This window comes from Lampris incognitus, chromosome 8 (genome assembly GCF_029633865.1).
Source record: "Lampris incognitus isolate fLamInc1 chromosome 8, fLamInc1.hap2, whole genome shotgun sequence".
In the NCBI taxonomy this organism is placed as follows: domain Eukaryota; kingdom Metazoa; phylum Chordata; class Actinopteri; order Lampriformes; family Lampridae; genus Lampris; species Lampris incognitus.
In genome coordinates this window covers 60,430,350-60,502,438 of record NC_079218.1, presented here as the reverse complement: position 1 = coordinate 60,502,438, position 72,089 = coordinate 60,430,350, and the positions used below count along the sequence as shown (strand labels likewise).

The 72,089-nt window shown below is 48.3% G+C and overlaps 2 protein-coding genes across 4 annotated transcripts; one reads left to right on the top strand and one right to left on the bottom strand.

Annotated features, from left to right (window-relative positions):
- Nucleotides 1-30,342: 30,342 nt before the first annotated feature.
- zgc:110540 (deoxynucleoside kinase) lies at nt 30,343-47,338 on the bottom strand. Its single transcript, XM_056284371.1, has 8 exons — nt 47,209-47,338; nt 46,190-46,308; nt 39,944-40,027; nt 39,292-39,401; nt 33,799-33,946; nt 32,464-32,579; nt 30,867-30,966; nt 30,343-30,369 (listed from the first exon to the last, which is right to left on the bottom strand). The coding sequence occupies exons 1-8, from the start codon at nt 47,336-47,338 to the stop codon at nt 30,343-30,345; spliced, it is 834 nt and encodes a 277-aa protein (XP_056140346.1).
- Nucleotides 47,339-51,295: 3,957 nt separating this feature from the next.
- On the top strand, nt 51,296-68,409 carry hnrnph1l (heterogeneous nuclear ribonucleoprotein H1, like). 3 transcript variants are annotated; one of them, XM_056284682.1, is made up of 11 exons: nt 51,296-51,368; nt 52,790-52,876; nt 57,164-57,319; nt 58,374-58,517; nt 59,341-59,479; nt 62,890-63,074; nt 63,274-63,383; nt 63,548-63,683; nt 67,657-67,731; nt 68,044-68,127; nt 68,313-68,409. In XM_056284682.1, exons 2-11 carry the CDS (start codon nt 52,795-52,797, stop codon nt 68,399-68,401), a joined length of 1,200 nt encoding a protein of 399 aa, XP_056140657.1. In that variant the 5' UTR covers nt 51,296-51,368; nt 52,790-52,794; the 3' UTR covers nt 68,402-68,409. The 3 variants fall into 3 exon arrangements, with proteins under 3 accessions (XP_056140657.1, XP_056140655.1, XP_056140656.1); XM_056284680.1 differs by lacking the exon at nt 68,313-68,409 and having other exon boundaries at nt 68,044-68,263; XM_056284681.1 differs by lacking the exon at nt 68,313-68,409 and having other exon boundaries at nt 51,303-51,368; nt 52,787-52,876; nt 68,044-68,263.
- The last annotated feature ends 3,680 nt before the right edge of the window (nt 68,410-72,089 follow it).

Genomic DNA, 72,089 nt, shown 5'->3' with positions numbered 1-72,089 from the left:
CTGCCAATACTACTGCCATTTCCACTGCCACTGCCATTACCACAGCCAATGCCACTATCACTGCCACTGCCACTACCACTGCAACTGCCACTGCCACAGCCACAGTCACTGCCACTGCCACTGCCACAGCCACAGTCACTGCCACTGCCTCTATCACTGCCACTACAACTAACACTGCCACTGCCACTGCCACTGCAACTACCACTGCCACTGCCACTTCCACTGCCACAGTCACTACCACTACCACTGCCACTGCCACTGCCACTGCCACAGCCACAGCCACAGCCACAGTCACTGCCACTGCCACTGCCACAGCCACAGTCACTGCCACTGCCTCTATCACTGCCACTACAACTAACACTGCCACTGCCACTGCCACTGCAACTACCACTGCCACTGCCACTTCCACTGCCACAGTCACTACCACTACCACTGCCACTGCCACTGCCACAGCCACCGTCACCACCACTGCCACCACCATTGCCACTGTCACTGCCACTACCACTGCCACTGCCATTACCACTGCCACTGCCACTGCCACTATCACTGCCAATGCCAATGCCACTGTCACTACCACGGCCACTACAACTGCCACTGCCACTGCCACTACCGCTGCCACAGCCACAGACACTACCACTGCTACTACCACCACCACCACCATCACCACTACCAATGCGACAGCCACTACCACCACCATTACCATCACCACTACCACTGCCATTACCACAGCCACTGCCACTACCACTACCACTGCCACTACAACTGCCAGTGCCACTGCCAATCCCACTGCCACTACCACTGCCAATGCCACTGCCACTACCACTGCCATTGCCACTACCACGGCCACTACCACAGCCACCGCCACCGCCAACACCACTGCCACCACCATTGCCACTGCCACTACCACTGCCACTACCACTACCACTGCCAATGCCACTTCCACTGCCATTACCACTACCACTGCCACTGCCACTACCACTACAACTACCCCTTCCACTGCCACTACCACTACCACTGCCACTACTACTGCCACTTCCACTTCCACTGCCATTACCACAGCCACTGCCACTACCACTACAACTGCCACTGCCACTGCCAATCCCACTGCCACTACCAATGCCAATGCCACTGCCAATGCCACTGCCACTACCACGGCCACTACCACAGCCACCGCCAACACCACTGCCACCACCATTGCCACTGCCACTACCACTGCCACTGCCACTACCACTGTCACTATCACGGCCACTACCACTGCCACTTCCACTGCCACTGCCACTGCCACTACAACTACCCCTTCCACTGCCACTACCACTACCACTGCCACTACTACTGCCACTTCCACTGCCACTACCACTACCACTGCCACTACTACTGCCACTTCCACTTCCACTGCCATTACCACAGCCACTGCCACTACCACTACAACTGCCACTGCCACTGCCACTGCCAATCCCACTGCCACTACCACTGCCAATGCCACTGCCAATGCCACTGCCACTACCACGGCCACTACCACAGCCACCGCCACCGCCAACACCACTGCCACCACCGTTGCCACTGCCACTACCACTGCCAATGCCACTGCCAATGCCACTGCCACTACCACGGCCACTACCACAGCCACCGCCACCGCCAACACCACTGCCACCACCATTGCCACTGCCACTGCCACTACCACTGCCACTGCCACTACCACTGTCACTATCACGGCCACTACCACTACCACTGCCACTTCCACTGCCACTGCCACTGCCACTACAACTACCCCTTCCACTGCCACTGCCACTACCACTACAACTGCCACTGCCACTACAACTGCCACTGCCAATCCCACTGCCACTACCACTGCCAATCCCACTACCACTACCACTGCCACTGCAACTGCCACTACCACTATCACTGCCACCGCCAATTTTAGCACTCAGATCTGACCAATCAGAAAGCTTCCTGCTTTGCTGGATCATCCAGTGAATAGCAGTCAGTGAATGCTGTTTCAGTTATCTGACTACACGACTAATAAAAATAAAACAGTTCTATGTCCTTGCTTCTTGTTTACCAGATGATGATGGTAGGTCAGATGGTGTGAGTGCCAGCGGGTTTCAGGTGAGTTACCCTCTTCAACGTGAAGCGCTTTGGGTGTCTAAAAAAGCACTATATAAATGTAATGATGATGGTGATGATTTCACATATGCCAGATAGTGAGCAGCCCCTTCTCTTTCCCTCAGTGTACAGCCCGTCCACTGCACAGAGGAACAGAAGTCTACTTTCTGCTAGCTAGCTGCTTTAATGTAGTTTATGATAAAAGTCATGGCTCAACAAAGCAGCTTGCTTAAGTTTGTCACAGAAAGACGTGAGGAGCAGGAGGAAGACAATTCAGCTCACGTTCAAGCATCCTTCTCCACACAGAAATCTGCTTCCACTCCAGGTTCTCTTCCAGTGCCAGGTAGGAGCGACACTGTGTGGCTGCTGACTCAGCCTCTCCGCCAGCAGCTGTACTGCTGTACTGCTGTACTACTGTACTGCTCTGCTGTTGTACTGCTGTACTGTTGTACTTCTCTACTGCTTTACTGTCCTACTGCTATACTGCTGTATTGCTCTACTGCTGTATTGCTCTACTGCTGTACTGCTTTACTGCTGTACTTCTATAGTGCTGTACTGCTGTGCTGTAGTGCTGTTGTACTGCCCTCCTGCTGTACTGCTATACTGCCCTGCTGCTCTACTGCTTTAGTGCTGTAGTGCTGTAATGCTATACTGTTGTATTGCTGTAGTGCTGTAGTGCTGTACTGCTGTACTGCTGTACTGCTCTACTGCTCTACTGCTCTACTGCTCTTCTGTTGTACTGCTGTGCTGCTGTACTGCTGTTCTGCTGTACTGCTCTACTCTACTGCTGTACTGCTGTATTGTTCTACTCTTGTACCGCTGTACTGCTGTACTGCTGTATTGCTCTACTCTTGTACTGCTGTACTGCTGTACTACTGTACTGCTCTGCTGTTGTACTGCTTACTGCTGTACTGCTCTGCTGTTGTACTGCTGTACTTCTGTACTACTTTATTGTCCTACTGCTCTCCTGCTGTACTGCTATACTGCCCTACTGCTGTACTGGTTTAGTGCTCTAGTGCTGTAATGCTGTACTGCTGTATTGCTGTAGTGCTGTAGTGCTGTACTGATCTACTGATCTACTGCTCTACTGCTCTTCTGTTGTACTGCTGTACTGCTCTACTGCTGTTCTGCTGTACTGCTCTACTCTTGTATTGCTGTAGTGCTGTATTGCTGTACTCTTGTACTGCTGTACTGCTGTACTACTCTACTCTTGTACTGCTGTACTACTGTACTACGGTCAGGTGGGTGATAGCTGGCTTGAGGGCATCAGTGAAGAAACACAAACTGAACTGTTAGTCCTGCTCTCCTGCAGAAGAGAAGTGACTCGCTGGACGATGATGAAATAATGTCAGTGTTCAACACCAAGCCCGTCTTCGCCTGCTGCAATCATCTAAAACAAGATCATTTACAATGTTGAACTATAGTAGTCTCCTCCGAGAATCGTCACCTTAATGTGGTGGAGGGGTTTGTGTGTCCCAGTGATCCTGGGAGCTGTGTTGTCGGGGGCAATATCCCCTGGTAGGGTCTCCCAAGGCAAATTGGTCCCAGGGGAGGGGCCAGAGTAAGAGTGATTCCCAAAAAACCCAATGAATTTACACCAGTAGAGTTACAGCACCTTGCCCGGAAAAGGGAAACTGGGGCCCCCTCCTGGAGCCAGAGCTGGGAGGGGAGCTCGCCAGCGAGCATCTGGTGGCTGGGCCTTGATCCAAGGGGCCCGGTCGGGCCCAGCCTGAAAAAACAACATGAAGCCACCACCCCGTGGACCCACCACACGCGGGGATTAGCATTGGGGTAGGGTGCAATGCAGGCCAGGCAGCAGGCAAAGGTGAGGACCGGGGTGTGCCAACTTCCGGCATTGCAGATTGGTCCTTGGGATGTGGACGCCATCCGCATCGATGGACGCCTTCGGGAGCCGCAAGTGAGCCCTGCTTGGATCCACGCCCCTTCCCCAGTCATCCAGCACTCCTGACAGGACCACTACTCCTGCTCGCCCCACTTTCCCTGTGGCCGTTTCCTCCTCCGTGCCCCAGACCACGGCGGGGTAGGAACCTATGCGGCTGGGGCGCACGCGCCTTAGTCTGGCCGAACGGGAGGCCCAGTTCAAGGCGGGTCGATGCCTCTACTGCGGCCAGAAGGGACATCTGATCAGCAGTTGCCTCAATTGGCGAAGAAGACTAGGCTCACTGGGACCCCGGGAGATCCTAGTGAGCCGCCTTTCCTGTTCCCGCCGCCCTGCCCCACAGAACCATCTGGTTAGCGTTACTCTGGCCTGGCCTGGGCTGACCAGCGGCTCACAGTGGGTGCACTCCTCGTCTCGGGAGCTGATGAGTGTTTCCTGGACTTGGAGTTTGCTGCCCAGGCTAACATCCCGATAGAGACACTGGAGAAGCCCATGGAGGCCTTCACGCTGGACGAGCGCTGCCTGGACAGCATCACCCAACGCACCCACCCCGTCTCTCTCACCATAGCAGGGAACCATGTTGAGAAGCTTCGGTTCTTCATCATCTAGTCCCTGTGATCCTAGGATCCCCCCGACGTGCACCTAGTGCCCCTCCTCCCGACCTCTCCTCTGTTCCACCTGAGTACCATGATCTAGGTGAAGTTTTCAGCAAGACCCGGGCCCAATCCCTTCCTCCTCATCGGCCTTATGACTGTGCTATCGACCTCCACTCTGGGGCACCCCTTCCCAGCAGTCGTCTGTACAGTCTGACCATCCCCGAGAAGGCTGCGATGGACGAGTACATCTCTGAGTCCTTGGCAGCGGGGCTCATTCGGCCCTCGTCCTCCCAGGTGGCAGCTGGATTCTTTTTCGTGAACAAGAAGGACGGGGGCCTCCGACCCTGCATTGACTATCGCCACCTCAATGAGATAACCATCAGGAACAAGTATCCCCTTCCCCTCATGAGTTCCACCCTTGAGCCCCTCACCCAGGCTACTGTCTTCACTAAGCTTGACCTCCAGTGTGCCTATCATCTGGTCCGGATCCGGAAAGGGGACGAGTGGAAGACTGCCTTTAAGACGCCCCGGGGTCATTATGAGTACCTGGTCATGCCGTTCGGCCTCACCAACGCCCCGGCGGTATTCCAGGCTCTCATGAACGACATTCTCCGTGACATGCTCAACGAGTTTGTGGTGGTCTACCTCGATGACATCCTCATCTTCTCCAGGACCCTTGAGGAACATGTCCAGCATGTCCGCCGGGTACTCGAACGTCTCCTATGGAACCGGCTCTTTGTCAAGGCAGAGAAGTGCCGTTTCCATTCCCCTTCCGTTGACTACCTGGGCTTCATCATTGAGAAGGGACAGACCCGAGCCGACCCCCGCAAGATCCAGGCTGTGGTGGACTGGCCCGATCCCACATCCCGGAAGGAATTGCAGAGCTTCCTCGGGTTTGCGAACTTCTACAGGAGGTTCATCAGGAGCTACAGCCGAGCAGCAGAACCTCACACCAGGCTGACCTCCCCCTCCCAGCCGTTCATCTGGTCCCCGGCTGGCCGCTCTGCGTTCCAGTCCCTCAAGGAGAGGTTCACCAGCGCCCCGGTCCTGCTCCATCCCCACCCCAAGAGGCAGTTCATCATGGAGGTGGACGCTTCAGACACCGGGTTGGGGGCTGTCCTCTCCCAGCGGTCAGCGTCTGAACAGAAGGTCCACCCATGCGCCTTCTTCTCTCGCCGGTTCCTCCCGCCGAGGAGAACTACGATATCGGGAACCGGGAGCTGCTGGCAGTGGTGGCTGCTCTGGAGGAGTGGCGCCATTGGCTGGAGGGGGCGGAACAGCCGTTCACCATCTGGACTGATCATAAGAACTTGACTTTCGTCCGAGCAACCAAGCGCCTCAATGGTCGGCAGGCACGGTGGGCCAGCTTCCTCAGTCGGTTTGACTTCACGCTGACTTATCGCCCCAGGTCTCGCAACACGAAGGCAGACTCCCTGTCCCGACAACACCTGAGAAGGGAGCCAGCTACAGAGGAGCCAGCTCCCATCCTTCTTGAGGCCAGGGTGGTTGGCGTGGTTACCTGGGGCATCGAGACCGTGGTCAGGCAGGCGTTGCACTCCCATCCTGCCCCAAGTCACGTGCCTCCACATCGTATGTTCGTCCCAGACTCAGTCCGGTCCGGGGTTCTTCAGTGGGGCCATGCCATTCAATTTGCTTGCCACCCGGGTGTCCACCGCACCTTCACCTTCCTGGCTCGGCGTTTCTAGGGGCCCACCATGAAGGACAACGTCAGGGACTTCGTAAAGGCCTGCTCCGTCTGTGCTCGCAGCAAGGCCTCTCACCAAGCACCCGCTGGTCTGCTGCAGCCCCTCCCAACTCCAAGCCGGCCCTGGTCCCATGTGGCGTTGGATTTCGTCTCCGGACTGCCTCCCTCCCAGGGTAACACTGTGATCCTGACAGTGGTGGACCGCTTCAGTAAGGGAGTGCACCTGGTGGCCCTCCCCAAACTCCCATCGGCTTCTGAGACGGCGGACCTGCTGATGAGAAACGTGTTCCGTCTCCACGGCCTTCCCCTGGACGTCGCCTCGGACCGAGGGCCCCAGTTCGTCTCTCAGGTATAGCGGGCCTTTTGTAAGGGGTTGGGTGCCTCTGTTAGTCTCTCCTCTAGATATCACCCACAGACTAACGGGCAGACGGAGAGGATGAACCAGAGCGTGGAGTCTGCTCTCCGGTGCGTTGCCGCCAAGAAGCCCAGCTCCTGGAGCCGGTTCCTTCCCTGGGTCGAGTATGCCATCAACTCCCTGGTCAACTCTGACACCGGCCTCTCACCTTTTGAGGTGTCCCTGGGCTACCAGCCACCTCTCTTTGCTGCGCAGGAGTCGGAAGTGGCAGTTCCCTCCGTGCAGGCCCATCTGAACCGGTGTCGTCGCGTCTGGGAGGTGACCAGAGCTGCTCTGCTCTGGGCAGCTGAGCGCGCCAGTCAGGGAGCCAACCGACGCTGGTCCCCAGCGCCTACTTACCACCCAGGCCAAAGGGTGTGGCTGTCCTCGAAGGAACTCCCGCTTCAGTCCACCGTGAAGAAGCTGAACCCCCGGTTCGTCGGGCCCTTTGAGATCAGGAAGGTGCTCAGTCCCGTGGCGGTGAGTCTGAAGCTTCTGGTTTCATGAAGATCCATCGGGTTTTTCATGTGTCTCGGGTTAAGCCTGTCTCCCACTGTCCTCTGATGCCTCCGGCCCCAGCTCCGCCTCCCCTTGAGATCGTGGATGGGCACCCCCAGTGGAAGGTCCGCCGGCTGATGGACGTCCGGCGCCGAGGACGGGGGTTCCAGTATTTGGTGGACTGGGAAGGCTACGGTCCTGAAGAACGTAGCTGGGTCTCCCGCCAGCTCATCCTGGACCCTGGGCTGCTCACCAAGTTTTATCGCTCCCATCCCAACAAGCCTGGCAAGTCGCCTGGTGGCTCCCGTGGAGGGGGGTACTGCTACGGCCCGCCCAGCCGTGCCCCCTTCCCAACGTGATCTCGCTGGTACGCCCGGGACCTCTGAGCGCGCGGCCAGGGAGCTGCGCGCTTGGCAACGGGAACGAGCCAGGCGCGCTCCATCTCACACCTGAAGCTTGTCGGCTCATCCCGCACCTGCAACTATCAGCTCGTCAACGCTGGGCTTAAGTTTGCTGGTCTCCCAGAGCTCGTTGCAAGTTCGTGCCGTAACCTCCTCTTTGAAGTGGTTACTCTTCCCTCCCTGTGCATCCTCTCCGAGTTTATCTCAGCCCTTGGATTTACTAATTCTCTTGAGTTTTTTCCTGTGCTATTATTCTGCCGCATTCCCAATTTGGATTACCAGTGAGTTTTCTTGGACTTCCTGTTTTCTAAGTTGCTCCTTGTCCTCCTGTGTTGACCTTCGTTCTGAACTATTTATAAACTACACCGGGTTTCGGCTAACTCGTTCTCTGCCTGGTGTCGTGCGCTTGGGGTCTTCCACAAACCCTAACAGAACCCTTTGAGGAGCTTCTGAACCCGACTAACACGTCCTCAGTGGAGGAGGTAGAGTCTGAAGACTCAGGGGAAGCCCCACCCATATCCCTGGCAGAGGTCTCTGAGGTAGTTAAAAAGCTCCTCAGTGGCAAGTGTAACGGGGGCAGTCCTATGCTGGTCAGCCTGCTGCACGCCCGTCACTCTCATCATTAGCTCTGCGTTGTGTTCTATTTTCGGTGGGGTCCCAGGTGTTGTGGGGGGCCCTCAGTCTCTCATCATCATCATCATCATCATCATCATGATCAAGGAAGGAGGGGGGGACACACAGGACTCTATTTGGCCCACCTTGCCATTTATTTTGGTTTCAAACCCTTCGACAAACGTCCAGTCCTCCAGCGGGAGCGGTGTTTCTTACGGACGTGGGGGTCAAAGTTCAACCACTGCCCGGACTTCACTCGTGTGCGTTAGAAGGAGAAACCGTCCACGGGACTCCGATGTAAGAAAGGATAAACAAGTATTTTATCCCACAGCTTGCAGTATCTTCTTACAGGGATACTCAAGGTTACGTTCTCCTCAACCAGCAAAACTGTCCTACGGTAAGAAACACGTGTGGCTCGGCTCGATTGCTGCTTGAGACTCCTCCCACAAAACAAAAATGGCCTCTCCCGCGTTCCCTCTTCCGTGTACCCACAAGACCTCTCTCTTAAAGCGACAGTACACGTATATGACGGTCGTTGTAAAACATACATAAAAGTGAATAATGACATAAAATAAAATGTAGTAAACACAAATAACAGCACACAGACAAGATTTGGTGATATTTCATACTCAAACAAAATAAAATAAAAACATTAATTTTAACCTGGTTACACAAGGCGCCAGGTGTGGACGAGATTCGCCCTGAGACGCTGAAGGCTCTCGACATTGTTGGGCTGTCTTTGTTGACACGTCTCTTCAGTGTTGCGTGGAGGTCGGGGACAGTACCTGTGGAGTGGCAGACTGGGGTGGTGGTTCCCATATTCAAAAAAGGGGACCGAAGGGTGTACTCCAATTATCGGGGTATCACATTGCTCAGCCTACCTGATAAAGTCTACTCTAAGGTGCTCGCAAAGGGGCTCCGGCCAATTGCCGAACCTCAGATCCTGGAGGAACAATGCGGATTCCGTCCTGGCCGTGGAACAACGGACCAACTCTTTACACTTGTGGAAGTGCTGAGGGGGGCATGGGACTTTGACCAGCCAGTCTACATGTGTTTTGTGGACTTGGAGAAGACTTACGACTGTGTACCCCGGGGTACTCTGTGGGGGTACTGCGGGAGTATAGGGTACCGGGGCAGTTGCTACAAGCCATCTGGTCCTTGTATAACCAAAGTGAGAGCTGTGTCCATATTCTCGGCACAAAGTCAAACACGTTTTCGGTGGGTGTCGGACTCCGCCAAGGTTGTCCCTTGTCTCCGATCCTGTTTGTGATATTCATGGACAGGATCTCAAGGCGCAGCCAAGGTGAGGAGTGTGTCTGTTTTGGGAACCTCAGGATTGCATCTCTGCGCTTAGCAGATGGTGTGGTTTTGTTGACTTCATCAGAATGTGACCTCCGGCACGCACTGGGGTGGTTTGCAGCTGAGTGTGAAATAGCTGGGATGAGAGTCAGCACCTCCAAGTCTGAGGCCATGGTTCTCTACCGGAATATGGTGGATTGCTTCCTCCGGGTTGGGCATCAGTTGTTGCTTCAAGTGAAGGAGTTCAGGTATCTCGGGGTCTTGTTCACGAGTGAGGGTAGGATGGAGCGGGAGATTGACAGACTGGTTGGTGCAGCATCAGAAGTAATGCGGACGTTGTCCCGGACCGTTGTGGTGAAGAAGGAGCTGAGCCGGAAGGCAAAGCTCTCAATTTACCAGTCAATCTTCGTTCCAACCCTCACCTATGGTCACGAGCTTTGGGTGGTGAAGTAATACTTGGGGTAGTATTGGTCGAGGATCAATGACCACACCGGGTTATAGAACTCAGGTTTAATCGTGGCTCTGTAGGCAGACGTAATAACCATACATGGTAGTGGTGTAACCATAATAACAGTCCGGGTATAACATAACACCTAGTGTAGTTCCAGTGGATATACATGACGTTATATCACTACATCCCCCCTGTTTAGTTTTCATTTTTTTCATTACACAGAGGTTGCCTTCTCTTTTTTTTTTTTTTTAGACAACACACTCAGGGGTGTCAGAGGTGTGCTTGGATCATAGTACTTCAGGCAGTCATGTTCGGTGATAACTGATTTCAGGTCCTCAAAGCTCTTCTGGTGGTCAGTGTCCCATGTCCAAGGCACGTCACTTTTCAGCAGCGCCCTCAGTGTGTGTGCTTTGTCTGCGAACTTTGGGATGTAGGGTGACAGGTAGGTCAGCATCCCCAAGAATCTGCTCAGTTCATCTTTGTTCTGGGGTGTCGGCATTTTCTGGATGTCCCTGATTTTGGCTGGGTCAGGTTTGATACCTTTGTCTATGTACAGGTTGCCAAAGAATGAGATGCTTGTCTGTTTGATTGTGCACTTGTCACTGTTGAACACAATACCTGTCTTGGCTGCTCTCTCCATCAGGTTGGTCAGGTTCCTGTCATGCTCCTCTTCACTTGCTCCATAGACTGCGATATCATCGGCTATGCTGACGACACCGTCGAGCCCCTCCAGGATTTGGTCCATCTTTGCCTGGAAGAGATCTTGAGAGACACTGAGACCAAATGGCAAACGTTTCCAGCAGTATCTACCAAATGGAATTCGGAATGTGGTTAGCAGTTGTGACTCTTCCTCTAGGTGTATTCACCAATATCCAGCTTTTGCGTCAAGTTTGCTGAATATTTTTGCATTTGCAAACTTCGGGTTCAGTTCCTCCACAGTAGGAATCTTGTGTGGGCATCTCCTAAGGCTGGCATTAAGCTTTTGGGGGTCTAAGCATATGCGAAGGGAACCGTCTTTCTTTGTGCTGTATGCCAGACTCGAGCACCAGTCTGTGTGCTGTTCTACTTTTCTTAACACATCTTGTTCGACTAGGTTATTCAGTTCATCTTTCAGTTTGTCTTTGATGTGAATGCTGCACTTACGTGGTGGGTCTATGAATGGTTCAGCATCCTTTTTCAGGAAGAGCTTGGCCTTTCCACTGAAGTTGCCAATTTTGTCAAACTGGTCTGGGTATGCTTTCTTTAGGTCTGCACTGTTAGATATGGTCATTTTGGGTTTTGTCTGTCTTGTGTTGACTTTTTTCTGGTTTGCATGTCCTTTCTCGGTCACTGCATCTACATTGACAGTCACTAGGTTTAACAGTTCACATGTTGGCAGCCCAACTATGGCTGGCCCTGGTACGTCTACAACATAGAACCTTGTATTGATCCATTTGGATTCTTTGTACTGGCATGGAATGTCAATGGTGCCTAGGCAGGGGATGGCGTGACCACTGTATGCAGATAGCCTCCTGTTGGTTTTTTTCAGTCGTTTCTGGGTGCATGCATTTTCACCGTACATCTGCTTGAAGGTACGCAATGGGAGTGTGTTGCCTGACGCACCTGTGTCTATCTTCAGACGTAGTGTGTATCCACGACCAGGTAGGTCAGGTGGTGTCACCTTCAGGACTGTGTACGCCTCCTCTCTGGCCGGCTTGCTGTCTATGCTATGCATGCACTTTTCACTGATAGTTATGGAGTGGAACTGTTTCTGGTAAGTACTTTCGTTCTCACTGTCTGTTTCACTGCTACTCTCTACAGCATGTATGCGAGTCCTGCTCTGTTGCTTTTTGTCTTTATAGGTTTTGCGCTTGTGCTGTTTGTCTTGTGGTGTGTGGGACTTACTTCCCCCGCTCCTGCTCTGGCTGGAGTGTTCCTGGGACTCTCGTTTGGCCTTCCTGCAGCACCGCTCCCAGTGACCTTTTGCACCACACGCATTGCATTCATCATCATATGCAGGACATCGATGTGGTTTGTGGCTCCTCCCACAGTTACAACATATGCGGTCCCTGTCCACAGCATGGACTCTCTCATTGTGTGACAGGCTAAGTTTGTCTAACTGTTCATTGCCTGCTGTCAGGGCTTCATATTTTCGTCCCTCGGCCAGAACCTCTGCTAAGGAATATCCTTTTGGTTTGCTGTATAGATCATTCCTCAGGGCATCATGGGGAGTGCTCGCAATAATAAGCTCAATCATACGCTCGTTAAGCTCTTCATCTGAAAACTGACATTTCTGTGCTAGTGTTCTGGCTCTGGTCACAAAATCATCAATATTCTCATCTGGTTTCTGTCTGTGTTGCATCAGTTGCAGTCTATGGATTCTGAAATTTACGTTCAACTTTAGCTGTTTTTCAAAGAAGTCCCATAGTTTGGCAGGCTTTTTCTTTCCATCATCGGTGAGACCACTGGCGTTCAGTCTTTTTAATCCCTCATCTCCGATTCCACGACATATTTTCCTAGCTTGTTTAGCTGCGCCATTTATTTCTTCATCTTCTAAATACAGAGTCATTTTCTGTTCCTACAGTGAAATTGCCTCACTCAGGTCCGGGTCGGACCAATTCATCGTCGGTAGATGCGATGCCATGACGTCTCCTGTTGCAAGCTAGCTAGTTAGCTTTGCGGCTAGCTCAGCTCCGGCGCACTCTTGCTTGAATGGTGACAGAAATTATCCACGGACAATTTTATCAGTCTATCTTCATTCTTCATAGAGAGTACTTTACCGCTGCCACCATGAAGTAATACTTGGGGTAGTATTGGTCGAGGATCAATGACCACACCGGGTTATAGAACTCAGGTTTAATCGTGGCTCAGTAGGCAGACGTAATAACCATACGTGGTAGTGGTGTAACCATAATAACAGTCCGGGTAGTACATAACACCTAGTGTAGTTCCAGTGGATATACATGGCGTTATATCACTACAGGTGGTGACCGAAAGGGTGAGGTCGTGGATACAAGTGGGTGAAACGAGTTTCCTCCGTAGGGTGTCTGGGCTCAGCCTTAGAGATAGGGTGAGGAGCTCGGACATCCGGAGGGAGCTCGGAGTAGAGCCGCTGCTCCTTCGCGTCAAAAGGAGCCAGTTGAGGTGGTTGGGGCATCTGATTAGGATGCCTCCTGGGCGCCTTCCTTTGGAGGTTTACCGGGCATGGCCAACTGGGAGGAGACCCCGGGGTAGGGGTGTTACACACACACACACACACACACACACACACACACACACACACACACACACACACACACACACACACACACATATATATATATTTAGCTTTTTTGACAGCTGATGATTGCTTATGGCATGAAACAGGCTTGTACTGTCTCATGAAGAATTTACTTGACTCGCTGGATTATTTTGCTCCTTAGCTGTTGAGCACTTTCCCTACCGTTGAGTGGTTCTTTTAACAACGTTATATATGTGTACATAGTTTTCCTTTCCTTTTTGTAGTGTGTAGTATCTGAAGTAACTTAAGAGTAGGTGAGAAGGGGTAGGTGAAATAAGCGTGTACTTCTTCCTGCTACTCTCCAGCATGGAGCACATCATCTGATGGGCATGAGATGTGTTCACTGATGTGTGGGTCTGTTGATCACTTCACAGTACTGACAATCTGTATGTTATATCCTGCTTATTTACATGTTCCAAATAAATCACCATCATCATCATCATCATCATCATCATCATCACCACCAATGATTATTTACATGTTCCAAATAAATCACCATCACCATCATCATCATCATCATCACCACCAATGATTATTTACATGTTCCAAATAAATCACCATCATCATCATCATCACCACCAATGATTATTTCCATGTTCCAAATAAATCACCATCATCATCATCATCATCATCACCACCAATGATTATTTACATGTTCCAAATAAATCACCATCATCATCATCATTATCATCATCACCACCAATGATTATTTACATGTTCCAAATAAATCACCATCACCATCATCATCATCATCATCACCACCAATGATTATTTACATGTTCCAAATAAATCACCATCATCATCACCATCATCATCATCATCATCACCACCAATGATTATTTACATGTTCCAAATAAATCACCATCATCATCATCATCATCATCACCACCACCAATGATTATTTACATGTTCCAAATAAATCACCATCATCATCATCATCATCATCATCACCACCAATGATTATTTACATGTTCCAAATAAATCACCATCACCATCATCATCATCATCATCACCACCAATGATTATTTACATGTTCCAAATAAATCACCATCATCATCATCATCATCATCACCACCAATGATTATTTACATGTTCCAAATAAATCACCATTCATTCATTCACTTGGTGTAGTTTTTGTTGGGTGTACAATTACATTTTATGCCGATCCCTCTGTGTGTGTGTGTGCGTGCGTGCGTGTGTGTGTGTGTGTGTGTGTGTGTGTGTGTGTGTGTCTGTGTGTGTGTGTGTGACATGTGCTCCTGCCGAACAGCCTCTCTGGACCTCAGAAGCCACTCCTAAGCGGTACACCGTAGTGCAACAGGCTCAGCAGATAAAGAGGTCGCCCCGCAGTGACAGCTTACTTGTCAAGTGGTGCCATCCGCTGACCAACAGAGTGGTCCCTCTGCACGCCATCTGATGTTTGTGCCATTGGTCTGATAGGGCTCATGATGGTATTGGGCTCTTCTGCCGCAAACACCATGGAGCGCCCTGCTGCCAGCGTCTTCTTGGATTTGCCTAAAGAGGCAAATCTGCAAGGCAGTAGAAACAGATGTAGATAGTGCCATCTACTGTCATACTGGTAGCAGCAAAGGCTGACCTGACTTGATTATGAATGTTATTTAACTCATATCTGGGGTAACCTTGACTCATCATCAGGGCGTTTCCACATGCCAGTGGGCCGTAATAATGAGCCTATGGAGGGTTACTCCTCCGGATAAAGATCCTTTCAGAAGAAGTGTTGCCTGAAAGCCAACGTGGTTTCAGATCTGGTAGATCCACCACAGACTTGATCTTCACCCTGAGACAACTCCAAGAGAAAGCGACCAGCACCATCCACTTCACATTGTTTTTGTGGACTTTTCAAAAGCGTTTGACACTGTTGGTAGAGAGACACTGTGAAAAGTGCTAGAGACTCATGGCTGCCCCCAGAAACTGATCAGCATCATCAGACTTTTCCACGATGATGACAGGGAACGTATCAATTTGAGGAGACGTCAGCGACGCTTTCAACATCAAGAATGGAGAGAAGCAGGGATGTATGCTTGCACCAACCCTATTCACGTTAAATCTCGCTGCAGTCCTAGAAACAGTGTCAGCCAACTTGAGAGGTGGCTTGGACATCAGCACCCGAACAGATGGAAACCTGTTATGGTCTGGGTGTTTTCCATCGGTTTTCCTCCTCCTCTCTCTGAGTACCTGCAGGATGGGCTGTGACATGGAGGCGTGGCTGACCTACTTCGGGGCTGAGTGCAGCAAGGCACACCTGATCCCCATGTGCAATCACCCACCTCTCCGCCATAAAAGCCTGGTTCAGTTTCCACCACCTTGCCAGATCATTCCGTCTCATCGGTAGTGCCTGCGTACCCTATCCGGAAGAAGTTTCCCGAGAAAGCGTTCTCGCCGTTTGCTTGTTTCTTGACCAAACTCTCCCCCTTGCCATTTCCAGATCCAGGACCTCGTTGCTTCAGCCCAGATCCCGGGAAGGCGCCAGCCTGCCTTCAGTCACCGCCTCCTGCCATTTCCTGTTGCCGACCTTTTGGCTAAAACGAATAAACCCGTTTTAGCACCACAGCGCTGTCTCCTGCCCTCCTTGGGTCCGCGCGTTCGCCTAGGCCCTAACAAAACCTCTACAATCCTGCGAGACTCAAGGCGTCTACCAAAACTCTGTGTTCGAGAGCTTTTCTATGCAGATGACTCAGCTCTGTTTGCCAATGATCCTGCAGAAATGCAAGAAATAATAGACCGCTTCTCTTCAGCAGCTACCCTCTTTTGACTGAAGATCAACGCCCCCAAAACAGAGCTTCTACACCAGCCTCCCCCTCAGAAAAGCCCCGAAGAAGATCAGCCCAGTATTTTGGTTAATGCAGCAACTCTGAAGACCACTGAGGTCTTTACCTATCTGGGCAGTGTTGTGACAGATACAAACTCCTCTGACTTAGAAGTGGACAGAAGAATCCAAGCGGCCACAAAAGCCTTTGGTGCCCTCCACAGACGACTTTGGTCTCGCCCTGACATCAGCTGACAACAAGGATCAAGGTCTACAACACAGCTGTTCTCCGGTCTCTACCGTACTCCACCGAATGCATAACCCTGTATCACAAGCACACCAGGAAGCTCACCAGCATTCAGCTTCGTCATCTGCGAAGGCTGCTGCGGATCAGATGGCAAGACAAGGTGCCCGACGTGGAAGTACTGAGCGGTGCTGGTACTGTCAGTGTTGAAGCCCTAACAACAGCCTCCCAGCTCCGATGGGCCGGCCACGTGAGAAGAACGCCACACAACCGCCTGCCAAAGGAGGTTTTCTACGGGGAGCAGTGCCAGGGGAAAAGGAGGCAGGGAGGCCAGAAGCTACGCTTCAAAACGTGCTCAAGCGCCACATGAAGATCTGCGGCATACAGTAGATGACTCCAGCTGGGAGACGGTGGCCCTGGACAGACAGAGGTGGCGCTCCACAGTAACACAACTGAGAACAGCTGTTGAACAAAAGAGACAAGAAGCCTATGACAGCCTGTGACAAATGTGGACGATATTGTCCCTCTAGTGCGGCCCACAGGCGTGCTGCCGAGCTTAAACTGCGTCACAGGCATCGCTGTTCCGATGGACTGCCGAAGAAGTGTGCGTGTGTGTGTGTGTGTGTGTGTGTGTGTGTGTGTGTGTGTGTGTGTGTGTGGCCGTCATGTCAGTTAAAGTGTTGTTAAAGTGTCACGTCTAACATTACAGAGCATGTTGTGCAGGTGTACCATAAGTAATGATTTACCATGCGGTTACATGTTAGCTGGGTGTGTGTGTGTGTGTGTGTGTGTGTGTGTGTGTGTGTGTTACTACACATTTGTAGTAAACTTGTCTACATTCAGTCTTACTGACGGAAGACTCGTGCCCTCAGAGGGTAAACCAGAGGCATCAGCAACATCCTCATGGCACAAAGTCTTTCTACACTCTCAACAAAAACACAAGTATACAACACTTGACAACAGGCATGTTGGCAGAAAAACAACACAACCCAGCCAACACTCGACAGCAGTCACACAATCCAACATCATCTAAATGACAACAAAGATCCCTCAACGCATAGAAACTTCAACACTGCTGCGTCAGAATCAGAACCATCTTTATTGTTCATGTGGGTCTACACAAACACAGAACAACACTGCAACACAACTCTCTCAGTGTACTGAACATAGAATAACAACACTACAACACAACTCTCTCAGTGTACTGAACATAGAATAACAACACTACTACACAACTCTCTCCGTGTACTGAACATAGAATAACAACACGACAACACAACTCAGTGTACTGAACATAGAATAACAACACTACAACACAACTCTCTGTGTACTGAACATAGATTAACAACACTACAACACAACTCTCTCAGTGTACTGAACATAGAATAACAACACTACTACACAACTCTCTCAGTGTACTGAACATAGAATAACAACACTACTACACAACTCTCTGTGTACTGAACATAGAATAACAACACTACTACACAACTCTCTCAGTGTACTGAACATAGAATAACAACACTACTACACAACTCTCTCAGTGTACTGAACATAGAATAACAACACTACTACACAACTCTCTCAGTGTACTGAACATAGAATAACAACACTACAACACAACTCTCTCAGTGTACTGAACATAGAATAACAACACTACTACACAACTCTCTCAGTGTACTGAACATAGAATAACAACACTACTACACAACTCTCTGTGTACTGAACATAGAATAACAACACTACAACACAACTCTCTCAGTGTACTGAACATAGAATAACAACACTACAACACAACTCTCTCAGTGTACTGAACATAGAATAACAACACTACTACACAACTCTCTCAGTGTACTGAACATAGAATAACAACACTACTACACAACTCTCTGTGTACTGAACATAGAATAACAACACGACAACACAACTCTCTCAGTGTGCTGAACATAGAATAACAACACTACAACACAACTCTCTCAGTGTACTGAACATAGAATAACAACACTACTACACAACTCTCTCAGTGTACTGAACATAGAACAACAACACTACTACACAACTCTCTCAGTGTACTGAACATAGAACAACAACACTACAACACAACTCTCTCAGTGTACTGAACATAGAATAACAACACTACTACACAACTCTCTCAGTGTACTGAACATAGAATAACAACACTACTACACAACTCTCTCAGTGTACTGAACATAGAATAACAACACTACTACACAACTCTCTCAGTGTACTGAACATAGAATAACAACACTACAACACAACTCTCTCAGTGTACTGAACATAGAATAACAACACTACAACACAACTCTCTCAGTGTACTGAACATAGAATAACAACACTACTACACAACAACCTTCACATATACACACCAGGACTGACTTATACAGGAGAAATAAGAGGTGATAAGGTGCAGTGGTGCAGAGAATATATCAGAGATGCTGAAACACATGTTAGCTGCTTACTGACATACATGCCTGAGGTACATGTACATGACACAGTGTACCAGTATACACGCAATGTACAGTACAGTATATACCGCATGTACAGTACAGTATATACAACATGTACAGTACAGTATATACACCATGTACAGTACAGTATATACCACATGGTTGATTTATTGACAGTGTTAAGTGTTCATCTGAATGACAGGCCGCGGAAAGAAAGTGTTTTTATATCTGGTTGTTTTGGGGTACAGTGCTCTGTAGCGCCTACCAGAGGGAGGAGTTGGAACAGGTTGTGACCAGGGTGTGATGGGTCTGCAGTGATGTTGCCTGCCCGGTTCCTGAGTCTGGAGGTGTCTAAGTCCTGAATGGAGGGCAGGTTGGCACCAGTGATTTTCTCTGCAGACCTAACTGTCTGTTGTAGTCTGTCCCTGTCCTGTTTGGTGACTGATCCAAACCAGACAGTGGTGGATGTGCAGAGGACAGACAGTGATGGATGTGCAGAGGACAGACAGTGGTGGATGTGTAGAGGACAGACAGTGGTGGATGTGCAGAGGACAGACAGTGGTGGATGTGCAGAGGACAGACAGTGGTGGATGTGCAGAGGACAGACAGTGGTGGATGTGCAGAGGGCAGACAGTGGTGGATGTGCAGAGGACAGAGTGGTGGATGTGCAGAGGACAGACAGTGGTGGATGTGCAGAGGACAGACAGTGGTGGATGTGCAGAGGACAGACAGTGGTGGATGTGCAGAGGACAGACAGTGGTGGATGTGCAGAGGACAGACAGTGGTGGATGTGCAGAGGACAGACAGTGATGGATGTGCAGAGGACAGACAGTGGTGGATGTGCAGAGGACAGACTGGGTTACTACAGTGTAGAACTGAATCAGCAGTTCCTGAGGCAGGTTGAACTTCTTGAGCTGGTGGAGAAAGTCCATCCTCTGCTGGGCCTTTTTGATGATTGTGTCTATGTGGATGTCCACCTTAGGTCCTGGGAGATTGTAGAACCCAGAAATCTGTAGGTTTTCACCGTAGACACAATGCTGTTGAGTATGGTGAGGGGGGGCAGCGTTGGGGGACTCCTCCTTGGGTCCACTGTCATCTCCACTGTTTTGTATGTGTTCAGCTCCAGGTTGTTCTGTCCACACCAGAGGGCCAGCTGATCAACTTCCTGTCTGTATGCAGACTCGTCACCATCCTGGATAAGGCCGATGATGGTTGTGTCGTCTGCAAACTTCAGGAGTTGAACAGACGAGTCACCTGAGGTGCAGTCATTTGTGTAGAGGGAGAAGAGTAGAGGGGAGAGCACACATCCCTGGGGGGCGCCAGTGCTGGTTGTCCGAGTGCTGGATGTGATTTTCCCCAGCCTCACCAGCTGCCTCCTGTCTGTCAGGAAGTTTTTTTTTCTCCCTTTTTCTCCCCAATTGTACTTGGCTATATACCCCACTCTTTCGAGCCATCCCCGTCTCTGCTCCACCCCCTCTGCCGATCCGGGGAGGGCTGCCGGCTACCACATGCCTCCTCCGATACATGAGGAGTCACCAGCCGCTTCTTTTCACCTGGCAGTGGGGAGTTTCACCAGGGGGATGTAGCGCGTGGGAGGATCACGCTATTCACCCCAGTTCCCCCTCTCCCCCGAATAGGGGGGGGGGGGCGCTAGTGCAGCGACCAGGACATATACCCACATCTGTCTTCCCACCTGCAGACATGGCCAATTTTGTCTGTAGGGACTCCCGACCAAGCCGGAGGTAACACGGGGGTCCGATCCGGCGATCTCCATGTTGGTAGGCAACGGAATAGACCGCTACGCCACCCAGACACCCTTTCAGGAAGTTTTTAATCCACTGGCAGATGGGGGCTGGTACAGTGAGCCAGGTGAGATTCGAGTGGAGGATCTCTGGGACGGTGGTGTTAAACCAGCGTTCAACACCACTGAGCTGAAGTCCACAAACAGGACCCTTGTGTGTGTCCCTGGGGGAGTTGAGGTGTTGGGAGATGTAGTGCAATCCCATGTTGACTGCATCCTCCACTGGCCTGCTTGCTCGGTAGGCAAACTGCAGGGGGTGGAGCAGGGGGCCTGTGATTTCCTTCAGGTGGTCCAGCACCAGTCTCTTGAAGGATTCCGTGACCAGAGATGCCAGGACAATGGGCCTGTAGTCATGTCATCCTGTGATACGGGGTTTCTTGGAGACCGGGATGATCGTGGAGCTCTTGAAGCAGGAGGGGACTTCACACAGCTCCAGTGATCTGTTGAAGATCTGTGTGAAAATGGGGGCCAGCTGGTCAGGCATAGACTCTAAGACAGGAGGGTGTCATGGCATCTGGGCCCGGTGCCTTCCTGGTCTTCTGTCTCTGGAAGAGCTGGCACACATCCTCAACACAGATCCTGAGTGAGGGTGGGGGTTGGGTGGGGAGGGGCGAGTGGCTGGCAGGGAGTGCAGTTGGTCGTGTGTTGTGGCTGGAGAGGGTGAGGGGTGCGAAGCTGTACTCAGTTTGCAGTTTCGGGCTTCAGCGAAAGGCTAGCGATACCACCGGTGCTGGTCAAAGGAGCTGTGATGCGTTTGGATGACAGAGGACAGCCTGCTCAACACCATGATGAGACAACTTGGAGTCAGACACATTTCAGGAGCACTTCGGTTTAACCGTGAAAAACAAGCCATGGTGCTGCTGATGTTGACGGGGCTAGCAGAGAAGGCCCTGGTGGCCCTGACAGCCCACCACTGATAGGATCTCGCCTCAGCGCAGCTCCTAAAACAAAGACTTAACAGAATATATAAAAACCTAACAATATACACTACCGTTCAAAAGTTTGGGATCACCCAAACAATTTTGTGTTTTCCATGAAAAGTCACACTTATTCACCACCATATGTTGTGAAATGAATAGAAAATAGAGTCAAGACATTGACAAGGTTAGAAATAATGATTTGTATTTGAAATAAGATTTTTTTTACATCAAACTTTGCTTTCGTCAAAGAATCCTCCATTTGCAGCAATTACAGCATTGCAGACCTTTGGCATTCTAGCTGTTAATTTGTTGAGGTAATCTGGAGAAATTGCACCCCACGCTTCCAGAAGCAGCTCCCACAAGTTGGATTGGTTGGATGGGCACTTCTTTGAGCAGATTGAGTTTCTGGAGCATCACATTTGTGGGGTCAATTAAACGCTCAAAATGGCCAGAAAAAGAGAACTTTCATCTGAAACTCGACAGTCTATTCTTGTTCTTAGAAATGAAGGCTATTCCATGCGAGAAATTGCTAAGAAATTGAAGATTTCCTACACCGGTGTGTACTACTCCCTTCAGAGGACAGCACAAACAGGCTCTAACCAGAGTAGAAAAAGAAGTGGGAGGCCGCGTTGCACAACTGAGCAAGAAGATAAGTACATTAGAGTCTCTAGTTTGAGAAACAGACGCCTCACAGGTCCCCAACTGGCATCTTCATTAAATAGTACCTGTTAGAGCCTGCTTGTGCTGTCCTCTGAAGGGAGTAGTACACACCGGTGTAGGAAATCTTCAATTTCTTAGCAATTTCTCGCATGGAATAGCCTTCATTTCTAAGAACAAGAATAGACTGTCGAGTTTCAGATGAAAGTTCTCTTTTTCTGGCCATTTTGAGCGTTTAATTGACCCCACAAATGTGATGCTCCAGAAACTCAATCTGCTCAAAGAAGTGCCCATCCAACCAATCCAACTTGTGGGAGCTGCTTCTGGAAGCATGGGGTGCAATTTCTCCAGATTACCTCAACAAATTAACAGCTAGAATGCCAAAGGTCTGCAATGCTGTAATTGCTGCAAATGGAGGATTCTTTGACGAAAGCAAAGTTTGATGTAAAAAAAATCTTATTTCAAATACAAATCACTATTTCTAACCTTGTCAATGTCTTGACTCTATTTTCTATTCATTTCACAACATATGGTGGTGAATAAGTGTGACTTTTCATGGAAAACACAAAATTGTTTGGGTGATCCCAAACTTTTGAACGGTAGTGTATGAAACACACAAAATAAACAAGATAAATACATAAAATAAAAACATCATTCTGTAATTTATCTGTCATCCATCATCATCATCATGACATCTGTCTATCATACTTGCTAGTGTGTGCTCGCAGTACATTCAGGGTGTTACTTTGGCTTCTTCCAGGCGTATAGTGAAGAACATGCAGATGTGTCACATGGCTAATTACACATTGGCAGACACACTTGATGGCTAACCTGGATTGGCCCCATTCAAACTGGTTTAACCTTAAACTGAGAGAAACATGGGTCTCTTCTTCTCAGAATTACAAAACAACTCCAATTTATGGTCACTTGGACACCCAGCTAGTCCACTGAGACTTCGAATGAGACCAACACTAGTTTATTATTCCATACTGGTGACTGTATTTTGGTTAGTTGGTCTGGTCTAGTTGAAGGTTCATCTGCCATCGTAGAGGTCCTGCTGTCTTAAACTGCCAACCTGCTACCAGATAGCTCCTGAGACCATGCAGCCTGATATGATGCCATGCTTCACATGCTAACTCCTGAGACCATGCGGCCTGATATGATGCCATGCTTCACATGCTAACTCCTGAGACCATGCGGCCTGGTATGATGCCATGCTTCACATGCTAACTCCTGAGACCATGCGGCCTGATATGATGCCATGCTTCACATGCTAACTCCTGAGACCATGCGGCCTGATATGATGCCATGCTTCACATGCTAACTCCTGAGACCATGCGGCCTGATATGATGCCATGCTTCGCATGCTAACTCCTGAGACCATGTGGCCTGATATGATGCCATGCTTCGCATGCTAACTCCTGAGACCATGCGGCCTGATATGATGCCATGCTTCACATGCTAACTCCTGAGACCATGCGGCCTGGTATGATGCCATGCTTCACATGCTAACTCCTGAGACCATGCGGCCTGGTATGATGCCATGCTTCACATGCTAACTCCTGAGACCATGCGGTCTGATATGATGCCATGCTTCACATGCTAACTCCTGAGACCATGCGGCCTGATATGATGCCATGCTTCACATGCTAACTCCTGAGACCATGCGGCCTGATATGATGCCATGCTTCGCATGCTAACTCCTGAGACCATGCGGCCTGATATGATGCCATGCTTCGCATGCTAACTCCTGAGACCATGCGGCCTGATATGATGCCATGCTTCACATGCTAACTCCTGAGACCATGCGGCCTGATATGATGCCATGCTTCACATGCTAACTCCTGAGACCATGCGGCCTGATATGATGCCATGCTTCACATGCTAACTCCTGAGACCATGCGGCCTGGTATGATGCCATGCTTCACATGCTAACTCCTGAGACCATGCAGTCTGATATGATGCCATGCTTCACATGCTAACTCCTGAGACCATGCGGCCTGATATGATGCCATGCTTCACATGCTAACTCCTGAGACCATGCGGCCTGATATGATGCCATGCTTCGCATGCTAACTCCTGAGACCATGTGGCCTGATATGATGCCATGCTTCGCATGCTAACTCCTGAGACCATGCGGCCTGATATGATGCCATGCTTCACATGCTAACTCCTGAGACCATGCGGCCTGGTATGATGCCATGCTTCACATGCTAACTCCTGAGACCATGCGGCCTGGTATGATGCCATGCTTCACATGCTAACTCCTGAGACCATGCGGTCTGATATGATGCCATGCTTCACATGCTAACTCCTGAGACCATGCCGCCTGATATGATGCCATGCTTCACATGCTAACTCCTGAGACCATGCGGCCTGATATGATGCCATGCTTCGCATGCTAACTCCTGAGACCATGTGGCCTGATATGATGCCATGCTTCGCATGCTAACTCCTGAGACCATGCGGCCTGATATGATGCCATACTTCACATGCTAACTCCTGAGACCATGCGGCCTGATATGATGCCATGCTTCACATGCTAACTCCTGAGACCATGCGGCCTGATATGATGCCATGCTTCACATGCTAACTCCTGAGACCATGCGGCCTGGTATGATGCCATGCTTCACATGCTAACTCCTGAGACCATGCGGCCTGGTATGATGCCATGCTTCACATGCTAACTCCTGAGACCATGCGGCCTGGTATGATGCCATGCTTCACATGCTAACTCCTGAGACCATGCGGCCTGGTATGATGCCATGCTTCACATGCTAACTCCTGAGACCATGCGGCCTGGTGTGATGCCATGCTTCACATGCTAACTCCTGAGACCATGCGGCCTCATAAGATGCCATGCTTCACATGCTAACTCCTGAGACCATGCGGCCTGATATGATGCCATGCTTCACATGCTAACTCCTGAGACCATGTGGCCTGGTATGATGCCATGCTTCACATGCTAACTCCTGAGACCATGCGGCCTGATATGATGCCATGTTTCACATGCTAACTCCTGAGACCATGTGGCCTGGTATGATGCCATGCTTCACATGCTAACTCCTGAGACCATGCGGCCTGATATGATGCCATGCTTCACATGCTAACTCCTGAGACCATGCGGCCTGATATGATGCCATGCTTCACATGCTAACTCCTGAGACCATGCGGCCTGGTATGATGCCATGCTTCACATGCTAACTCCTGAGACCATGCGGCCTCATAAGATGCCATGTTTCAGATGCTAACTCCTGAGACCATGCGGTCTGATATGATGCCATGCTTCACATGCTAACTCCTGAGACCATGCGGCCTGATATGATGCCATGCTTCACATGCTAACTCCTGAGACCATGCGGCCTGATATGATGCCATGCTTCGCATGCTAACTCCTGAGACCATGTGGCCTGATATGATGCCATGCTTCGCATGCTAACTCCTGAGACCATGCGGCCTGATATGATGCCATGCTTCACATGCTAACTCCTGAGACCATGCGGCCTGGTATGATGCCATGTTTCACATGCTAACTCCTGAGACCATGCGGCCTGGTATGATGCCATGCTTCACATGCTAACTCCTGAGACCATGCGGCCTGGTATGAGGCCATGCTTCACATGCTAACTCCTGAGACCATGCAGCCTTGTATGAGGCCATGCTTCACATGCACATTCTGCACCTTGTACTTCACTCCGTATGGTCTCAGGAGCCAGTGGTGCTCAAACGGCATTATCTGCTCAACACCAGGATGATGCAGTGATGCGTGTGGTGTCAGTTGTTGTGTGGTTTTGTGTTGTATTGTTGTGTAGTGTTATGTTATGTTGTGTTGTAATGTGTAGTGTTGTATTGTATAGTGTTGTGTTTTTAGAATCAGAATCAGAATACAAACCATGCAACATAGCTGGTCTCACAACCATCTTGTAAACTTTCCCTTTAACTCTTGCTGGTACCCTTCCGTCACAAATCACTCCAGACACTCTTCTCCTCCCACTCCAACCTGCCTGCACTCTCTTCTTCACCTCTCTTCTGCACTCCCCGTTACTTTGGACAGTTGACCCCAAGTATTTAAACTCATACACCTTCATCACCTCTACTTCTTGCATCCTCACCATTCCACTGTCCTCCCTCTCATTCACACATAGGTATTCCGTCTTGCTCCTACTGACTTTCATTCCTCTTCTCTCCAGTGCATACCTCCACCTCTCCAGGCTCTCCTCCACCTGCACCCTACTCTCACTACACAGCACAAGGTAATCTGTAAACATCATCATCCACAGAGACTCCTGCCTGTTCTCGTCCGTCAACCTGTCCATCACCACTGCAAACAAGAAAGGGCTCAGAGCCGATCCTTGATGTAATCCCACCTCCACCTTGAACCCATCTGTCATTCCAACCGCACACCTCACCACTGTCACACTGCCCTCATACATATCCTGCACCACTCCTACATACTTCTCTGCAACTCCTGACTTCCTCATACAATACCACACCTCCTCTCTCGGCACCCTGTCATATGCTTTCTCTAAATAATAATAAGAATGATAATAATAATAATCATTGCATTTACACAGCACTTTTCTAGACACCCAAAGTGCTTCACATTGAAAGGGGTAACTCACTTCAACCACCACCAATGTGTATCACCACCTGGGTGATGCACGGCAGCCATTCTGTGCCAGAATGCTCACCACACATCAGCTTGAGGTGGAAAGGACACAGTGACAATGTGAAGACCCAATGTAACTCCTTCTAGCCTCCTCTATACTTCTCCATCAACATTCTCAAAGCAAACATCACATCTGTGGTGCTCTTTCGTGGAATGAAACCATACTGCTGCTGCTGACCATCACCTCTCCTCCTCTTAACCTAGCTTCTATTACTCTTTCATTATCACCTCTCCTCTTAACCTAGCTTCTATTACTCTTTCATCATCACCTTTACATTACATTACATTCCAGTCATTTAGCCGACACTTTTATCCAAAGCGACTTACAATAAGTGCGTCATGTAACGTAGGAGATCAGGAGAACTACTAGTCATCAGAGGTCCTAAGTGCATCTAAACAAGCATCTAAGAGCAAAACCAGAGCTAAAGTAAAAGCGCAAGAAAGAGATTTTTTTGTTTTTTCTAATGAGTGAATACAATAAGTGGTAAGGAGCAAGTAACAGGGTAGTAGTTCTTGAAGAGGTGAGTTTTCAATCTGCGCTGAAAGACTGGCAGTGACTCTGCTGTCCTGACATCAGTGGAGAGTTCATTCCACCACTGTGGGGCAGGACAGAACAGAGCTGTGGCCGGGTCGATCGGCAGCAAGGGGCCTCTGAGCGACGGGGCAACCAGGCGTCCCGAGGCAGCAGAGCAAAGTGGTCGTGGGGGGGTGTAGGGCTTGACCATGGCCTGGAGATAGGAAGGAGCTGTTCCTTTCACTGCCCTGTAGGCTAGCACCAGAGTCTTAAACTGGATGTGAGCAGCTACTGGGAGCCAGTGTAGGGACATGAGAAGGGGAGTTGTGTGGGAGAACTTAGGGCGGTTGAACACCAGACGAGCTGCAGCTTTCTGAACAAGCTCCAGGGGTCTGATGGCCGACGCCGGGGCACCAGGAAGGAGGGAGTTGCTGTAGTCCAGCTGGGAGATGACCAGAGCCTGGATGAGCACCTGCGCCATCTCGTCAGCGAGGAATTGGCGAATCCTCCTGATGTTATAGAGGAGAAATCTGCAGGAGCGAGCAACCGATGCAACGTTTTCAGCAAACTACAGTTGGTCGTCCAGGATCACACCCAGATTCCTCACAGTCCAATTTGGCGTCACCTCTCCTCTTAACCTAGCTTCTATTACTCTTTCCCATATCTTCATGCTGTGGCTGATCAACTTTATACCTCTGTAGTTGCTACAGTTCTGCACATCACCCTTGTTCTTGAAAATCGGTACCAGTATACTTCTTCTCCACTCCTCAGGCATCCTCTCACTTTCCAGGATTGTGTTAAACAATCTAGTTAGAAACTCCACTGCCATCTCTCCTAAACATCTCCATGCCTCCACAGGTATGTCATCAGGACCAACTGCCTTTCCACTCTTCATCCTCTTCATAGCTGCCCTCACTTCCTCCTTGCTAATCCGCTGAACTTCCTGATTCACTATCCCCACATCATCCAACCTTCTCTCTCTCTCATTTTCTTCATTCATCAGCCCCTCAAAGTAGTCCTTCCTCCTTCTCGGCACACTCTCCTCGCTTGTCAGCACATTTCCATCTCTATCCTTGATCACCCTAACTTGCTGCACATCCTTCCCAGCTTGGTCTCTCTGTCTAGCCAATCGGTACAAGTCCTTTTCTCCTTCCTTAGTGTCTAACCTGTCATACAACTCCCCATACACCTTTTCCTTTGCCACCTCTCTCTTTGCTTTACGCTGCATCTCCTTGTACTCCTGTCTACTTTCTTCATCTCTCTTACTATCCCACCTCTTCTTTGCCAACCTCTTCCTCTGTATACTTTGCTGTACTTCCTCCTTCCACCACCAAGTCTCCTTGTCTTCCTTCCTCTGTCCTGATGACACACCAAGTACCTTCCTAGCTGTCTCCCTCACTATTTCTGCAGTGGTTGTCCAGCCATCTGGCAACTCTTCACTACCACCCAGTGCCTGTCTTACCTCCTGCCTGAACTCCACACAGCAGTCTTCCTTCTTCAACTTCCACCATTTGATCTTCGGCTGTGTCTTCACTCGCTTCCTCTTCTTGGTCTCCAAAGTCATCCTACAGACCACCATCCGATGCTGCCTAGCTACATTCTCCCCTGTCACCACCTTGCAGTCTCCAATCCCTTTTAGATGGTGCCTCCTACATAAGATCTAGTCCACCTGTGTGCACTTTCCTCCACTCTTGTACGTCACCCTGTGTTCCTCCCTCTTCTTGAAATATGTATTCACCACAGCCATTTCCATCCTTTTCGCAAAATCGACCACCATCTGTCCTTCCACATTTCTCTTCTTGACTCCATACCTACCCATCACCTCCTCATCACCTCTGTTCCCTTCACCAACATGTCCATTGAAGTCCGCTCCAATCACCACCCTCTCCACCACGTCATCCAACTCACTCCAGAATTCTTCTTTCTCGTCCATCTCACACCCAGCTTTTGGGGCATATGTGCTGATAACATTCAGCAATACACCTTCAATTTCCAGCTTCATACTCATCACTCTGTCTGACCCTCTCTTCACCTCCAGCACACTCTTGACATACTCTTCCTCCAGAATTACCCCTACCCCACTTATCTTCACCTCCAGCACACTCTTGATATACTCTTCCTCCAGAATTACCCCTACCCCATTTCTCTTCAACTCCAGCACCCTCTTGATATACTCTTCCTCCAGAATTACCCCCCCCCCATCTCATTTCTCTGCACCTCCAGCACCCTCTTGACATGCTCTTCCTTCACTCTTTCATAGACTTCTACAGTTCAGTGGGGCCAAACATGTCAGCATCTGATTGTTACACAGGAGGAAGTAGGAACGTTATTTGTGTTTGAGCACAGAAGGAGACCTCAGACGTGTGTTGTGTGTTCCACGTTTATTAAAAAGTTTCATCAGCATTTTGAGGACCTGTAGAGAGATGGTCTGGATGAGATCCTGGCCGCTTAAAGAGGTTCTCCATTAAAACCCGTTTTCAAGTGGATGTCAGATTTAAAGACACATATCAGTGGTTATGTCAGAATGAATGTAACGTCATGAAATTACACACACACACACACACACACACACACACACACACACCAGACACTCAGTAAAACACACATCGCTATCTCATCTCAGAGGGATAACTGCAGGAAAATACAAATGTAAACACTAGTAAATAAAACAAAATAATTATAATAAACAATATAAATACAAACGGAAGACGACTTGTGGCTCTGGAAAGATTTTCTGCTGAAATTAAAGCAAACGTGTATTGTCGAAACCCCGTTGACCAATCACAAAGCGAGGACATCGCCGATTCCCTAAGTGCAGTGATATCTGACTACGCGTCAGTGATGATGACGATGATGAAGGTGTAGGAGTGGTGAAGTCAGAGGTGGAGTTGGTTGAAGTAAGTGAAGCCCTGCAGACACGTGACTCTACAGGATCACTGTGACAGTTTATGAGCTGGAAATTAAACCAGGTGACTTTACGATGGGCAGGTCCGGCTCGGCTCGCAGCACATTCGGCTGGCCAATCAGAGGACTTGTTTGAGGCCCTCACCGGTCCAAGATGAGCCGTGACTGGCTGGTGGGCTTCTACAACGTGCTCAGGAAGTCTTTAACCTGTTAGAGAAGAGATGTCATGTTCAGCTTCCCCTCCACTCTGTAAAAACCATCCATCATCACTCCACCTCTCTGTCACTTCTCCATCATCCATCATCACTCCATCTGTCACTTGTCCATCATCCATCATCACTCCATCTCTGTCACTTCTCCATCATTCATCACTCCATCTCTCTGTCACTTCTCTATCATCCATCATCACTCCATCTCTCTGTCACTTCTCCATCATCCATCATCACTCCATCTGTCACTTCTCCATCATCACTCCATCTATACTTCTCCATCATCCATCATCATCATCATCTGTGATCCCTGGAATGTAGCTTTGACTGCGGCTGTGACATCTGACTTTTAATACAGGCTGTTGATAAAGTTGAGAAACTAGAAAGTGGGGTGTCTTCTCTTCTGTTTATCGGACATCTTTCTGGATAAGAGTAACCCCTAAATGAAAATAACAAACAAACAAACGGGCTGAACAGAAAGCGGCGCTGACTGACCTTGTCAATGACAGCTTCCTGTTTAATATGGTCGTTTTTAAAATCGCTGTTGACGTCCAACACAAGAACTGGAAGCTCCTTTAGGTACTCAAAGTCCAACCTGCAGAAACAAACACACACACACACGAATCTGTCAACCTGCCTACTACACACCCTGGACTCTACTTTCAGAAATAGATAACAACATTATCAATAAGAATACTTATCACGATCACAACAACTACATCAGCATGACACCAGAGTGGCTTCTGGGAATCTGGTGACCAACTCATGAACAACTCATGAACAACTGAAGACTCCTCGGTGTCTACTGGTCTCCACAGTCCAGGGTCTTCCAGTCACTTGTGTGTTTCTATCCATGGAGTTGCACACTGCAGTCCGACTCCTTCCCTGTGTGTCTGATTAATTCTGAATGCCAGGTCTGACAGCGATTACTGATGACCTGCCATGGAGTCCCGTGATGTTTATCACATGATCTCTCATTTCAGTGTCTCTTTGAAACATCTCTTACTGACGCAAAAAGATGTACAAGCAGGAACTTTGGTGACTGAGACACGTCCATCCACATATACCAACCTGTCTTCACCAGGTCTGATGAAGCCGTCATGGAGGATGCTGAGCAGCTGTACCACAGCCTGGCTGTCATTGGTCCACGTCACTTATCTTGTCCACATCACTTATCATCTTGTCCATGTCACTTATCATGTACCACAGACTAGCTGTCACTTATCCAGCTCTACAAGTTATCCATGTGTAAGAGTTATCCAGGTATACAAGTTATCCATGTGTAAGAGTTATCCAGGTCTACAAGTTATCCATGCTAAGAGTTATCCAGGTCTACAAGTTATCCATGCTAAGAGTTATCCAGGTCTACAAGTTATCCATGTCTACATGTTATCCATGTGTAAGAGTTATCCAGGTCTACAAGTTATCCATGTCTAAGAGTTATCCAGGTCTACAAGTTATCCATGCTAAGAGTTATCCAGGTCTACAAGTTATCCATGTCTACATGTTATCCATGTGTAAGAGTTATCCAGGTCTACAAGTTATCCATGTCTAAGAGTTATCCAGGTCTACAAGTTATCCATGCTAAGAGTTATCCAGGTCTACAAGTTATCCATGCTAAGAGTTATCCAGGTCTACAAGTTATCCATGTCTAAGAGTTATCCATGTCTACATGTTATCCATGTCTACAAGTTATCTATGTCTAAGAGTTATCCAGGTCTACAAGTTATCCATGTGTAAGAGTTATCCATGTCTACATGTTATCCATGTCTACAAGTTATCTATGTCTAAGAGTTATCCAGGTCTACAAGTTATCCAGGTCTACAAGTTATCCATGTCTACAAGTTATCCATGTCTACAAGTTATCTATGTCTAAGAGTTTTCCAGGTCTACAAGTCAGCACAAGCTCTCAGAGTCTCTGATGACTTAAAAACAATTTAAAGGGGTTTGAAATTGGTTTATTGTGATTTCAGAGACCATGCCTGGCATTTCTGGCTTTAACTAAATTTCTTTGTATACCTGTGGGTTCAAAGTAGTTTCAGAAGTAATTTAAATCGGTTGAAGTGATTAAAAATGGCTAAAGTGAACCTACTTGGTGTTGCGGTGGTAAAGCCACTCCTCATGTTTAAAGTGAAGTTGCTCCAGATATTCCAGAGGGATTCCCTGCTCCTCCTCTCGACCCCGCAAAAACAGTCTCTGCATACACCTCTGAAAACACACACCCACACACACACACACAATGAATGATATGATACTGGATGAAACAGAATTTCTAGAACTTGTTAGCTGATGTAAATTAAGTGCAAATAAGAGAGGTAAGAAGAACTCACGTTTTTCATTTCATGATGTAAGTTCCTGTCCAGTAGGACTTTCTCATGATTTAATTTCCTGACCAGTAGGACTTTCTCATTATTCAAGTTCCTGTCCGGTAGGACTTTCTCATGATGTAAGTTCCTGTCCAGTAGGACTTTCTCATGATGTAAGTTGCTCTCCAGTAGGACTTTCTCATTATTTAAGTTGTGATCTAAGTTCCTGTCCAGTAGGACTTTCTCATGATGCAAGTTCCTGTCCTGTAGGACTTTCTCATGATGTAAGTTGCTGTCCAGTAGGATTTCTCATTAAGTTCCTGTCCAGTAGGACTTTCTCTTGATGTAAGTTCCTGTCCAGTAGGACTTTCTCATTATTTAAGTTGCTGTCCAGTAGGACTTTCTCATTATTTAAGTTCCTGTCCTGTAGGACTTTCTCATGATGTAAGTTACTGTCCAGTAGGACTTTCTCATGATGTAAGTTACTGTCCAGTAGGACTTTCTCATGATGTAAGTTACTGTCCAGTAGGACTTTCTCATGATTTAAGTTCCTGTCCTGTAGGACTTTCTCATGATGTAAGTTACTGTCCAGTAGGACTTTCTCATGATGTAAGTTACTGTCCAGTAGGACTTTCTCATGATGTAAGTTACTGTCCAGTAGGACTTTCTCATGATTTAAGTTCCTGTCCAGTAGAACTTTCTCATGATGTAAGTTCCTGTCCAGTAGGACTTTCTCATTATTTAAGTTATGATTTAAGTTCCTGTCCAGTAGGACTTTCTCATGATGTAAGTTCCTGTCCTGTAAGACTTTCTCATGATATAAGTTCCTGTCCAGTAGCACTTTCTCATTATTTAAGTTCCTGTCCAGTAGGACTTTATCTTGATGCAAGTTCCTGTCCAGTAGGACTTTCTCATGATGTAAGTTACTGTCCAGTAGGACTTTCTCATGATATAAGTTCCTGTCCTGTAGGACTTTCTCATTATTTAAGTTCCTGTCCAGTAGGACTTTCTCATGATGTAAGTTACTGTCCAGAAGGACTTTCTCATGACATAAGTTCCTGTCTGGTAGGACTTTTTCAGGTAAAGATAAGCACTAAGGTCATGATGAGCAGCAGACTTACCTGAGGCTCTGCGCGGAGGTAGATGAAGGCGTCCAGTTCAATCTGCTGCTGGAACTGTGAGAGCAGCCAGCTATGCCAGTCCTGATACACACTCCACTCTGTCTCATTCAGGTCTCCCAACTCAAAGAGGTTTGAGGCAAACACATACCTGACAGACAGACAGACAGACAGACAGAGACAGAGAGAGAGAGAGAGAGAGAGAGAGAGAGAGACACACACACACACAGAGAGAGAGACAGAGAGAGAGAGAGAGAGACTTTTGACCTCTTTTTTTTTTTTAATTTTCCCCCTTTTTCTCTCCAGTTGTATTCAGCCAATTACCCCACTCTTCCAAGCCGTCCTGGTCGTTGTTCCACCCCGTCTGCCGATCCGGGGAGGGCTGCAGACTACCACATGCCTCCTCCGATACACGTGGAGTCACCAGCCGCTTCTTTTCACCTGACAGTGAGGAGTTTCACCAGGGGGGTGTAGTGCATGGGAGGATCACGCTATTCCCCCCAGTTCCTCCTCTCCCCCAGAACAGCGCCCTGACTGACCAGAGGAGGCGCTAGTGCAACGACCATGACACATACCCACATCCGGCTTCCCACCTGCACACACGGCATTGTGTCTGTAGGGATGCCTGACCAAGCTGGAGGTAACACAGGGATTCGAACCGGCAATCCCTGTGTTGGTAGGCAACAGAATAGACCGCCACACTACCCGGACTTTTGACTTTTAAAATAACTTTTATTTACATCACATGATAAAAATCCTGCACTCCCTTCATATCAACATAAACTGGTAAACTGAAGAAAAAAAGAAAAAAAAAAAACATCTCAGCCATCATTACTGTGGCTCAACCAAATTACAAAGAAAAAAAAATTCCCTCTCTCTCTCTCTCTCTCACACACACACCACACACACACACACACACACGACCATAATAAATCAAAATTAAAACAAGTGAACATAAAACCTGTCTGATCCCCCACAGAGCCCCGAAAGAGTCCAGATTACTGGTCAGGGTGTAGAAAGCGTGCTGTATCCTCAGACGAGCCGCCACCAAACCCTTCATACTCTGCACCACATCAGTCCAGCCCTGACCTAGCATCTGACTCTCCCTGGTCTTCCAGAACGCTAGCTTGGCAGTTCCAAACAGAAAGTTGACTAGGACCAGGAGCAGCCTCTTTCTTGCCGTGTATTTGGGCCCAAAAACAAACATGGGGATGGAGAAACCCTCACCCAAAGCTTCCACCCATTCCTGCAGTACCCTAAAGAAGCCCACCAATTGAGGACAAGAGACCACTAAATGCTCTAGCGTCTCCCTCTGAGTGCAGAAAGGACATTCCTCCCCAGTGCTTGGATCCAGGTGAGCCCCGTGTCTGTCCGTAGCTATTGCTCCATGTGTAATCCTCCACTGGAGGTCAGCCATCCGTTTCTCAACAGGAGGCTTATACAGGACCCTCCACCTGCCTTTAGGGGTACAGTCTGAAGCAAAAACCTCTAGACCAAGCTAGTCTGGTCCAGTCAGAAAGGCACGAACTGATGAAGTCTCTTGGATGAGAGGCGAAACGTCTTCATGGATAAATACCAAGTCCAGTTGCACTCGATTCAATAGTGCACAGACCATGGCAGGGAAAACGAAGGGGCTGCAGCCACTAATCAAGAGGGTCTCGCCAAACCTGCAATGGACGCACTGTGTCATACACAGAGAAGCGCTAGCATCAAGACAGAGTAGCCCAGACCTAAACCAGGTTGTGACCCATGTTGTTAGCGTGGTCAGTTTCATCAGAACAAGACCCCTGAGAGTGCGGCTGTTCTCTGCACTTTGGGAGGAGGTGGGAGCTGAACATTCAGCTGTGGTGTTTCACAGTGAGGTTAGGTGGCTCTGGCGAGTTAGTGTTGTCGAGAGTCTTTGAGCTCAGAGAGGAAATTCGGGTGTTTCTGGAGGAGGAGCGTATGCATGAAGCTGCAAGCAAGTTTGGTGATGAACAATTTCTGATGAAGCTGGCCCGTCTCAGCGATATATCTGGAAAACTGGATGACTTAAATCTTCAGCTTCAAGGCAGAGACGAGATCGGTCTGGTGATCAGATCACCTGGCAGACAAGGTCAGTGCATTCAGTCGAAAGGAAGCTTGAGATGTGGGGCAGGCGACTTGATGAGGGAAACACTGATTTCTTTGAGAATCTGAGTGAATTTGTTGAAACCAGTGATTCTGGAGCCACCACAGTGATTTCATGTCTTAAGGAGCACATCTCTTCCCTGAGAGGAGTCTTTCAAAAATACTTCCAAACAGCAGTGCTCAGTATGACTGGGTGACGGATCCAGTCAGTGCAGCAGCACCTGCTGATTCAGCTCTGCTGAAGAGGACCAGTTCATGGAGATGACCTCTGACCCCACCCTGAGGCTGAGCTTTACAGCTCAGACACTGAGTGAATTCTGGCTTGGTGTGGAGAAGGAGGATCCACTCATACGACAGAGGGCTGTGGGCATTCTGCTTCCCTTTGCCACCTCCTGTCTCTGTGAGATGGGCTTTTCTGCTGCTGCCTCACTTAAAACAAAGTACAGCTCTAAGCTCAACATGGAGCATGACTTGAGAGTGGTGGTATCAAGCCTACAACCCCGTTTTGAAGAGATATGTGCAGTGCAAAACAGCACTAATGCAGTGATAAGACTTGAGCTCTCATAAACTGACTTGCTCATCGTTGTTCCCAAATATCTGCATTTGTTCTTTTTTTGCACAGATTGGACATTATTGTTATTGTTCTAGCAAAGTGATTTTTAAATTTTATTTCTTTCTCTGTTTTTGAAAAAGCAGACAGACTGATGGAGCAATCTAGTGACACATGTCACAAAAAGGGGTTTGATAAAGTTGAAGTGGAACTTGCGTTTGTTATTTGCACAACAGAAATTACTGAAAGAAAAGTGAAAGGAATGTTCATGATCTTGATGTTCTTTAAATAAAGCTAAACTTGGGCCATTGTGTTGCCATTTTGTTGGGGTGGGAGACATGAAGATGTTTCTTCCTAAAAAGAGGAGCCCATCCAGCCATTCACCAAGCCGCCTTATCCCAATCAGGGTCACGGGATACTGGAGCCTATTTCAGCAGTCATTGGGCGGAAAGTGGGGAGACACCCTGGACAGGCTGCCAGGCCATCACAGGGCCGACACAGTCACACCTAGGGACATTTTAGTACGGCCGATTCACCTGACCTACACGTCTTTGGACTGTGGGAGGAAACCGGAGCACCCGGCAGAAACCCACGCAGACACGGGAAGAACATGCAAACTCCACACAGAGGACCACCTGGGATGACCCACCAAGGGGTTGTCCAACCTTGGGGGTCATCCCAGGTGGTCCTCTGTGTGGCAATCTCCTGTACTGCAAAACGCTCCGACCTCCCCATGTCATCTTCCCTCTGGACTGTGCTGACCACAGGGTCAGCCTCCACCTCCCCTGCTAAATTATCCTTAGACACAGAGCCGCACGCACCGGCGGCTCCGACCAGAGCCACCAGCCTCACTCTGCCAGGGGGAGCAGCCTCGGGGAGCGTCCGCCACCCACATCTCCTCTCCCCATTGTCAGCCACATCGGCCGCATACACCATACACCATGTAGAAACCCTCCTCGTGCTTAACACGGAAAGAGACATCCGGTGTTTGGGTCGGAGAGTCCAAATACATAAACACGTGTCTCCGCAGAGACTGAACATGCTTCACTCTGGCGTCCTCACACCCCAGACTCACCGTCCACAATCCACTCGCAAGCTTCCCGAAACACCTCAGTTCTTGCGCCAGCGCCTCGTTGGAAATTAAAGGAGGGGCCCCTGGACACGGTGATCCGGGTGAAAGGCACCGCCAGCGGGGAAACGAGTGTAAACTCATCGTTTACCAGTAAGCCGTTTTCCATCAGCTGGTGGACCAAACCCTGCTCCTTCATAAACCCCACCACCGCCTTATTCATCCGTGAAGCAAACGAAATGTTTCCATGCCCCACCTGTTCTCCTACCGCTACCAGCACCTGCTGCACCGTGGTACTGGGCCGCCAACAGCACCTGTTGCACCGTGGTACTGGGCCGCCAACAGCACCTGCTGCACCGTGGTACTGGGCCGCCACCAGCACCTGCTGCACCGTGGTACCAGGCCGCCACCAGCACCTGCTGCACCATGGTACTGGGCCGCCACCAGCACCTGCTGCACCATGGTACCGGGCCGCCACCAGCACCTGCTGCACCGTGGTACCAGGCCGCCACCAGCACCTGCTCCACCGTGGTACCAGGCCGCCAACAGCACCTGCTGCACCATGGTACTGGGCCGCCAACAGCACCTGCTGCACCGTGGTACTGGGCCGCCAACAGCACCTGCTGCACCGTGGTACTGGGCCGCCACCAGCACCTGCTCCACCGTGGTACTGGGCCGCCACCAGCACCTGCTGCACCATGGTACTGGGCCGCCACCAGCACCTGCTGCACCGTGGTACCGGGCCACCAACAGTACCTTCTCCACCGTGTTACCGGGCCACCAACAGCACCTTCTCCACCGTGTTACCGGGCCACCAACAGCACCTGCTCCACCGTGTTACCGGGCCACCAACAGCACCTGCTCCACCGTGGTACTGGGCCGCCAACAGCACCTGCTCCACCGTGGTACTGGGCCGCCACCAGCACCTGCTCCACCGTGGTACTGGGCCACGGTGCTACCCGCACTCCGTGCCTCAAAGACAGGGACGGCATCTCATGGGACGCCATGCCCAGCAAGAAGCACGGCCCACTGTCTGCCAAAAACAATCACGAACACACACCAAACTACACCAAGAACAACCACAACTACAAAACAATTATACAATAAACACAGTAGGAAAATCGAGGAAAAGTCAGATTCTCTGCCAAACTCACCACACGAGAGAGAGAGAGACAGAGAGAGAGAGAGAGAATGTCAGATGAATGGAAATACCAAAAAGATTTAATATCATTTCCTCTGACAGTCACAGTGAAAGCCATGGTCACTGAGGCCACACACACACACACACACACACACACACTCTCTCTCTCTCTCGATTGTCTCAGCCTTCTCTTTGTGTTCAATCTCAGCTTAACGAAGACAGACCTCCCCACCAGGCCGGTTAAAGGAGGACAGACCTCCCCACCAGGCCGGTTAAAGGAGGACAGACCTCCCCACCAGGCCGGTTAAAGGAGGACAGACCGCCCCACCAGGCCGGTTAAAGGAGGGCAGACCTCCCCACCAGGCCGGTTAAAGGAGGGCAGACCTCCCCACCAGGCCGGTTAAAGGAGGACAGACCTCCCCACCAGGCCGGTTAAAGGAGGACAGACCTCCCCACCAGGCCGGTTAAAGGAGGACAGACCTCCCACCAAGCCAGCTGTTTTCTACCATGTCACCAGTAAGCCCACGTGTCAAAAAATGTAATGGCATGTAGAGGCTGTGGTTCTCCTGTGATGTCATTTTTCTGCTGCACTGGGAGGTTGGTGTGGTGAAAATGACGGAGACGCACCTGTCGCTATAGACGGAGCGCTCGAAGAACTGGACAGGATGATCAGCCTGCTGGAGCTTCAACGAGGGAGGCTGCAGCTGAGCGCGTATGCGACTCAAACATGCATAACTCTGCGAGAGACAGACAGAGACAGAGGGAGAGAGAGACAGAGGGAGAGAGAGACAGAGGGAGAGAGAGACAGAGAGAGACAGAGAGAGAGAGAGAGAGACAGAGGGAGAGAGAGACAGAGGGAGAGAGAGACAGAGAGACAGAGTGAGCGAGACAGAGAGACAGACAGAGACAGAGGGAGAGACAGACAGAGAGACAGACAGAGACAGAGGGAGAGAGAGACAGAGGGAGAGAGAGACAGAGAGAGAACGAGACAGAGAGAGAGAGACAGAGGGAGAGAGAGAGCGAGACCGAGAGACAGACAGAGCGAGCGAGACAGAGGGAGAGAGACAGAGAGAAAGAGAGACAGAGCGAGCGAGACAGAGAGAGAGCGTGAGAGGAGGAGGAGAGAATGAAAGAAAGAGGAACATAAGTCTTTAGTTCATAAAAAGAGAGGGATTGCTTGAGGTTTGGCTCAGGAAGTGATAAATGAAACTGTGACGTCGTCACAGAGGCGGTGGACAGTGAGCTGGCAGCTGGAGGTGGAGCAGGAGTGGACACTGACCTGGAAGGTGTAGGACCAGCGACTGGGTTTAGTGTAGAGCATTTGAAGGAGGTTCCCCCCACTCTTCTGCGAGGAGCTTAATTCCTGAAGGAGAAGAGAGGAGGTGTTTAAGGAGAGGCAAGGTGGTTGAGAATGAACACAGGTAAATGTCTCCTTCTACATCTGACCAAGTTGTCAGCCACCTAACAAGACATCACCTGAGGAAGAGAAAAGGTACTTATGTAAAAAAGAAAAAAAGGTGAGAACCAAAGAGAAGAGAAAATCTCTGCACACTGAAAAATAAATCTTCAAAAAAACGTCATAGCTTAAAGTTAAATCTATGTATAGGAAGAGTCTCGTGTGCAAAAAACAAAACAAAACCCATCACACAATTCAAATATCTATTTTGTGTCAACTTATAGTAAACAGCTTGCTCAGATCCACGATATCATCAAACGGGACCAGAGTCTACAACACAGTGGTCCATCCTTGCAGAAATTGTTCCCTGAACCTCCTTCTTGTGTTCGTAGAAGGGTTCTCACCCTACAAGACAAGCTGGTCCACAGCCATCTATCACCAGACTTGTTGGTGATAGATGGCTGTGGGCAACTTTCCCTGTGGCAGTGGTTGCCATTACAACAATATGTCTAAAACGGATAGATTTGTGGATGTGTTTGCTAAGAAGACATAGTATAAAATAAATCACTTTCCCAACTTAACACTCCCTTTCGTGTACATATATTGTAGAGGTTATTGAAATAACAGGTTTCAATATGTGAAAATTTAAAACACTGAATCACATCTAAGAAGAGTAACTTGTGGTGTTCCACAAGGTTCAGTAGTGGGACCTAAGTTGTTTATACTTTATTTGAATGAAATTTCTATGGTATCTAATATGTTGAAATTTGTTACGTTTGCTGATGATACAAATTTATTTTGTTCTGGACGGACATGAAAGAATTGTTGAAAACAGTAGAAAGGGAATTGAGAATGAAAACAATAGCGCATGGGAGGATCACGCTATTCTCCCCTTGTGGACTTTTGTATGTGGAAGAACAAAAGGGACATGTAAAGACAGACTTGGGGAGCACAAAACTGCTATTTGCACAAAAAATCCAAACTATCCCATAGCTGTTCATTACAGTCAAGTGGGACATGGGAGCCCCTCTTCCTTGAACGTGGTTGCCTTGAAGTCATACCTACAAGGTGGCGATAGACTGAAAGAACTCCTCCAATGAGAAACAGTTCAGTTTAAACTACTTGCGTCCTGTTTACAGCTCACAGAGACACCTGTATCTAGTCACCCCTTGTATCTATTCCTGAAGATTGCTGTGTTGTTATTCTGTGTACGTAAATTGAGAGCCACTAAACCGGAATCAAATTCCTGGGATACACAAACATACTTGGCCAATAAACATGATTCTGATTCTGATGCATCAACATCACTGTATTACCATGTTGATTTTGGCCAAGGCTCCCCATGGCATTCTTTTATCCAGGCTTTTTCGGGGGAAACGCCACATGATTTTTTTTTACCTTCAGACCAGAACCGGTATTTTCAACAAAATAAGGCAAACGAGATGCCTCCGCGGGCGGGATGACTTTTCCGAACGGCCGGTCCCCACCTGGAGTTAGCAGAGGGGGAGAAACGTTTAAAGTAGGTCGGATATGGGGAGGTCAGACTGGCCAGAGACCATCCCAGCCGACCCTCCCTGCGGGTCTTGATGCTCTGAAGTGAAAGGTGGAGCCTGGCTAACCTGTGACTAGCATAACAAATCTATTTTAGTGGGCTAGCTAGCATTAGCTATCATTAAATTAGGTATCTCTGGCCACAGACTAAGCTGGTTACGTTCATCAGGCACATTAATAATGATATTTTATTAGTCAGTAACACGTTATTGATAAGTTGATAATAGTAATAATCATTGTGTGGGTAAAAGTAACAGTGATAATACGTTAGCTGTATTAGCTATCAATAATAGCTAGTAGCAAGCTTAGCTTGGAGCAGACAGGTATTTTTGTTGATTTTGGATGGATTAAGCTGGCCATGGGGTCGGCTATACTGCCAAATCCACTGCCGACACTGCGCTTCTTGCGTTCTGGGTTTCGGGGTGGGAAAGAAAACTACACCCCCTAAACTTTTCACATATCTAGTAGCTGATCTGCAGATCCCATAGGCACACCATTTCAGCATTTTGCTGTCTGTCTGAAAGCCTGACGGACCTCCCTCACATAGAAACCGTTGCTAAGGTAGGATTGGACAAGCATCGTTCTGGGGCGGTACTTTGCGAAAGGTGAATTACCCCACTCTTCCGAGCCGTCCCGGTCGCTGCTCCACCCCGTGCTGAGCCGGGGAGGGCTGCAGACTACCACATGTCTCCTCCCATACATGTGGAGTCACCAGCCGCTTCTTTTCACCTGACAGTGAGGAGTTTCACCAGGGGGACGTAGCGCGTGGGAGGATCACGCTATTCCCCCGTCCCCGTCCCCCGAACAGGCGCCCCGAGCGACCAGAGGAGGCGCTAGTGCAGTGACCAGTACACATACCCACAGCCGGCTTCCCGTCTGCAGACACGGCCAAGCGTGTCCCCAGGGACGCCTGACCAAGCTGGAGGTAAGACACATTTCAATATTTTACTGCTACTCATTTGCACATAAGGTAATATTCTTCACTCTGGCAAATCTGATCTGTTTATTCATTTCTTATCAGTGCCAACTTGGATTTGAAATAGACTTTAGCAGTTGTTTTAATTATCTGGCCAATTCTATAGGACATCAGGCAATTAATTTTCAAACTCAGATTTGCTTATCCACACTTAAGCCTCTTGGAATTTTCATTTACTGTACAGATACACTTAGTGTAACCTGTTGCTTCATTGCAGGTCTATTTGTACATATAATCCTTCTTGTTCTTCTTGTATATATTTATTTCTTCTTTTAAATTACATGGACTCACTGACAGTATATGAAGTTGGTTTCATACATTTTGGGGCATGGCAATATATATTTTTTCATTTTATTGAACATTATTACTTATTAGTAATTGTTGAGTGGGTGTGTGTGATGGTCTGGCGGCCTGTCCAGGGTGTCTCCCTGCCTGCCACCCAATGACTGCTGGGATACGTTCCAGCACCCTGCAAGCCTGAGAGCAGGATAAGCGGTTAAGACAATGGATGGATGGATAGTATTGTTGGTATTTTCAAGAATTAGTATATAGTCACTTTATTGGAATCGCTTATAATTATTATGACTTGTAGATTCACACATTTTGGCATGTATGTATGGGGCCCATGCTATTGTTTTTAGCGCCCCCTATTGGCTCGTACAATCGAAACGGATTGACATATTGACATTTCTTGAATAACTTAATATCAGCATAGTACACAGATGGTCCTGACTAAGTTTTGGGATGACTGGCCCAGTAGTGTTAGACAAGATGTGGAAAATGGGATTTTGAGAAACTGGAGAAAAGGGTTCCACGTTTAGAGCAGTAAGTTCTCTGAGCGAAAGTGCAGATGACAGAGATTCAAATGATGACAGAATTCTACCATTGGAGACAAACGCATAAACGTAAATTTGATTATTACTGCATCACCTTGAGGTCAATGGGTGTCCATACTACTACTACTACACTATGGCTAGTGGAGAAACGTGGTGAGAAGGAGGAGAGAATGAGCTCCACTGCTTGGACCCCTAATCAACAGTACTACACTATGGCTAGTGGAGAAACGTGGTGAGAAGGAAGAAAGAATGAGCTCCGCTGCTTGGACCCCTAATCACCAGTACTACACTATGGCTAGTGGAGAAATGTGGTGAGAGGGAAGAAATAATGAACTCCACTGCTTGGACCCCTAATCACCAGTACTACACTATGGCTAGTGGAGAAACGTGGTGAGAGGGAAGAAATAATGAACTCCACTGCTTGGACCCCTAATCACCAGTACTACACTATCGCTAGTGGAGAAACGTGGTGAGAAGGAAGAAAGAATGAGGTCCACTGCTTGGACCCCTAATCACCAGTACTACACTATGGCTAGTGGAGAAACGTGGTGAGAGGGAAGAAATAATGAACTCCACTGCTTGGACCCCTAATCACCAGTACTACACTATGGCTAGTGGAGAAATGTGGTGAGAAGGAAGGAAGAATGAACTCCACTGCTTGGACCCCTAATCACCAGTACTACACTATGGCTAGTGGAGAAACGTGGTGAGAAGGAAGAAAGAATGAGCTCCGCTGCTTGGACCCCTAATCACCAGTACTACACTATGGCTAGTGGAGAAACGTGGTGAGAGGGAAGAAATAATGAACTCCACTGCTTGGACCCCTAATCACCAGTACTACACTATGGCTAGTGGAGAAACGTGGTGAGAGGGAAGAAATAATGAACTCCACTGCTTGGACCCCTAATCACCAGTACTACACTATGGCTAGTGGAGAAACGTGGTGAGAAGGAAGAAAGAATGAGCTCCGCTGCTTGGACCCCTAATCACCAGTACTACACTATGGCTAGTGGAGAAACGTGGTGAGAGGGAAGAAATAATGAACTCCACTGCTTGGACCCCTAATCACCAGTACTACACTATGGCTAGTGGAGAAACGTGGTGAGAGGGAAGAAATAATGAACTCCACTGCTTGGACCCCTAATCACCAGTACTACACTATCGCTAGTGGAGAAACGTGGTGAGAAGGAAGAAAAAATGAGGTCCACTGCTTTGACCCCTAATCACCAGTACTGCACTATGGCTAGTGGAGAAACGTGGTGAGAGGGAAGAAATAATGAACTCCACTGCTTGGACCCCTAATCACTAGTACTACACTATGGCTAGTGGAGAAATGTGGTGAGAAGGAAGGAAGAATGAGCTCCGCTGCTTGGACCCCTAATCACCAGTACTACACTGTGGCTAGTGGAGAAACGTGGTGAGAGGGAAGAAAGAATGAGGTCCACTGCTTGGACCCCTAATCCCCTGCACTACACTGTGGCTAGTGGAGAAACATGGTGAGAAGGAAGGAAGAATGAGCTCCGCTGCTTGGACCCCTAATCACCAGTACTACACTATGGCTAGTGGAGAAACGTGGTGAGAAGGAAGAGAGAATTAGCTCCGCTGCTTGGACCCCTAATCACCAGTACTACACTATGGCTAGTGGAGAAACGTGGTGAGAAGGAAGAGAGAATTAGCTCCGCTGCTTGGACCCCTAATCACTAGTACTACACTATGGCTAGTGGAGAAACGTGGTGAGAAGGAAGAAAGAATTAACTCCACTGCTTGGACCCCTAATCACCAGTACTACACTGTGGCTAGTGGAGAAACGTGGTGAGAAGGAAGAAAGAATGAGCTCCACTGCTTGGACCCCTAATCACCAGTACTACACTATGGCTAGTGGAGAAACATGGTGAGAAGGAATAAAGAATGAGCTCTGCTGCTTGGACCCCTAACCACCAGTACTACACTATGGCTAGTGGAGAAACGTGGTCAGAAGGAAGAAAGAATGAGCTCCGCTACTTGGACCCCTAATCACCAGTACGACACTATGGCTAGTGGAGAAACGTGGTGAGAAGGAAGAAATAATGAGCTCCACTGCTTGGACCCCTAATCACCAGTACTACACTATGGCTAATGGAGAAACGTGGTGAGAAGGAAGAAATAATGAGCTCTGCTGCTTGGACCCCTAATCACTAGTACTACACTATGGCTAGTGGAGAAACATGGTGAGAGGGAAGAAAGAATGAGCTCCACTGCTTGGAACCGTAATCACCAGTACTACACTATGGCTAGTGGAGAAACGTGGTGAGAAGGAAGAAAGAATGAGCTCCACTGCCTGGACCCCTAATCACCAGTACTACACTATGGCTAGTGGAGAAACGTGGTGAGAAGGAAGAAAGAATGAGCTCCACTGCTTGGACCCCTAATCACCAGTACTACACTATGGCTAGTGGAGAAACGTGGTGAGAAGGAAGAAATAATGAGCTCTGCTGCTTGGACCCCTAATCACTAGTACTACACTATGGCTAGTGGAGAAACGTGGTGAGAAGGAAGAAAGAATGAACTCCACTGCTTGGACCCCTAATCACCAGTACTACACTATGGCTAGTGGAGAAACGTGGTGAGAAGGAAGAAAGAATGAGCTCCACTGCTTGGACCCCTAATCACCAGTACTACACTATGGCTAGTGGAGAAACGTGGTGAGAAGGAAGGAAGAATGAGCTCCACTGCTTGGACCCCTAATCACCAGTACTACACCGTGGCTGCCCTGGGCAAGGTCAGTACCTGGTAAACGTCTTCGTTGTCATTCTGGATGTTGCACCACTTGCCAATGGGCTCTGGAATCACCTCCCACTCCTCTGATGCCACTTCCAGGAGGCGCACAAAAGTCGACTTACCAGCAGCTAAAACACAAACAACACAAATACAAAAAAACAAAGAAAGGAAGAAGAGTAAACATCAAGCAAACCTGAATCTCTTGTCATTTTTCTTGTCACAGTCACTTCAGGGACACATGGATATTTGTTCCAAGCAGTCCAAGATTCCCAGCTTTAAGTTTATTGACAGCCTAATAAGTTCATATAGAGAAGGCATCAGTCTTGGTGGGATGATATCTGCCAGTACACAGGTGGGAGAGCATCAAAGAAAAAGTATGTGCATTCTGAAGATTTTCAAATAACTACATGTCTAATAAGCAAATGGGTAAGACATCAGGTAGATGGCGACGTCGTCCTTCAACACAAAGCTCCAGAGTGGGACTCCGCAGCTCTCCGGTGTGTTGCGAGTCTCTTCAGCTGCAACACGCCGTGGTCTGTATTCACTGTCGGTATCACAATGGTGAACCGTGCAGCAGTTTTCCAAGACAACCAAGACAAATATCCTGCAAAACTAGTCACTGTTCTCATTGCCTGTAACAATACATACCCGCAGTTATACCCCAGAGACTCTTCAGAACTGGTCATTGTTGAAGAGAAGACAAATGAAAGGAACAAGGTGGAGTCAGGCGCGTTCTTTATGGCAGCTTAGACACATAGTAGGTACTGAGCAGAGAGTGGCGCCATGACCAGACTCCATATGGCGCCATTTGTCCAGCATTACGCGGGACATCTCCCTGTCCACTCCTGCCCAGACACTTAACAACCTGCCAGCTCGCCATCTACTTCCACTGAACTGTGGCGGCTGGGATGAAAGGTCAGTAGGCTGCTGAGCCATGTTAACATGTGGAAGTGCAGAAAGTCCGCATATCCCACCGGGCGGCGGGCGGGCGAGCGGCGCTGAGAGGCGGGTCAGTGTGCGGGACTCACCGATGTTCCCTTCGATGGAAATTTTCTTCACTCTTTTCTGGAAGCTGCTGTCCAGGTCGGGACTGGAACAGCTTCTGCCGTTCTCCTCCAGGTCGGGACTGGAACAGCTTCTCTTCGGTGGCGTCGCCATTCCCGTGTAATTAGGCGGCAAATGACAAACTCGCTCGTTTACCGTACCGGGGAGAAGCCGCCGGGAGCGTTTCAAACGTGAAGTCCGCGCGCAGAGACACGCACTTCCGGAGGAGGGGCTACACAGCTCGGACAACATGTTCTGGCGGGCCCACTCAACTGCGGACTTGGCAGTGGAGCTTCGCCTTGTGTGCGACTGCTCAGTCCTGGAAACCCATTCCCGAAGCTCCCGACGAACAGGGCTCGTGCTGATGTGGAAATCTGACCAACTGACTTGTGGGAAAGGTGGCATCCTATGCCAGTCTAGCAGTCGCCCCAGCGGATCACCCGTCTCCATGTCTTCCTGTCCTCTGCATCCTCCTCTGTTACACCAGCCACCTGCATGTCCTCCCTCACCACATCCATGAACCTCCTCTTCGGCCTTCCTCTGCTCCTCTTCCCTGGCAGCTCCATATTCAGCATCCTTCTCCCAGTATACCCAGCACCTCTCCTCCACACATGTCCACACCATCTCCGTCTTGCTTGTCTTGCTTTGTCTCCACACCGTCCACATCATGCTATGACAGAGCCACGGCGACAGTCACCAAGCTTTTCAGTGCGACCCAATGTACTGCCAGTATTTCTCCATGGAGGCTGAATGGCTGGATCCTGGATTTTGTGCATCTACCAGCAATGCATGTGGCAGAAATAGCCAAATTCCTTCATTTGAAGGGGTCTCCACATACTTCCGGCCATATAGTGTAGAATTTATTTGGGAAGATTTAGTTTTTTTGAATGTGGATATAACTGGATGTCGGCATGTGGACCATCTTGCAGCTAACTTTGTCCTACCAAGTACAACATGGGAAGTCTGTAGAAATATCCCACCAAGCAGCCATTCCAGGTTTCCAGCACTGATTAAAACCGGAGACGCACAAGAATGTGAAGAGCTGAATCTTGTGAAGGACTGAATGTTTATGAAGGATTGCTGGGGCAATTAAACTGCATGGGCAACTAAACTGCATTCCACTGACACAATAACAAGATGATCAAAAATAAAATCTATATGTAAATTAAATCATAAGCAGAACTCAGGTAATACAAACTTGAAAGATATATATTTTAACTGAATGAATATAAAGTTTAATTTCATTACATTAATTTTAATAAAGTTTAATTTCATTATAAGTGTATTTTTATTTTCCCTTTCAAAAATATTATTCCATCCCATAACATTTTAACTATGCAATAATGTAAAGTAACATACATTTCACTTCTTCCCTGCAGATAATAACATTTTGATCGTAATATCAAAACCAATAACCCAGCCACTGAGGATGCATAAGCCAGTGCATTCTTAGTGCCGGTCCCAAGCCTGGATAAATGGAGAGGGTGGCGTCAGGAAGGACATCCGGCGTAAAATCTTTGCCAAATCAAATATGCAGATGATATATGAGATTTCCATAATGGATCGGTCAAGGCCCGGGTTGCCAACTGGTTATCGGAGAAGAAGCATACTGGCACCGATTGTCAAGAACAAGGGTGATGTGCAGAACTGTAGCAACTACAGAGGTATAAAGTTGATCAGCCACAGCATGAAGATTTGGGAAAGAGTAATAGAAGCTAGGTTAAGAGGAGGAGAGGTGATGATCAGCAGGAGCAGTATGGTTTCATGCCAGGAAAGAGCACCACAGATGTGATGTTTGCTTTGAGAATGTTGATGGAGAAGTATAGAGGAGGCCAGAAGGAGGTACATTGTGTCTTTGTAGATTTAGAGAAAGCTTATGACAGGGTGCTGAGAGAGGAGGTGTGGTATTGTATGAGGAAGTCAGGAGTTGCAGAGAAGTATGTAGGAGTGGTGCAGGATACGTATGAGGGAAGTAGTAGTAGCAGCAGCAGTAGTAGTAGTAGTAGTAGTAGTAGTAGTAGCAGCAGCAGCAGCAGCAGTAGTAGTAGTGGCAGCAGCAGCAGTAGTAACAGTAGCAGCAGAAGAAGTAGTAGTAGTAGTAGTAGTAGTAGTAGAAGCAGCAGCAGCAGTAGTAGTAGTAGTAGTAGTAGCAGCAGCAGTAGTAGTAACAGTAGTAGTAGCAGCAGCAGCAGCAGTAGTAGTAGTAGTAGTAGCAGCAGCAGCAGCAGTAGTAGTAGTAGTGGCAGCAGCAGTAGTAGTAACAGTAGTAGTAGTAGTAGTAGCAGCAGCAGCAGCAGTAGTAGTAGTAGTAGTAGCAGCAGTAGCAGTAGTAGTAGTAGTAGTGGCAGCAGCAGCAGCAGTAACAGTAGTAGTAGTAGTAGCAGCAGCAGCAGCAGCAGTAGTAGTAGTAATAGTAGTAGTAGCAGCAGCAGCAGCAGCAGCAGCAGCAGCAGTAGTAGTAGTAGTACTAGTAGAAGCAGCAGCAGCAGCAGTAGTAGTAGTAGTAGTAGTAGAAGCAGCAGCAGCAGCAGTAGTAGTAGTAGTAGTAGTAGAAGCAGCAGCAGCAGTAGTAGTAGTAGTAGTAGTAGTAGTAGAAGCAGCAGCAGCAGCAGTAGTAGTAGTAGTAGTAGTAGCAGCAGCAGCAGTAGTAGTAGTAGTGGCAGCAGCAGCAGTAGTAACAGCAGTAGTAGTAGTAGTACTAGTAGAAGCAGCAGCAGCAGCAGTAGTAGTAGTAGAAGCAGCAGCAGCAGCAGTAGTAGCAGTAGTAGAAGCAGCAGTAGTAGTAGTAGTAGTAGTAGTAGTAGTAGTAGTAGTAGTAGTAGTAGAAGCAGCAACAGCAGTAGTAGTAGAAGAGACTTCTGAGGATCGGCACACTTCCGGATCCCACCGCTGGCACCAATGTAACCGGTTATTTTCTTGCCCGGTGCGGGATTCGATACGGATGTACTGCACCACAAGGCGACGTCACTAACCGCTCGGCTGGCTGGCGGGTCTGACCCTTTAGTCTAGCGGTTAGCGATGCCTCCTGCGGTGCGGGCGATACGGGATCGCTTCCCGGCCGCGGCAGCTCCTGTGGTTGCGTTGTCCCCCGAATTCGCTACATTGGTGTCAGAAGTGGGATGGAGCGACCGTAAGGCCATCTTGTTGTCTTTCAATAGTCCAATACAACTTCAGAGAGATCCAAGCAGGAAATGTTGCAGATAAGGTCGGGAATTAGAAAAAATTATGCTCGTGTACAAAGAATTTTGCCAGTAAAATTAAAAAATGAAGTACATGTTCCAAGATTTTGTTTTGTGAATTGCCATAATAACAAACTATTTCTTTTGGGGTAAAGGGATGTGTGATGTTTGCATTTAGGAAAATGTGAGATCCTAGATCTTTCCAAAACTTACTTGTTACTGAACAACTAAAAACCTAAATGAAGAGGAGTCTCTTCCTTCATCGTCTCCACAGGAAGTGCAGCAGCATCAGCACGTATAAGCGCGTCACTTGGGGATATGTTGTGCAGGAGCTCGAGAGTAACCTCTCTGACCTTGTTTGAAACACAGAACGTTTAATATGGTAACAAGCAGGCCTTGCTCCACTCAGGGTCCCCAACACAGGAATTCCAGTAGAACTTCCCTCTAGCTATCACTTTATCCCTTCTTTGGAAGATTCTTCTGCTATGCTTATTGATAAATGTTCTGTCCTTGAGTTCAAGTCCATGTGACACGAGCAAGGGAAGCATAGCTCTAGTCTGCCCGCCGCACAGATGACTCGTCATGAACTGAGTCATCCAAGAGGAAGTGCACGTGCTGTGGAATTAAACTCTCTACGTGGAATGGGAAAGTCATGAACCACCGTGACCTGTTCATATGATTAAACATTACCAAAGTCATCCCAGAATGGGATGGATGTGTCCGTGGTGCCATTCTGAAACAAACAAACAAACAAAGATGTATTCCCAATTGTAACATCGCTGTTCCATCTTGCCCTTTCTCTGTTCGGCTACATGTTAGTGACGTCACAGCTCCTCCGGTCTCCGGAAGTGTGACTCCGGCAGGGAAAATCGCGCGTCTGCGCAGTAGGAGTAGCAGGGGACCGGGTGAGCGAAGCGCCACGCTGAAAAAGAAAACCCCCCAAAAAACCCGATTTTGTGCAGAAGGTAAGAATTGTGCGCGTTGTGCGCGGCTCGTCGGGTTCGGTGTGCGTGGGGGCTGCGGGTCTCGGTCCGCGGCCGGCCCGGCGTGCGGCTTCCCCGCCGCGGGCAGCGGTTTGTGTCTGAGGCCTGCGCGTCTTTGTCTGCCTGCCGAGGAGACACGCCGCTCTCACCGACACTCGCGTGCCCGTCGGAAGTGTTTGAGTCCTTACAACGTCACTAAACGCGGATTTATGGCGCGCGTGTTCAGCCCGTCCACGCGGCCGCTCGCCGCAGGGCTCGGGGCTCGTGGTTTGCCGTAAGAGGCTGGTGGAAGTCGGTCGCTAGCTCCTTATGCTAACCCCACTCATTCAAACTGAGCAGCGGAAGGAGACGTGAGCTGCGTCCCCGGACGGCGACGACCCGCCCGGGCTCTAACCCGCTACTATCGCACTTCCGCAGTAGCATCGCGCTACCGCAGTAGCATCGCGCTACCACAGTAGCATACTACCATAGTAGCATGCTACTACAGTATCATACTACCATAGTAGCATATTACCATAGTATCATACTACCACAGTATCATACTACCATAGTAGGACTACCATAGTATCATACTACCGCAGTAACATACTACCGCAGTATCATACTACCGCAGTATCATACTACCACAGTAGCATATTACCACAGTATCATACTACCACAGTAGCACACTACCATAGTAGCATACTACCACAGTAGCATACTACCACAGTAGCACACTACCATAGTAGCATACTATTGCAGTAGCATACTACCGCGGTAGCATACTACCACAGTAACATACTACCGCAGTAACATACTACCATAGTAGCATACTACCACAGTAGCATACCACCACAGTATCATACTACCACAGTAGCATACCACCACAGTAACATACACATGGTACACACAGACAACAGCTCCCCACATCTATTGTAAAAGCACACGACGTATTGAAACGTGCACGCAGTACACTGCATATTACTACATATAGACACGAGATCAGGGGTGGGGGGCAGTCTTATCCACAAAGGGCCGGTGGGGGTGAAGAAAACCTGTGCCTCCTAATCAAGTTCCCCAGCAAAGACTACTGGTTGATTAGGGGGATCGGGTGTGTAACTGCTTGGTTGGAACAAGAACCTTCACCCACACTGGCCCTTTCTGGATAAGACTGCTCACCCCTGCACTAGCTCATACATATCACTCCAGATAAGCAGTGGATCATGCACCACGACATAGACAGTAGATTATATGGATCACTACATAAAGACAGTAGACTACACGTATCATTCAACTGGGTTCTCATTTACCTGCTGGACGTTTCCCTGAGGCTCCTTCTGTAATTCATTTTGTCAAAATGTTCCCTAACCTCCTTGTCCTCTCCTTTCTGTGTTCTTGCCCTCCTATCCTGTTGGTGGCAGCAGAGGGCATGGCTGATGAAGGCTACGTGGTGCGGGTCAGAGGTTTGCCCTGGTCCTGTTCATTGGATGAAGTTGCTCGGTTCTTCTCAGGTACATTGAGGCTGCACCAGAGACTCTCATTCAGTCATCCAAGTTTTAAGAGTACCATCATTTGATCTGAACATTGGGCCATCAGTCATTTAGTTAGCATAGGGATCATTAAGATGCCATATCTTCATCTTTACTTCGGACTGTGATTCATGTATCTCTGTATTTCCGTGAACATTATGAAGTTATTGGGAATCTTGAATATAAATAGACTGAATAGAACATTTTAGAACATGCAATAAGATATGACAGACCGTTTACACGTATAACCTTCTAAAAAGGCCAGATCAGAGTCCACAGCAGTGTTAAATTGTTTTGGTCGAGTTCACTTCAGATTGCTAAATACCAAGCATACTTTGATTAAATTCCACACCAAAATGTGGAAATTAGGATATGAGTGCAATCCATTGTTGTTTGAAAGCAGAATATTTTGGTTGCTTTAGCTTGATAACAAGCTAAAGAAGAGAAGGAGTGATGTATTAACATGAATGGTGGTCTGAAAAAGAAGGAAAATGTCATGAATAAATGGGCGGAATACAACATGTAAAAACGCTCTGCTGTAAACCCATAGTGCATTGCATCATGCTGTGATTTGCTGTGGTTGGTTTGATTACTTTTTTAACTCCAGAAACAGTCTGTACCACAATCCAATTTGAACTGGAAAACCTTTATGACTTGTTCGATGCACAAAAACTAAACAAGAAGTCGATAAATCCAGAACCAAATGATTTAGGCTACGGTCACACGTGCAAATGTAGGCAAATGACCATCGCTTGCCAAGGGTAAATTCGTATTTTGTCGTGCTGAATGTGGGCTGTGCAGGATGTGATGCAAACGGTTTGCTGGTTTGTACTCCGCAGTTGTGCTTGTCAGTCACCCATGAGTGGTTGTTGGTTTTGCGACAGGGAAATGTGTACTGAAGTCCAGAGAAAGATCTCACTTATACATGTTATCATAGTTTTAAGATGGCATACCTGTGGAGGCATGGAGGTGTTTAGGAGAGATGGCAGTGGAGTTTTTAACTAGATTCTTTAACACAATCTTGGAAAGCGAGAGGATGCCTGAGGAGTGGAGAAGAAGCATACTGGTACCGATTTTCAAGACTAAGGGTGATGTGCAGAACTGCAGCAACTACAGAGGTATAAAGTTGATCAGCCACAGCATGAAGACATGGGAAAGAGTAATAGAAGCTAGGTTAAGAGGAGAGGTGATGATCAGTGAGCAGCAGTATGGTTTCATGCCACGAAAGAGCACCACAGATGTGATGTTTGCTTTGAGACCGTTGATGGAGACGTATAGAGGAGGCCAGAAGGAGTTACACTGTGTCTTTGTGTATATAAAGAAAGCATACGACAGGGTGCCGAGAAGGGAGGTGTGGTATTGTATGAGGAGGTCAGGAGTGGCAGATAAGTATGTAGGAGTGATGCAGGATATGTATGAGGGAAGTGTGACAGTGGTGTGGTGTGCGGTTGGAATAACAGGTGGGTTCAAGGTGGAGGCGGGATTACATCAAGGATCGGCTCTGAGCCCTTTCTTGTTTGCAATGGTGATGGACAGGTTGACGAACAAGATCAGGTAGGAGTCTCCGTGGACTGATGTTTGTCGATGACATTGTGATCTGTAGCGAGAGTAGGGTGCAGGTTGAGGAGAGCCTGGAGAGGTGGAGGTATGCACTGGAGAGAAGAGGAATGAAAGTCAGTCAGTAGGAGCAAGACGGAATACCTATGCGTGAATGAGAGGGAGGACAGTGGAATGGTGAGGATGCAAGGAGTAGAGGTGATGAAGGTGGATGAGTTTAAATACTTGGGGTCAACTGTCCAAAGTAACGGGGAGTGCAGAAGAGAGGTGAAGAAGAGAGTGCAGGCAGGGTGGAGTGGGTGGAGAAGAGTGTCGAGAGTGATTTGTGACAGAAGGGTACCAGCAAGAGTTAAAGGGAAGGTTTACAAGATGGTTATGAGACGAGCTATGTTGTATGGTTTGGAGACAGTGGCACTGACAAAAAGACAGGAGGCGGAGCTGGAGTTGGGAATGATGAAGAAGGACAGGATTAGGAACGAGTATATTAGAGTGACAGCTCAGGTTGGATGGTTTGGAGATAAAGCAAGAAAGGCGAGATTGAGATGGTTTGGACATATGTGGAGGAGAGATGCTGGCCATATTGGGAGAAGGATGCTGAATATGGAGCTGCCAGGGAAGAGGAGAAGAGGAAGGCCAAAGAGGAGGTTTATGGATGTGGTGAGGGAGGACATGCACGTGGCTGGTGTGACAGAGGAAGATGCAGAGGACAGGAAGAGATGAAATGAATGATCAGCTGTGGTGACCGCTAACAGAAGCAGCCGATAGTAGTATCAGTAGTACATGTCATCATAGTTTTATGGACAAATACGGAGGAAGAACATTGGTGTACAAGTTATATTTGTATACCTCAAAATATGAATTGATGTTATAAACAAAATTTCCATTTATTTCCGGTCAATGCCTGTGTCCCAACTCACTCCCAGCCAGGCAGCATCTCTCTTGTGGGACAGTTTGTAGTTTTCACAGACAATGTCGTACAATACCGTACATCCTGGTTCACTAAGAAAACTACAGCCAATCACAGCCAAGTGAGGTCAACCACACACATGTCTTTGCTATTGTTTGAGGCTACAGATTCGCCGGTCAAAGTTTACCGAAGTTGAACTCTATGTGAAGGGAAAATGCAAATTTATTTTGCCACTGGAAGCAAATGTTTTATTCACCTCTTCGCTCACTTAACACTAGAACGACCAAGACCGTCATTTTGACGGTTTTGGATTTTCAAAGTTTAATAACTGCGAAAAAAAAGATACAGACCTGCCGCTCCCTGAATTCACTCTGGCTTAGCTCTCTCTTGGCTTAAGTCTTACTTATCTGGAAGAACACATTGTGTCTGCTATAGTGATATTACATCAACATTCTCTGACGTTAAATATGGTGTACCTCAGGGCTCAGTACATGGCCCTCTACTTTTCTCTCTTTATATTTGACCTCTTGGCCAAATTATACGCAGTTATGGAATAAACGTCCATTCTTATGCTGATGATACTCAGCTGTATGTGCCTATAAGAGCTGATGATCATACTCAAATGTCTAATTTAGAGGCCTGCTTGGCTGCTGTGAAAAACTGGATGTCACAAAATTTCCTGCTTTTAAATTCTGATAAAACCAAGATGCTGGTCATTGGCCCTGCTAGACACAGACACAAATTTGATCAAGTAATGATAGCAATCGACAACTCTGTGATTTCACAAAGTGTGGCAGTCAAAATCTTGGTGTTATGTTTGATCCCAGCCTTTCCTTTGATAAGCACATTAAAGAAATCACCAAGACTACTTTTTTTCACTTAGGTAACATAGCTAAAATTTGGTCTTTTCTCTCCATGGCTGACACAGAGACTCTAATACATGCATTTGTTTCATCCAGACTTCATTACTGTAATGTTCTGTTCTCAGGTCTGCCACATGCTAGTACTGAAAGTCTTCAGAGGGTTCAGAATGCTGCTGCTAGAATCCTAACCAAATCTAGGAAATTTGGCCATATTACACCAATTCTTGCCTCCTTTCATTGGCTTCCTATCCATGTTAGATCAGAATACAAGGTGCTTCTGCTGACTTATAAACTCCTAAATGGGCTTGCCCCATCTTACCTGTCTGATCTCCTTAAACCATACATTCCATCTCCAGCTCTTCGCTGTCAAAATACAGGGCTTCTGTGTGTACCCAAATTTAAAAAGAGGTCAGCTGGTGGCAGGGTGATGCTGGTCGCATGGTTCAGGTCCTGGGCTGTTCTGTTGGCGTTTGGACACTGCTTGGCATTGTCCTCATCATATTCTTCATATATTTTATAATGCCATTGTAATTCTGTTATCCGCTTTAAATTATTTTATTCTGTAAATTGTGTAAACACAACACCATTGCATGTTGTCCGTCTTGGGAGAGAGATCCCTCCTCTGTTGCTCTCCCTGAGGTTTCTTCTTGTTTTTTCTTCCTGTTAAAGGGTTTTTAGGGAGTTGTCCCTTATCTGATGTGAGGGTCTGAGAACAGGATGTTGTGTTGCTGTAAAGCCCCTTGAGGCAAATTTGTGATATTGGGCTATACAAATAAAATTGACTTGACTTGACTAATACTGTTAGCTCAACAACTACGACTATTGGTGGTACTGCTACGACATTATTATTACTACTATAATTACGACTTGTAGGACTTTTGCTACTACTACTGCTACTGCTGCTGCTGTCTTGTCTTATTGTGTATGATTGTGTTTTTCCAGATTGTAAGATCGCCAATGGTGGGAACAGTATCCACTTCACTTACACCAGGGAGGGGCGGCCCAGCGGAGAGGCGTTTGTGGAGGTGGAGACTGAGGAAGACCTCAAGATTGCAGTGAAGAAAGATCGAGAGACACTGGGACACAGATATGTAGAAGGTGAGAGAGAATCCCATTGAGAAAGCATGTCTGTGGGAGACTTTACTCATCCTGAAGGAAACATTTTACTTCATCAGAAATATTAATTGTGATTTTGTGTTGTTGTTGAAGATGGGAGCGAAGCGCTAGAGATTAGAGGACTAAAGATCAGCAGAACAAAGACTGAGTACCTGTGTATAAATAAGCAAGTAGAAAGTCCACAATTGACCTTAGGAGAAGATTCCCCAGAAGTGAATGAATTCAAGTACTTAGGATCGACAATATAGACAGAAGGCGGTGGTAAGAAGGAAGTCAAGAAAAGGACACAATAAGGGTGGAATTTGTGGAGAAAGGTAGCTGGAGTACTTTGAGACAAAAGAGTGCTGTTGGGGATAAAGGGCAAAGTATACAAATCAATGGTCAGGCCTGCCATGCTCTATGGTATGGAAGCAGTGACAACAGAGAGGCTAGAATCTACATTACAGGTAGCAGAGATGAACATGCTGCGTTGGTCCTTGGGAGTGACTAGAAAAGGCCGAAAGAGAAATGAAGACTTGAGCTACGTTCAAGATCAGAGGAATGGATGAGAAGTTGAGAGAGACAAGATTGAGATTGTTTTGGCACGTACAGAGAGGAGGCATAGACTATAAAAGTATCGGACCTCGAAATACCTGGCAAAAGAGGAAGACCAAGGAAAAGATAGAGAGACCAGATAGAGGAGGACATGAGGAGGGTTGGACTGCGGGAGAGACAGACAGAAAGCTATGGAGGGCAAAAAGCTGCTGTGGCGACCCCTTAGAACAGCTAACAAGCTGAAAGAAGAAGAAGATTGTAGTTCTTTTTGTTGTCATCGTGACATGTTGATGTCATACAAATATGAAGAGATCCAGTCTTAAACGGAGGAGTAGAGAAAAGGAGGGAAACTTTTAGCTTGACATGACAAAGATGAACGTGCTTTTAACATTCTACCTTTCCCCCACGTCTCTCCTTCTGTCTGTCTTTGTCTTTTTGTTTATTTCACCCTCTGACTGTGTGTATGATGGTCTTTCTTTCTGTCTGTCTGCCTGTCTGTCAGTGTTTAAATCCAACAGTGTGGAGATGGACTGGGTTCTTAAACACACGGGTCCAGGCTGTCCAGAGCCCGAAGGGGAGGGTTTGGTTCGGCTCCGGGGCCTCCCCTTTGGCTGCAGCAAGGAGGAGATCGTCCAGTTCTTCTCTGGTAAGGAGCGCCCCCCTTCTCCTCCTCCTCTCTATCTGTTTTGTCAAACTACGTGTCTGTTTGTCTGTCCATTTTAACTAGTATCTGGAGTTCAGACCAAAAGTCTGAGAAGATCAAAGATGTTATGTTTTATTACACATTTGACAACAAAAATTAGATACAGTAGATCCAAGACGCTGCCACAGAAAGTTGTTATTGAAAATGAGTTTAGAAATCACACCCCAGGGCATCCGGGTAGCGTGGCGGTCTATTCCGTTGCCTACCAACACAGGGATCACCGCTTCAAAACCCCGTGTTACCTCCGGCTTGGTCGAGCGTCCCTACCGACACAATTGGCCGTGTCTGCGGGTGGGAAGGCAAATGTGCGTATGTGTCCTGGTTGCTGCACTAGCTCCTCTCTGGTCAGTCGGGGTGCCTGTTCGGGGGGGGGGGACTGGGGGGGATGACGTGATCCTCCCACGCACTACGTCCCCCTGGTGAAACTCCTCACTGTCAGTTGAAAAGAAGCGGCTGGTGACTCCACATGTATCGGAGGAGGCATGTGGTAGTCTGCAGCCCTCCCCAGATCGGCAGAGGGGGTGGAGTAGAAACCAGGACGGCTCAGCAGAGTGGGGTAATTGGCCGAATACAATTGGGGAGGAAAAATGGGGGGGGGGATTCACACCCATTATCTTACCAGTAAACTACTTGTTAATATAAGAAGTCGAATAATCATGATGTCATAATGTTTCTAATCTGGAAACACTGAAGATTGATCCCCAAAAGGTACCAGTCTATAATATGATATAACTGATTGGATAAAATCTAATCTGTGTTTTTGTAGGTTTAGAGATTGTTCCTAATGGCATCACACTACCCATGGACTACCAGGGCAGGAGCACCGGTGAAGCCTTCGTTCAGTTTTCTACTCAGGAGATCGCCGAGAAAGCTTTGAAAAAACACAAGGAGAGGATTGGGCACAGGTAAACATGCATATACGATTAAAAAATGTGTGATTGGTAGCAGGATAGAAAGTCAGAGGTCAATATTTTGTATCTGAAAAATTTGCTTAGAGCGCTCTTGACCCAGAGCAGACCTGACCTCTTTTAAAGCCTAGAGCAATGTGAGTTCTCCTCCTCTTTCCAAAGATGAGGCTATATAAACTTTTAATGAATGCACAGCTCATCAATGTCACTTCTAGTTCCACCAACCAATCACAGTGAAGGAGGGGCGGGACCAGAGAGGTCTGCTCTGTCCAAACAGGGAGGAGAAATCAAAATAAATTAAAGTGAATCAGTAAATAGTCGGGATAGCAGAAAAACCTGTTTATTTGACGTTGTCTGTGTAAATTTACAATCTGAATAAAGAGAAAACAGGAAAAATGTTTCTGTTGTGGTGTTACATATCTGCTTTGGGAGACCCTACCAGGAGCTATTGCCCCCAACAACATAGCTCCCAGGATCACCGGGACACCCAAACCCCTCACGTGGTGGAGGGGCAGTAGCTCCTGGTAGGGTCTCCCAAGGCAAATTGGTCCAAGGGGAGGGGCCAGACTAAGAGCGATTCCCAAGAAACCCAATGAAAGTACACCAGCAGAGCTACAACACCTCACCTGGAAAAGGGAAACCGGGGCCCCCTGCTGGAGCTTGACCTTGGAAGGGAGCTCGCCGGTGAGCGTTTGGTGGCCGGGCCTTGGCCCATGGGGCCTGGTTGGGCCCAGCCCAGAAAAAACAACATAGAGCCACCACCCCGTGGACCCACCACACATGGGGATGAGCATTGGGGTAGGGTGCAATGCAGGCCAGGCGACAGGCAAAGGTGGGGACCGGTGCACGCCGACTTCCGGCATTGCAGATTGGTCCTCGGGACGTGGAATGTCACCTCTCTGGCAGGAAAGGAGCCTGAACTGGTGCAGGAGGTGGAGCAGTACCAACTAAATATAGTTGGGCTCACCTCCATACAGCATGGGCTCTGGTACCAAATTCCTGGGGAGGGGCTGGACTGTTTTCCGGAGTTGACTAGGTCCCAGGTTGAGCGCCGCTGTGTTGGAGTTCTCCCCGGGGAATGAGAGGGTCGCCTCTATACGACTGCGAGTCACTGGAGGGAAGGCTCTGACTGTTGTGGGTGCTTATGCACCGAATAGCAGTTTGGAGTATCCAGCCCTCTTGGAGTCTCTGGGTGGTTCCCTGGATAGGGTTCAGCCTATTCAGGGAATTATCCACTCTATAGTTCTGCTGGGGGACTTCCAATGCTCACGTGGGCAAAGATGGAGAAACCTGGAGGGGCGTGATTGGGAGGAACGGCCTCCCCGATCAGAACCCGAGCTGTGCCTTGTTATTGGACTTCTCTGCGAGTCATGGATTGGTCATAACAAACATCATGTTTGAACATAAGGTAGTTCATAAGTGTACTTGGTACCAGAACACCTTAGGCTGACGATCGATGATAGACCTTGTGGTCGTATCATCAGATCTGCGGCCGGATGTTTTGGACACTTGGGTGAAGAGAGGAGCAGAGCTGTAAACTGATCACCACCTGGTGGTGAGTTGGATCAGATGGCAGGGAAGGCCGCCGGACAGACCCGGCAAACCCAAACATGTAGTGAGAGTGAACTGAGAACGTCTGGCGGAGGCCCATGTCCGTGAGGTCTTCAACTCCCACCTCCGGAAGAAGTTCTTGTGTATCCTGAGGGAGGCTGGGACATGGAGTCTGAGTGGGCCATGTTCAAAGCCTCTATTGCAGATCCGGCAGGTAGGAGCTGTGATCATAAGGTCATCGCTGCCTGTCAAGGTGGTAATGTAAGAACCTGCTGGTGGACACCGGCGGTGAGGGAAGCTGTCAGGCTGAAGAAGGAGGCCTTTCGGGCTTGGTTGGCCCAGGGAGTCTCCTGAAGCAGCAGACAGGTACTGAGAGGCCAAAAGGGCTGTGGCTTCGGTGGTTGCGGAAGCAAAAACTCAGGTGTGGGAGGAGTTTATCAAAGATATGGAGGAGGACTTTTGGTTGGCCTCACAGCCGGGGAGGGGAACTGTTGACCCAGACTGGGGATGTTGTCAGGTGGTGGAAAGAATGCTTTGGGGAGCTCCTGAACCCAGCTAACACATCCTCAGTGGAGGAGGTAGAGTCTGAAGACTCGGGGGAAGCCCCATCCATATCCCAGGCTGAGGTCTCTGAGGTAGTTAAGAAGCTCCTCGGTGGATGAGATTCGTCCTGAGATGCTGAAGGCTGTGGACATTGTTGGGCTGTCTTGACTGACACGCCTCTTCAGTGTCACATGGAGGTCAGGGCAGTACCTATGGAGTGGCAGACTGGGGTGTTGGGCCCCATATTTAAAAACGGGGACCGGAGAGTGTCCTCCAATTATCGGAGCATCACATTGCTCAGCCTCCCTGGTAAAGTCTACTCTAGGGTGTTGGAAAGGAGGCTCTGACCGATTGTCGAACCTCGGATCCAGGAGTAACAGTGCGGATTCCGTCCTGGCCGTGTAACAACAGACCAACTATTTACCCCTGCAGAAGTGCTGAGGGAGGCATGGGAGTTTGACCATCCAGTCTACATGTGTTTTGTGGACTTGGAGAGGGCTTAGGACCGTTTACCATGGGACACTCTGTGGGAGGTACTGTGGGAGTATGGGGTACCACGGCAGTTGCTACAAGCCATCCGGTCCTTGTATAATCAAAGTGAGAGCTGTGTCCATATTCTCGGCACAAAGTCAGACACGTTTTCGGTGGTGTCAGGACTCTGCCAAGGTTGTTCCTTGTCTCCCATTCTGTTTGTGATATTCATGGACAGGGACAGGATCTCAAGGCGCTCCGTAGGGTGTCTGGGCTCAGCCTTAGAGATAGGGTGAGGAGCTCACACATCCGGAGGGAGCTCGGAGTAGAGCCGCTGCTCCTTCGTGTCGAAAGTAGCCAGTTGAGGTGGTTCGGGCATCTGATTAGGATGCCTCCTGGGTGCCTTCCTTTGGAGGTTTTCCAGGCACATCCAACTGGGAGGAGACCCCGGGGTAGACCCAGAAGTCGCTGGAGGGACTACATGTCCAATCTGGCCTGGGAACGCCTTGGGATCCCCCAGGAGGAGCTGGGGGGCATTGCTGGGGAGAGGGACGTCTGGAGTGCCCTACTTAACTTGCTGCCACTGCGACCCAACCCTGGAGAAGCGGCTGATGATGAGAGTTGAGATGAGATGATGCATATCTGAGATTCAGCACTCAATGCTGATTTGGCGACAGAAAGCCAAGGCTACTGAAACATTAGCCAATCAGAGCACTGAATGAGAGATGAAATAAATAAGAAATTTACAGACAGACTCAAATCTGCAATAGGAAAACTGACTCATCCACAAATGATTGTGTGTGTGTGTGTGTGTGTCTGTCTGTCTGTCTCTTCTCTCACAGATACATAGAGATCTTTAAGTCCAGCCGTGCAGAGGTGAGGACCCATTACGAGCCGCATCGTAAGGCTCTGGGGGGTATGCAGCGGCCTGGACCCTACGACAGGCCAGGCGCAGGGGGCCGTGGGGGCGGCTACAATGGAATGAGCCGAATAAGCTCCTATGACAGGAGGAGAGGAGCATATGGAGGTAAGGAGAAGTTAAGTTCATGTCTTTGACTCTGTACTTTATCAGCCTCAGCATGTGCGTTGGCTGCAGTGCTTAGTAATGCTCACGTGTTACTTTGTAACAACGTCTAGGCAGGGCTGCCAGCGGGTCCAAGTAATGTTGTTGTTATTATGTGTTGTTTCTGTATGTAAATGATCTACTGACCTCACTTCCTGTCCAGGAGGGGCAGATCGCTACGGCGATAGCGGGTCCAATTTCCAGAGCACAACAGGTCATTGTGTGCACATGAGAGGACTGCCGTACCGCGCAACGGAAACTGACATCTATAACGTAAATACACACACACACACTGGGGTTGTCACAATACCAAAACTTTGATACTTGTGTATTAGTACACAGTAACATAAACGGTGGTTTGTTTTGATAGTAGTTATTATCTTGGTTTTTAATACTCACTTATTGGGTGTGTTTGGTTTCTGCCCTCATGCATGCAGTTCTTCTCTCCTCTGAACCCGGTGCGGGTCCACATGGAGGTGGGTCATGACGGCAGAGTGACCGGGGAGGCCGATGTCGAGTTTGCGACACACGAGGACGCAGTGGCATCCATGTCCAAGGACAAAGCTAACATGCGTGAGTGTTGGTCAGCTGACACACTGCTCTGGTTCCTGGTTGGACCGAGTCAGTCCTTCTCAGCCCACTGACTGTGTTCATTCGTCTGAACCAGCAGTGTGGCTGACGCCTGCTGGAGTCGTCACAGGGCGCGACACTTCACTTGGTACTCTACCACTAGAATGACCGGGTTTCACTCCTACAGTCTGCCAAGATAAATACCAGCTGAGATGTTAACGCATTACACACATTAGTGTGTCTGTTGTGAAACTAACTGACACCAAAATTAACATTTTAACAACTTTAATACTGTTTTTAAACAATTTAAAATGGCCGCTGTCCAACGCCTGTAAATACTGCAGCGCCTCGGTGGTAGTCATGGTGCGTCTGTAACAGCGTCTGTAACCAGACATGTTGGACATAATCACACCAAGTTTAGACTATTTGTCTGTACTGGAGGGCACTAGTGTGTTTCTAGGACACAGCAAGGAACTTCACACAGGAAACGATGCGACCAACACACGTCACAAATACTGACATGATGCACACCATCACGCACACATAACGAGCGGTCGTGTTGACCGCTCCTGGTCGTTCTAGGTAGATCTCATCGTAAATATGCCTTTCTAGGAGCATTCAGGGAGCGGCAGTTCTGTATCTTTTATTTTCGCAAAGTTATTAAACTGTGAAAATCCAAAAGTGTTAAAACTGCCGTGTTTGTTAGATTTCCTTAAGTAGTCCACCAAAGTGAGAAGACTCTCAAAGTTGTTGGTAGTCTCACAGATGTTCACATAAGCAGGCTGATCAAATAAAACACCCTCACCTGCAGATGTTCTGGTAGAGCGGGTCAGGTAGGGCGGGTCAGGTAAAGGCCTCATTAAACAGAGTTGATATGATTGCTCCAATGGACTGTGTTGATGTCAGAGGAGGTTGAACAGAGTGGGAAGTGTGTCAGTACTGAAGCAGGGTTGAACAGAGTGGGAAGTGTGTCAGTACTGAAGCAGGGTTGAACAGAGTGGGAAGTGTGTCAGTACTGAAGCAGGTTGAACAGAGTGGGAAGTGTGTCAGTACTGAAGCAGGTTGAACAGAGTGGGAAGTGTGTCAGTACTGAAGCAGGTTTGAACAGAGTGGGAAGTGGTGTCAGTACTGAAGCAGGTTTGAACAGAGTGGGAAGTGGTGTCAGTACTGAAGCAGGTTTGAACAGAGTGGGAAGTGTGTCAGTACTGAAGCAGGTTTGAACAGAGTGGGAAGTGTGTCAGTACTGAAGCAGGTTTGAACAGAGTGGGAAGTGTGTCAGTACTGAAGCAGGTTGAACAGAGTGGGAAGTGTGTCAGTACTGAAGCAGGTTGAACAGAGTGGGAAGTGTGTCAGTACTGAAGCAGGTTTGAACAGAGTGGGAAGTGTGTCAGTACTGAAGCAGGTTTGAACAGAGTGGGAAGTGTGTCAGTACTGAAGCAGGTTTGAACAGAGTGGGAAGTGTGTCAGTACTGAAGCAGGGTTGAACAGAGTGGGAAGTGTGTCAGTACTGAAGCAGGGTTGAACAGAGTGGGAAGTGTGTCAGTACTGAAGCAGGTTTGAACAGAGTGGGAAGTGTGTCAGTACTGAAGCAGGTTTGAACAGAGTGGGAAGTGTGTCAGTACTGAAGCAGGTTTGAACGGAGTGGGAAGTGTGTCAGTACTGAAGCAGGTTTGAACAGAGTGGGAAGTGTGTCAGTACTGAAGCAGGTTTGAACGGAGTGGGAAGTGTGTCAGTACTGAAGCAGGTTTGAACAGAGTGGGAAGTGTGTCAGTACTGAAGCAGGGTTGAACAGAGTGGGAAGTGTGTCAGTACTGAAGCAGGGTTGAACAGAGTGGGAAGTGTGTCAGTACTGAAGCAGGGTTGAACAGAGTGGGAAGTGTGTCAGTACTGAAGCAGGTTGAACAGAGTGGGAAGTGTGTCAGTACTGAAGCAGGTTTGAACGGAGTGGGAAGTGTGTCAGTACTGAAGCAGGTTTGAACAGAGTGGGAAGTGTGTCAGTACTGAAGCAGGTTTGAACAGAGTGGGAAGTGTGTCAGTACTGAAGCAGGTTTGAACGGAGTGGGAAGTGTGTCAGTACTGAAGCAGGTTTGAACAGAGTGGGAAGTGTGTCAGTACTGAAGCAGGTTTGAACAGAGTGGGAAGTGTGTCAGTACTGAAGCAGGGTTGAACAGAGTGGGAAGTGTGTCAGTACTGAAGCAGGTTTGGTCAGTATGTGTAAGAGTAATTTAATCAAGCCAGGCTTCCAAACACCGAGCCCATCCTCGAACTAATGAATATTCATGATTTTATTCAAGATAACTGAGGCTTGCCCAGTCTCACAGCTCTCAGCCAAATGCCTACAAAGTATTGTAATTATACGGGCATCCGGGTAGTGTGGCGGTCTATTCCGTTGCCTACCAACACGGGGATCGCCGGTTCGAATCCCCGTGTTACCTCCAGCTTGGTCGGGCGTCTCTACAGACACAACTGGCCGTGTCTGCGGGTGGGGAGCCGGATGTGGGTATGTGTCCTGGTCGCTGCACTAGCGCCTCCTCTGGTCAGTTGGGGCACTTGTCCGGGGGGGAGGGGGAACTGGGGGGGAATAGCGTGATCCTCCCACGTGCTACGTCCTCCTGGTGAAACTCCTCACTGTCAGGTGAAAAGAAGCGGCTGGTGACTCCACATGTGTCGGAGGAGACATGTGGTAGTCTGCAGCCCTCCCCGGATCAGCAGAGGGGGTGGAGCAGCGACCGGGACGGCTCCAACCACAGAATAGAGATCCTACAAAAGTACCAATGAGCTGTTCTACGTCACTAAAGACGCAAGTGCGTCCGCCATTGTTGTTTACCTGGAGCGACCGGTGATCGCGCACTGTCAGTAATTCAGTGGCGCCACGAACAGGATTGTCTCGTTTCAATCAGTTGATTCAAATCTGTGTTCATTTATCACAAATGCAAAGCTTGGTAGAGTTAATCCGGCCTGATCAACTATACAGAGTATTAAATATCACGCATTATTAGTGGTGAAATAGGCCCCGTTTGTCCCGGAACAGCAGCACAGCAGCGATCTCAACGGGATCTTACCATTTCTTCTTACCCCTTTGTTTACAAATATTATTATGGACAAACTGTAGAAATATCTCCCACATCGAGAGAATATGTTGCACTGTGGTGGTGCAATAAATAGACACAAAATCCCCTGTCTGAGCGCCATCGGACCTCCCTCAGCGAGACTTGAACTGAACTGTTGAAAAGAAAGGGACACCCTGTTGTTAAGTGTAACCTTGCATTTATTAAGGTTAAGATGTGAATGTGACCGACTGTACACTGATGTTTTGAGTTGAATGGTGAATTTGAATGGTTTGTCCTGCAAGGTTTAATCTCAAAGGGTCAACTGACCTGAAAAGGGGATTTTAGAGGGTAGACTTACCCCACTCACCTGAAACTAAAACGAGTTTAACTCGGAGGATAAAATAACTGACACAAAATAGGTCTGGCTTGATAACGTAGACTGTTATCCTAGGAAAAATATAGACCGGTCTCGTCTTAATTAGAGAATATAAAATGGATAATTGACTAAACTAATTAGAAACCTGAACCTAAACAACCTATTCGGAATTCAAAAGGGATTCAAACCAGGGATTTCAGTATATCTGAATGCATGATTGTGTGACACATAGCTGTGAGTAGTGTTCATGTTCAAGGGAATTAACACTGTGTTGTCATGAAATTGACGGCTCTTAATTTTGTAGCCCAGTCTCTGGTCTGCTGTGCTGTTGCTCAGCCACTCCTTAAGAGCCTAATCTGGTCCAGTGTCAGATAGTGACACGAGTGTTGCAAACATTTTGTACTGTGATGCAATAAAACAGAACAATTGTGTAGCACCCGTTTAATACACACTGAACATGTGACAGGAAACACTGATCATCCTGCTCTCTTATCCACTCCTCTCACTTCTATACTTCCTGTTTTCCATCTTTTCTTCCCCCGCTATACAGAGCATCGTTATGTGGAATTGTTCCTCAACTCAACAGCAGGTGGCAGTAACGGGGGCTATGGTGGTCAAATGATGGGTAGGTACCAAAAAAGAAGAAACAAAACACACTTACAGTTTACTCATTAGCCTATGCTGCTGTTTCAAAACACAACAACACAACAACAACACAATAAACTTCCCTTGGCAGCAACATCACAGGAAAGTGCGTTATAGAGGTCAAAGGTCAAAGCCAAAACACTTCCTGTATGGATGATAGAGAAGTGACAGAGACACAGGGTGACCATGAACTAGGGGAAGTGTATGGGGGGGGGTAGGTGGGGGTAGGTTGACCTGATGACAACTGGAAGTGTTTGTGTTAATCTGTCATTGGCCTGTCTCTGTTACCTAGGCAACCAGTCATCCTATGGTAACCAGGGATACTCTGGGGGTTACAACAGCAACTCAGGCATGGGGGGGGGCTACAACGATTATAGTAAGCACCAACTCCCACACACACACTCGCAGATACACACACTCAGTTGTGCAAATGAGCAATGTTGGTTTGTTGTGCTTGTTTGTGTTAGGTAGTAGTACTGGTTAGTAGTACTGGTTAGTAGTGTGAGTAGTTGTGGTTAGTGTGTGGTAGGTCTTGATGTTTCTATTCCTTTCTCCTGTTAGGTAATCAGGGTGGAATGAACAACAGCTACTACGGGAGCAGCCGTGGCTCTGTGGGGATGAACGGCATGGGTGGAGGATGGGGCATGTAACCATGGCAGGGAGGTGTGTGTTGGGGGGCGGGCGGGGGGGGGGGTTCATTTACACTGTCAGTTAAACCAACAGAGGAATATGTAAAGAAAACACTTTTGATTTGATTGGTTTGTGATACATAGTTGTTATCCAGGACAAGGAAGCCAGCTGTTCATGTGACCCAGCTTGTCTTACAGCAACACAACAGTCTGACCAACACAACAGTCTGACAAACACAACAGTCTGACCAACACAACGGTCTGAACAACACAACGGTCTGACCAACACAACGGTCTGACCAACAGAACGGTCTGACAAACACAACGGTCTGACCAACACGACAGTCTGACAAACACAACAGTCTGACCAACACAACGGTCTGAATAACACAACGGTCTGACAAACACAACAGTCTGACCAACACGACTGTCTGACAAACACGACAGTCTGACAAACACGACAGTCTGACCAACACAACTGTCTGACAAACACAACGGTCTGACCAACACGACAGTCTGACCAACACGACTGTCTGACCAACACAACAGTCTGACCAACACAACAGTCTGACAAACACAACAGTCTGACAAACACAACGGTCTGACCAACACAACTGTCTGACAAACACAACAGTCTGACCAACACGACAGTCTGACAAACACAACAGTCTGACCAACACAACGGTCTGACTAACACAACGGTCTGACAAACACAACGGTCTGACCAACACGACTGTCTGACAAACACGACAGTCTGACAAACACAACAGTCTGACCAACACAACAGTCTGACAAACACAACAGTATGACAAACACAACGGTCTGACCAACACAACAGTCCGACCAACACAACTGTCTGACAAACACAACAGTCTGACCAACACGACAGTCTGACCAACACAACAGTCTGACCAACACAACTGTCTGACAAACACAACAGTCTGACCAACACGACAGTCTGGCCAACACAACGGTCTGACTAACACAACGGTCTGACAAACACAACGGTCTGACCAACACGACTGTCTGACAAACACGACAGTCTGACAAACACGACAGTCTGACCAACACAACTGTCTGACAAACACAACAGTCTGACCAACACGACAGTCTGACCAACATGACAGTCTGACAAACACGACAGTCTGACCAACACAACAGTCTGACCAACACAACAGTCTGACCAACACGACAGTCTGACCAACACGACTGTCTGACAAACACAACAGTCTGACAAACACGACAGTCTGACCAACACAACAGTCTGACCAACACAACAGTCTGACCAACACGACAGTCTGACCAACACGACAGTCTGACCAACACGACTGTCTGACAAACACAACAGTCTGACCAACACAACAGTCTGACAAACACGACAGTCTGACAAACACGACAGTCTGACAAACACAACGGTCTGACCAACACAACGGTCTGACCAACACAACTGTCTGACAAACACAACAGTCTGACCAACACAACAGTCTGACCAACACAACAGTCTGACAAACACAACTGTCTGACAAACACAACGGTCTGACAAACACAACGGTCTGACCAACACAACGGTCTGACCAACACAACTGTCTGACAAACACAACTGTCTGACAAACACAACAGTCTGACAAACACAACGGTCTGACCAACACAACGGTCTGACCAACACAACTGTCTGACAAACACAACAGTCTGACAAACACAACAGTCTGACCAACACGACAGTCTGATCAACACAACTGTCTGACAAACACAACAGTCTGACCAACACGACAGTCTGACCAACACAACTGTCTGACAAACACAACAGTCTGACAAACACAACGGTCTGACAAACACGACAGTCTGACAAACACAACAGTCTGACCAACACAACAGTCTGACAAACACAACGGTCTGACCAACACAACGGTCTGACCAACACAACGGTCTGACCAACACAACGGTCTGACCAACACAACGGTCTGACCAACACGACAGTCTGACCAACACGACAGTCTGACAAACACAACAGTCTGACCAGCACAACAGTCTGACCAACACGACAGTCTGACCAACACGACAGTCTGACCAACACAACAGTGACATGTGGCGAATCAGGAGGGGGGATCTGTGGCCCGGCTGCCTCCTGTAAGGCTCGGGGACTCGGGCGGGGGTCTGTTTTTTACGTCTGACAGAGTTTTGTACAAATTGATTTCTGCTCTGCTGAGCTCCTTCTTTCACCCACGTGAGTCTGTGTGTAACTCTAACGGCCAACTTCTGACCTCTGTCTGGAAGTCTGTAAGTCGTCCACACCAGCAGAGACACGGACACCCGGTGTGCCAGGTGAACTCGTGGGGCTGTGGCACAGCAGGCTTCTCTTGTCCTGTCTGGCCAAGTCGACAAGTCTGGAAAGTTCTTTCGATTCTTCTTCGGAAAAATGTAAAAACAGATTATTTTGGATAAAAATTCAAAGTCTTCACCCAGGCCAGCGAGGACCGGGTCTGTAAGACCGCTTCCTTCATAAGCCCACATGGCCAAGAAACCTGTCCCGTCCCTTTATAACCTCATGTGGCCAAGAAAGCTGTCCCGTCAGGACAAATGTGAGACTTCCAAAAGGGCAGGCTAATGAATACAGTTGGGCTGGTTGACAGGACCACAGGATACGGGTGCTGATTGGTTGCTGGACTGCTGTGTGATCTGTTCTGGTTGGACGGCGAGGTCGGCGTAGTTCTACCGTAACTTCTGTGTTGCCCGGCTAGTTTGGTCCGCCCCTGCTGGTGGAGATAATCTGGTTGCTTTTTCCCGCCGCTTCTGATTCGGAGAATTGCGGCTTTCCGGTAACTTCCCGGTGGTCTGTCTCTGGTCTCTGACCGGTGGAGGCCCCTGTCGAAAAGTATTCAAGTAGACAATACTGCGTGAAGTGTGCGAGGAAGGTAGCGCAACACAGCTGTTACGTGTAGTGTTCTTGCGTAGATTGATGCGAACTGGGACAGGACCGCTGTAGAGGTACCTTTTATGTACTGCATGTTAGTTTTTTAAGGTTTTTCTTTAGTTGTATGAAGTATCCGTTAATGATGGGTCTAGTGGGCAGACATGCGTGTTACTGCGTGTCGCCGACTAGACAACGTGTGTGAAAGGACAGGTCTTTTTTTCATAGTGCACAGAGCGCTTGGTATTTAAAATAAAACAAAAAAAAACTTCTTGTTGTAATAGTTTTGTCAAATCCTTCTCAATGTCATTTGATTTCTACTACCGAAATAAACTTGTTGATACAACCTCTTACTTTCTTCTTATGTGCTCGGAAACACCGCAGCGTGTGTGTGTCTGTGTGAGATCGTCTCATGGAGTGTTTTGATTGAATGTATACATACAGATATTGAACCGCCTACTAACACAACATCTCCACAGCATCACTAAATATTCAAATAAAGGTTGTTACATAATCACGTCATGTATTTATTTCCTCGTGCTGTCGAGTCACTTCTGCACCGCAGTCACAATGTGTTCTGTGCACACCCGTCACGGTCTGCACACGGTCTGCACACCCGTCACGGTCTGCACACGGTCTGCACACCCGTCACGGTCTGCACACGGTCTGCACACCCGTCACGGTCTGCACACCCATCACGGTCTGCACACCCATCACGGTCTGCACACGGTCTGCACACCCATCACGGTCTGCACACCCATCACGGTCTGCACACGGTCTGCACACCCGTCACGGTCTGCA

Coding starts and splice junctions, on each gene's coding strand:
- hnrnph1l (XM_056284680.1), top strand. CDS start 52,795: ATGGCTGATGAAGGCTACGTGGTGCGGGTCAGAGGTTTGCCCTGGTCC. Junction 57,320..58,373: donor GGGACACAGATATGTAGAAG/GTGAGAGAGAAT, acceptor CCTGTCTGTCAG/TGTTTAAATCCAACAGTGTG. Junction 59,480..62,889: donor AAGGAGAGGATTGGGCACAG/GTAAACATGCAT, acceptor CTTCTCTCACAG/ATACATAGAGATCTTTAAGT.
- zgc:110540 (XM_056284371.1), bottom strand. CDS start 47,338: ATGGCGACGCCACCGAAGAGAAGCTGTTCCAGTCCCGACCTGGAGGAG. Junction 40,028..46,189: donor ACAACGAAGACGTTTACCAG/GTACTGACCTTG, acceptor CTTCTCCTTCAG/GAATTAAGCTCCTCGCAGAA. Junction 30,967..32,463: donor CTTTACCACCGCAACACCAA/GTAGGTTCACTT, acceptor TTGTTTCTGCAG/GTTGGACTTTGAGTACCTAA.